The 72089-nt window shown below is 39.1% G+C and overlaps 3 protein-coding genes and 1 pseudogene across 12 annotated transcripts; 2 read left to right on the top strand and 2 right to left on the bottom strand.

Annotated features, from left to right (window-relative positions):
• Positions 1-11949: 11949 nt before the first annotated feature.
• LOC308692412 (uncharacterized protein) lies at positions 11950-28692 on the bottom strand. 2 transcript variants are annotated; one of them, XM_081368384.1, is made up of 6 exons: positions 28628-28692; positions 25069-25185; positions 21734-22809; positions 21475-21630; positions 12589-12681; positions 11950-12507 (listed from the first exon to the last, which is right to left on the bottom strand). In XM_081368384.1, exons 2-6 carry the CDS (start codon positions 25142-25144, stop codon positions 12220-12222), a joined length of 1689 nt encoding a protein of 562 aa, XP_081224510.1. In that variant the 5' UTR covers positions 25145-25185; positions 28628-28692; the 3' UTR covers positions 11950-12219. The 2 variants fall into 2 exon arrangements, with proteins under 2 accessions (XP_081224510.1, XP_081224511.1); XM_081368385.1 differs by having other exon boundaries at positions 28265-28650.
• Positions 28693-32606: 3914 nt separating this feature from the next.
• LOC308691865 (putative nuclease HARBI1) lies at positions 32607-34175 on the top strand (annotated as a pseudogene). The gene is made up of 2 exons: positions 32607-32672; positions 33682-34175. The product of its transcript is annotated as a putative nuclease HARBI1 (transcript).
• Positions 34176-36872: 2697 nt separating this feature from the next.
• On the bottom strand, positions 36873-56351 carry LOC308692413 (uncharacterized protein). Of its 8 annotated transcripts, none has more exons than XM_081368392.1 (4): positions 56297-56351; positions 55623-55775; positions 37247-44612; positions 36873-37119 (listed from the first exon to the last, which is right to left on the bottom strand). In XM_081368392.1, the coding sequence occupies exons 2-3, from the start codon at positions 55705-55707 to the stop codon at positions 43279-43281; spliced, it is 1419 nt and encodes a 472-aa protein (XP_081224518.1). In that variant the 5' UTR covers positions 55708-55775; positions 56297-56351; the 3' UTR covers positions 36873-37119; positions 37247-43278. The 8 variants fall into 8 exon arrangements, with proteins under 8 accessions (XP_081224518.1, XP_081224519.1, XP_081224514.1 ...); XM_081368393.1 differs by having other exon boundaries at positions 56169-56302; XM_081368388.1 differs by lacking the exons at positions 55623-55775; positions 56297-56351 and adding an exon at positions 44754-45455 and having other exon boundaries at positions 37247-37598; positions 37942-44612.
• A 321-nt stretch (positions 56352-56672) lies between these two features.
• LOC308692414 (uncharacterized protein) lies at positions 56673-71843 on the top strand. The gene is made up of 3 exons (XM_081368394.1): positions 56673-56752; positions 57153-57283; positions 70145-71843. The coding sequence occupies exons 2-3, from the start codon at positions 57199-57201 to the stop codon at positions 71137-71139; spliced, it is 1080 nt and encodes a 359-aa protein (XP_081224520.1). The 5' UTR covers positions 56673-56752; positions 57153-57198; the 3' UTR covers positions 71140-71843.
• Positions 71844-72089: the final 246 nt, after the last annotated feature.

Genomic DNA, 72089 nt, shown 5'->3' with positions numbered 1-72089 from the left:
GGGCTAGTTTTAAAGAGAAGGCTTTATAAAATTCACATCCAAAGCCGTCTGGACCCGGTGCTTTGCCCGACGGAAAAGACTTGATGGCCTCTAAGATGTCCGCTTCAGAAAATGTGCATTCTAGATCTTCTTTTGCAATTTTATCTAACTGGGGAAGATTAAGACTATCAAAAAAAGATTCATAATCCTCTTGACTGACATTGCATTTTGAGGAATAAAGATCAGAGTAAAAATCCCTAAAGGATTCATTAATTTCTTCTGGATTGGTTACAATCTCAGCTGTGTTTGACTTGATTTGATGAATTGTTTGCTTTGCTTTCTCACCCCTTAACTGTCTCACTAATAAAGTTTCTGGTTTATCGCCTAATTCAAAGTGTTTTTGTTTCAGTTTAAGTAAGAGATTCTCAATTCTTTTGCTCAAGATCGAATTATATTCATATTTTAAATTCAGTATCTTATTATAATCTTGTTGTAATCCGGAGATTCTATATGCCTGTTCTAATGTTGTGAGTAAATTTTCAATTATCAAAAGCCTGCTATTGCTATTTCTCTTACTAGCAGTTTCAAAAGCAATAATATAACCCCTTATGACTGCCTTAAGAGTATCCCATAAAATTGAATCAGAGACTTGGCCATTGTCATTATTCATAAAGAAATCATCCAGTTTAGCGTTAATGTAGTTTTCAAAAGCTGGGTCTTTAAGTAGGTAAGGGTTGAATCGCCAATAATAACTTTGTCGTGTTAGGATTTAATTAATCTGAAGTGAGATGGGGCTTTGGTCTGATATATGCATGTTATGGTACCGTGTACCAGTTATTCTGGGTATCAGTTCAGAAGTAACCAAAAAACTGTCAATCCTAGTATAAGATTTATGAACATGCGAGTAAAATGAGTATTCTCTTTCTGTTGGGTGATGCAACCTCCAAATATCTACCATGTTCCTTTCCTCAATCAATCTATTGAGGATCTGTACTGAGGTTATACTAGGAGGTGGCTTTGAGGATGATCGATCTAAAAATGGATCTAAATAACAATTGAAATCACCGCCGATAATGACATTTACACACCTAGATGGTATTAAATCAAAAATCTTTTTAAAAAATTGAGGATCGTCAATATTAGGACCATATGTATTTAACATTGTGATGTGCAAAGAACTAAGTTGTCCTGAAATCATGACATATCTGCCATGAGAGTCAGTAGTCATCGAATCAAGCTGAAATGAAATACCCTTACGAAGTAAAATTGCGACCCCCCTGGCCTTACTGCTGAAAGGAGCCTGATATACCTGGGATATCCAATTCGCCCAAAGTTTATGTTCTTGTCCCACAGCTATATGCGTTTCCTGCAGAAATAAGATGTCTGCTTTCAAGGACTTGAGATAGGTAAACACTTCACTTTAACATTCCAAGATGCCAAAGTTAAGGTAGGATTTCCTCTATTAGTTTTATCGTTCCCTTTCATTTAACTTTTGTAACACAAAACACATAGCTTAAGCCTCGAACTTTAAGCCCCCCTTTGAACTTTGGCTCCTTCCGGGGGCTTTGGCTGCGGTACTCGGTGTGCACGATCAATGACTGGGGGGTCGGAAATGTCTTCGAAAAGTTGCTTGATCAGCTCCGCCACGAACTCAGTTGGCCTTCCTTTTTCAGCTCCTTCTGGAATACCGACAATTCTGATGTTATTGCGACGCGATCAACCCTCGAGATCGTTAAGCTTGGACTTAAGCATCTTGTTGTCTTTATTTAAGGTATCCAGGGAAGTTTCCAGAGAGAGGATACGAGTTTCATGATCACTGGCCTGCTCCTCTACCATCTCGACTCTCTCACTTAACTCTCGTTGCGCCGTTTGTATGGTTTGAAGAGTCGCTTCTAGTTTATCGAATCTCTCATCAAAGGCACTGATGATCTTTTCCGAAATCTTCTCCATCATCCGCGACATATCTTTTTCTTCCAGCGCGAGGCCAGCCGTTTGGTCAGCCATTGCCATGTTGTCAGGAGCATCAGGCTGCGGCTGAGAGGATTTAATGCCCTGGGGCTGCTTTTTTGACGGCATCGACAAAGCTTAAATGTGCTCTAAGTCATGTCACGTGTTTTTTAGGCCAAAACATTTTTTGTCACATACACCAAACATCTCTTCACTATCCGCTAGCTGTCTGTCCCCTGAACACACTGTAAAAAAACGCGGTCTCTCTAGACACCACAGGCTCCACAAACGGCAACAAAAACAAACTGGGCTCACCCGCACCACGAAACACAACAAACAGTGCTCCAGCCAATCACTGGCAAGAAGTATTTGAGGGTGGGGTCTGGGGGGTTGTGCGCGTACAGATGAAGGGGGTGTGGAGGAGAGAGAAGCATGAAGAGGGAAGTTTGAATTATGGCCGACACACGACCAAAGAGACGATGTACCGATGAACAGAACAACTTGCAAGAGGGACAAGGATAAGGAACGCGTGAAGTACCAAATTTACATCGGAAAAACCTTTGAAAGGTGGCGAGAACTCCGCCAGCAGAAGGGATTAGCTAATATCCGACATTCAGTTGCTCAGTTTTTGCAGAACAGGTAAATCCAGATTTCTAAACTGACGCTCATGTTCGCCAAACCAACACAAGGATGTAATTAGCTAGATTTATGCAGTCAGCGTTAACTTTGGTGAATACAACATGTATGTTTCTAGCAGCGATCAATCTCTATTGTAAATGATCAAGCAAATTCACAATAGGGCGACAATTTGTGTAAGTTAACGGTTGTTTTCACCCACGGTTTGTTATGAATTTGAAAGTTCATATATAGGCTATTGACAACTTTGACTAAATTTGTTTACGACGCCGCCGTTGTTTATGCTCACTGGGAAACGCGAAGCTAACGTTATCTTGCTATTATTGCGTCCTTGTATGGGAGCTAACATACAGTTAAAACCTCAGGTGGCAAAACGATTTTAAGATAGCCTAATGTTTCTCTTTTTCTGTATTCTGTTCTGCAATATATAAAAGCATTTATCTAACTTGGCGACATTACACATTGAATGAAGTATCAGTAAACCTTAACTTTGTAGTGACTATTTTGACATTCCTTTATGCCGGAAGGGAAGGGAAGGGAAGGGAAGGGAAGGGAAGGGAAGGGAAGGGAAGGGAGGAGGAGGAGGGAGGGTCTAGCCAGCCTCCGTTTTTTTTGACAACAATTTGAATGTCAACAAGAAGTAACGTCTCCCGACATCGCTTAGAGAACCTTTAAGGTTAAAGTGTAGCGCTATGGTATGTCAAGCTAGACTTTTAACCCATTTAAAAGTAGTTTAGAGACGTTTAGATTACAATTTTATCGACTTGGCTGTGGAGAAGATGGCAAACACGTCTACCTCCTACGTTGCTCTATAGCGCCCCCCTTCAAGAGATGCGTCTTTAATCTAGTTTTAAACTGGGAGAGCGAGTCTGAGCAACGAACAGTATCAGGAAGGCTATTCCAGAGTTTTGGAGCTAAATGTGAAAATGCTCTCCCTCCTTTGGTGGATCTGGATATCCTAGGTATGACCAAAAGCCTCGAATTTAGTGATCTTAAAGAGCGCGATGGATTATAGGGCGATAGAAGATCCATTAAATAGACTGGAGCTAAGCCGTTTAGGGCTTTATAAGTCAGTAGCAATACCTTGTAGTTAATACGGGACTTTATAGGTAACCAATGTAGTGATATTAAAATCAGTGTTATATGATCATATTTTCTTGATCTAGTAAGAACTCTAGCGGCGGCATTTTGGACTAACTGTAGCTTGTTTATTGAGAATGCAGGACAACCGGCTAATAAAGCATTACAGTAATCTAGTCTCGAGGTCATGAATGCATGAACTAACTTTTCTGCATCAGAAACTGATAGCATATTACGTAGCTTAGCAATGTTTCTAAGGTGGAAGAATGCTGTTTTTGTAACACATGAAATATGATTTTCAAAAGACAGGTTGCAATCTAATATAACACCCAGGTCTTTTACTGTAGAGGATAAAGTAACAGGGCATCCTACTATGTTAAAATTGTATTGTGAGAGGTTTTGTGGGTGGTTTTTGAACCGATAAGTAGTACCTCTGTCTTGTCTGGATTTAATAGAAAATTACGCGTCATCCAGTCTTTTATATCTTTAACACACTCTGTCAGTTTGGATAATTTAGCGTTTTCATCCGGCCGCGATGAAATATATATTTGAGTGTCATCAGCATAACAATGGAAACTAATTCCATGTTTCCTTATAATATTTCCAAGTGGCAACATATATATTGAGAATAATAGAGGGCCTAACACAGATCCTTGCGGCACTCCATAGTTTACTGGAGTTATGATCGATTTTTCTCCATTTAAATAGACAAAATGATAGCGGTATGATCTGAACCAGCTTAATGCTAGTCCTTGAACACCAGTATAATTTTGTAGTCGATCTAAGAGTATTGTGTGATCTATAGTATCGAACGCAGCACTAAGATCAAGTAAAACTAATATTGAGATACAGCCTTGGTCAGAAGCTAAAAGTAAATCATTTGTGATTTTAACAAGCGCAGTTTCAGTGCTATGATGCGGTCTGAATCCAGACTGAAACTTTTCATAGATGTCATTTTCTTGCAAGAAAGAGCCCAGTTGGGCAGACACAACTTTTTCTAATATTTTAGACATAAATGGAAGATTTGAAATTGGTCTATAATTTGCTAGGTTATTATGATCTAATTGTGGTTTCTTAATGAGTGGTTTTATAACTGCCAATTTAAATGTTCTTGGAACATGACCTAAAGATAAAGATGAGTTAATAATATTGAGGAGAGGCTCTTCCACTATAGGTAACACTTCTTTCAGTAGTTTAGTTGGTATAGGATCTAATAAACATGTTGTTGTTTTAGATGAAGTGATACGTTTATTTAACTCTTTTTGTTCTATAGTTGTAAAGCACTGTAATTGTTCTTGCGGGGTGATAATTGAGGCTGAATTATAAGGCGCGATTGAAGATTGAACGTTTACAATTGTGGTTCTGATGCTTTCTATTTTCTCAGTGAAGAAGTTCATGAAATCAGTACTACTAAACTGTAACGGGATATTTTGTTCCGGTGACGCTTGTTTATTTGTTAGTCTAGCCACGGTGTTAAATAAAAACCTTGGATTGTTTTGGTTATTTTCTATCAGTTTGTGGAGATGCTCAGCCCTGGCTGCTTTTTCCCGTTTCCATTTACGCTCTAAATTACGGGTTTCTCTCTTTAGAACATGCGTAGTATTGTTTTACCATGGTGCTTTAATTTTCTCTCTCACCTTTTTTAATTTAACGGGTGCAACAATATCCAATGTTCTGGAGAGAATGGTGCTCATAGTGCTAGTTAGTTCTTCTAGTTCATCTGTTTGTTTAGGTTCAGGTAGCAGCAGAGACAGATCGGATAAACAATTTGAGAAATTATCTATGGTAGATGGAAGGATTGTTCTGCCTGGTCGATAACGCGGCGCAGCATGACATATTACAGTAGAACGTAATATGCAAGTTACCATGTAATGGTCAGTGACATCATCACTTTGCGGTATAATATCTATATCGGTTGGATCGGTTCCATATGATATAATTAAATCAAGTGTATGATTAAGACGATGAGTGGGACCAGTGACGTTTTGCTTGACCCCAAATGAGTTTAATAAATCTGTAAACGCAGCCCCTAACGCATCATTTGGATTATCTACGTGTATGTTAAAATCTCCAACAATTAATGCTTTATCGACGTTGACCAATAGATCTGAGAGAAAATCTGCAAACTCTTTTAGGATATCAGCGTAAGGCCCTGGCGGTCTATATACGGTAGCCAAAGCTAAAGATAATAGGGATTTTTTTCTTACATCTGAGAGCGTAACATTTAGTACAAGTACTTCAAACGAATGAAACTTGTCACCTGTTTTCTGGGTAACATTAAGAATATCTCTATAGATTGTTGCAACACCACCGCCACGACCAATCAGACGGGGCTCATGCTTATAACAGTATCCAGGAGGAGTAGACTCATTAAGACCGAAATAATCATTTGGTTTAAGCCAGGTTTCAGTAAGGCAAAGTACATCGAAACTATTATCTGTGACTATTTCATTTACAATAACTGCCTTAGGTGTGAGTGATCTAATGTTTAGAAGACCTAGCTTTAGAAATTGTTTTTGTTCACTAATAGCGAGATTTTCTGTTTCAATAACAATTAGATTTTTCCTAAATCCTGCAGTAGATTTATTATTTGATCTCACTAAACGAGGAATAGACACAGTTTCTATGCAATGTTCTACACTAATATTTATATCAATTAAGTTGGTGCAACAGAGACTGTAATTTGGACTTTTGGTTACTAGTCAAACAGTATTTAACGACTTGGAGATGTTATCAGACAGAAGATCTGCTCCGATGCTACTTGGGTGTAAGCCATCAGCTCGGAAGAGCCTAGGACGCTCCCAAAACAGATTCCAATTATTTACAAAGAGCAGTTTCTGCTCATTACACCATGACATTAACCATTCATTTAGTGCGAATAATCTACTGAACTTTTCATGCCCTTGTCGGTACGTGGGAAGCGGTCCAGACACAATGATCGTTTTTTCAGGCGATGTGCTGCATACCGTCTCGATCAGGCTCCTGAAGTCTTTCTTCAGAACCTCCGTCTACCTGAACAGGTTTATTCCAGGTAATATAAATTATACATCATAATATACTATAAAATTATGATTAACAATTTAATTTTATAGTAATTAATTACAGAGGGACTGCACAAATTATGGTAAAAACACACTACAACTTTAATTTCAGGTACAAAGGCCAACAGCCTGAACTTCCAGCTGTTTCTGCTAGAAGGCCTGAACAGGTGGAACCTCGACCGGGCTGCACAGTCTCTGGCCACAAAGCCATCTAATCTCCTCAGCTACTCCGGAGACCTTGTCCAGAGTGTCAATGCCAATAGTTTGAAGGTGCTTCATCGGAAGTATGTTCCGTCTTTCTACCCCCCACCCCAGTACACCGGTACGTTTAGCAGCAAGCATTTACATGGTGTGTGTTTATGCATGTGAGCTAATTCATACTAATAAGTTGTGGTATCTCTTGTCTGTTTTCTCTTTTCCCAGGAGAGCTTATTGGTAGGGGTGCACGATTCAGAAAATTTCACGATTCGATTCGATACCGATTTTTAGTCTCAAGATTCGATTCAAAATCGATTTTCGATAAAAAAACGATTCTCGATTCAAAAAACGATTCACAGTATGTAAATGTAGTTGACTTTTTCCTGTGTGATTGCAGTAGACATACAATTTAAAAGAAAAGAAATAACAAATTAAATGAAGTTTGATATTATTTTGTCTTCATAAAAACTTTTGCAACTAAACAGTGCAAAGTGCCAAGCTTTGGCCAGCTTTCAAATACATTTAATTCAAGTTCAAGTTTTTTTTTTTTTACATTTAGCTTTAAAGTGCTGTAGTCAGATCAAACAAACAATACTGCTAAATGGTGTTTAAGGAGTAGGCTATTGACGGCAAAATAGGCTACAGAATATTTCGTTCTGTATTGACAGGTGCAATTTTTGAAAATCGATAAAAAAAATACAATAAGCCTACATTATATCTGCATTTGTGTCAAAACCTAGACTTTCAAACATCAAAATGTCATTTATTAATATGAATATTCGTGTCAAAATGACATATAAACATTCTATTTTGCCTGGAAACACTTCCAACATGCTTGCGTGTTGCGAGAAAAATAGGCGTCGGTTCTATTTCTAGCATGCACGCGCTTTCCGCACGACTTGGGCCATACCTGAGACGCGTGTGTCACGCAGGCTGTGTGCAATTGCTGGATAGTGGACACTATCGCATTGGCTTATGCTTCGGTGGGCCTTCAATGCCCCATTGGCATTAGAGTGACCTCTTCCTGGGTGTGGTCCAGTAGTGTGTCTATTTGCAACATATGTGTGGCAGCCGGCTGGCCCTCGCCGTCCACCTTCACCAGATTTTACAACTTGGAGGTCCATGCGCTGCAGGCACAAATCCTCTCTGTGTAGTTGAAGTTGACCTCAGAGGAAGCTCAATCCACTATTACCTCTCAGGAGACTCAGACCACAGTCTAATCCCCTCTTTTGTTGCGCATAACTATCGCCCAGGGACCCTTATCCAAACGTCCCAGGCTAGGGCCACAGAACATGTCGTTCTGCTTACATAGCATAGCGTGAATGGATTGGTTCCCCATAGCGTCTAGCAAAGACACAATTTATGAGTAAACATTTTTTAAGAGTTACTTGCTTAGTCAGAAAGGGTTTTGAAACGTTTGGAAAGGGTTACTTGGTTACTTACGTAAGCCCGGTTCCATGAGCTAACGGGAACGAGCATTGCGTAGACGGCTGTGCTATGTCGCTACACGACTGGTGTCCGTCGCTTCAGTCAAATTAAACCTGATTCCTATGGAGAATATGAGCTGCTTTTATGGGCAGATGCCCCGGGATGCGCCGTGAATGGGTCGCGCAGACACGCTACCTTGCCATAGATTCATGCAGTTCCCACTGACCAGCCAGTAGCTGCACTGTTATGGCATAGCATCTAGCAAAGACGCAATACTCATTCTCGTTATCTCAGGGAACCGAGGTTACGCAAGTAACCGAGACGTTATGCATTAACACTTTCAATGTGAGTTACATCTGCATACTTTATTTTTTGTTTGTTCAGTTAGGAACCTTTATGTTACTGTTTGTATCCATATTTTGTTAAAGGGCACCTATATAAAGGGCAAAATTCCCTTTTACATGGTGTTTGAACATGAATGTGTGTTGGCAGTGTGTGTGCACAACCACCTTATAATGATCAAAATCCACCCTGTGCTTTTTTTTTAAATCCCATGAATCATAAGTAGCATCTCAGAACAAGCCATTTTCAGATTCTGGGCAATGTGACATACTTTTGCACAAGCCCTGCCCACAACTGTTTACTGACACTGCAGTTTTAGCATAGACCCGCCCTGAGTGAGCTGTACACAGTCCGCCATTGTTTCGACGCCGGAGCAGCTCTATAAGAATGTCTTGAAAGCGATTGGGGTGTTCTGTTGTTGGATGTAAGATTGAACATAGCAGTCTCTTTGTTTACTTCCGACATCTGAGCTGTTGAATACGCAATGGATTACTTTTGTTTTTGAAGGGAATGTGACCCCCAATTTACCTAAATGCGTTTATGTTCGGGCGTTTATGTTTGTGAACAAGGGTAAGCACAAAGCAGGCTTGCTAAAAAAAAAGTTGTTACTTGAGGATGGATCATTTTAGTTACCGCCCCCTGAACTGCTACATGGTTTCGACCAGGTCCTGTAGACTGAGCTACATTATGACTCTAGCTGTGTCCCAATTCAGGGGCTGCATCCTCCGAAGGCCGCATTTGAAGGCGGATTACGTCACAGCGGCATGACAAAGGCTGTCCCAAGTGGAAGGCTACCTCAAATGTGGCCTTCCGTCAGTGTTGCCAAGTCAGAGGTTTTCCAGCAGAATTTAAGTTGTTACTGCGGGTAAAAAAAAAAAATTGCGGGTTGATTTCAGCCCCCTTAAGTACGATTTCTGTGCTCCAACACCCCCAAAACATCCCTCAGACTCACTAATCCAGTGGAGAATTCGGCTGCCCGATGGGATTTTTGGGCTACTTTTGTTTCACAGACCTGGCAACCCTGCCTACCACCCGCGAAAGACAGAACGAGGAACCAGCAGCAGCCAAGAGGGGGGATGAAACTATGTATTGTCACATTAACAAGTTGCTAGCTGTGTCCCGGGAGTTGTCCAATGGTACGGTCTGGTTTTGTCGCCTAGTAACTGTGACAGCCGTCGTGACGAGCACAGAACATTTGTACTGAACTTTATAAATAAAACTAATATATAATATCTATAAATCTAATATATAGATATAGATTTCCAGGCTTATGAAATCTGTATGTGTTGCCGCAATGTTTTCATTGCCTCCTTGATCAACCCTTTTTTCTAAGGGTCTCCCTACAAAGCAGTTTATATAAACAGCTGACATTTTACAAGTTTACTAATGTAAGAGAGAGTTTATGGTGATCAATAAAGAAGGAAATTGAATATTAAAGGGCATTATTTCTTTCTGAAAACAGCCGAGATCCTGCAGGCATGCCGTGAGCGGAGCTAAAGAGTCACACACAATACAATATCGCATTATCCCTGGATAACTTTTGATTCATATACGTTCATGTTGATGTTACTTACCGCCTGCTCATAAACCAACTCAACTCAAAACCAACTCATAACCAGGATATTTTATTGCTGAAAACGCTCCATCTTTCAGTTTCAAACGATCTGCAAATCCAGCGTTGAACTGGGCCTTGCTTATAAAACATGTCACCGAAATGCCGGGAAGAATGAAACACACTTGCACAACTCCGTTGCTGCCCCTAAGAACTGACTGCATCCACTGTTCCCCTAACGCTGGGTTCTTTGGGAAGCTGAACAAGGTTATCTTTCCCTCACAACCAAAAACACACTGATTTCATGGTCTAAAAAAAAATGACAGCGCAGCCGACAGCGACCCGAACGAAGCGCGTTGATGGCCGTTGCTCTTGCGCTCGTTGATGTGTGTATGCGCTCTTCCAGAAGTGTCCATACAAGGAATCCCACCCTTTATGACATCATACAGGGCCATACTCGAGAGAGAAAAAAAAAAAAAAACCTTTCAGCAAGTTACACAAATCCTGGAGTGTATTTGGCACAGAAATATTTTTTTTGAAACTTTGGCCATGTTTAGCATGAGAATCCAACTCTTTAACAGTGTAAAGAAGTCAGAATGCATGAAATAGCAGTAGACATCCCCCTTAAAGGAGAACTCCGGTCAATTTTAACATTGAGCTCATTTTTTTGTACATTTGGAGTGCTGTCAATACAGAGAACAACGACAAAAATCGGTGTTTCCTACACCGAGTTATTCTATTTTTAAAATTTGCACCCTGTTGACTTCAATGGGGCAAGTACTAAACCTGCTTTTAGCCTCTAAACATCCTTGATGTGTCATTACAAGTGCCCAGCCAATGTGAGTGATTCCTTCTGAGTGAACACGAGTTAATCTGACTGCAGTAGATGTGAAAGATATGTATAAAAATTATGTTATTTAAGCCAGCGCAAATACCTGTTTACATCCTGTTTTCGGCTGAAGTCCAAAGTAGTCGATTGCCGAGTTCACGCGCATAGGTTTAGTTACCAATGATCACGCGCGTGAACTCGGCAATCGATTACTTTGGACTTCAACCGAAAAACAGGATGTAAACAGGTATTTGCGCTGGCTTAAATAACATCATTTTTATACATATCTTTCACATCTACTGCAGTCAGATCCACTCGTGTTCCCTCAGAAGGAATCACTCACCTTTTCTGTGCACTTGTAATGACACATCAAGGATGTTAAGAGGCTAAAAGCAGGTTTAAACATTGCCCCATTGAAGTCAACAGGGTGCAAATTTTAAAAATAGAATAACTCGGTGTAGGCAACACCGATTTTTGTCGTTGTTCTCTGTATGGACAGCACTCCAAATGTACAATAAAATGAGCTCAATGTTAAAATTGACCGGAGTTCTCCTTTAACATTGTTGCCATTTAATAAAATGGCCAATCATATAAATAGAGGTTTTAATCACAGGTTAGAATTCTTATCCCTGATTTGTTAATGTGGGTTTACAATTATGTGGTGCAACAATAAAACCCAGATCAACAAATCCTTGATTAGCTCTAAACCTAATTATCTTAATTTAATCCTCATTGGTGCAACCCACCCAATGTGTTTAAACTGGATTACAAAACTTATAAATGTTATTACTGTAGTGCATTTGTAATTTTTAGATGCGGCTCTTCATAGGAGGACTGAACTGAATCCAGCGTTTTACCTTAGAAAATAGACTAAAAAAAGATTAAAGAAAATAAAAGAATAGTTTCCAAGCTGCTTTGTAAGTAGATATGTAGTTTTATTTCCAAAAAAGGAAAAAGAAAAAAAAAAAGAGAAACCTAATTGGATTTGAACAATATACACTTAATTGCCAGTTTATAGAATCCACCTTACTAAAACTAAAGTAGTTTTTTTTTTTTTTTTACAGTTTTGCTTGGGCTTTTGTTTTAAACTGCATTTATTATATTATTGTAATGCACAAGAAAACTTTTACATTTGCAGCACAGTCCAACATTTGTATTTGATGACAGCAGCCTAACTCTACAGTGTTTTAGTACAGCAGTTTGTTTTTTAGAGACATAACCTTCAGGCTAGGTTTCAGGTCATCCAGCTCAAGGAGAATCTTTTGAAATGCCTCAAAAGTATTTTTCAGTTCTTTTGGGTAGCTGAGGTTGAGTGCGTATATCAGCCCCATTAGCAATGCACAGGCCCGGGGAACGTCCAGGTCTTCCTGGAGCTCTGTTCCCTCGACCACAATTCTTGCGTTGGTTGGGTCAGACGTTGTGGCTCCTCTAGTTATAATAATCTTCATCCTTTCATTGGTATTATCCCCATCACCCTAAGTAGATCAGAATCAGTGTCAGTGTTTTAAGTTAGCATATTTAAAAATCAGATTGACACAAAGTACAGTGTGTCTTACCAAGCGCTCTTTAAAGAGATCATCTTCCTTGTCTCTGAGATGCACCATTATGGAACGGATAACAGCCTCTCTCCTTCTTTCCAAAGAATAATCCTGTAAAGAAAAAAAAAGTTCACTACTTATCCATGAGGATGGGTTTTTAATAAATACATCAACAATCTGAAAAAAGACAGATGAGGTTTATGACTGTACCAATTACCCGGTTAAATTTAAATCAAATAAATTGACCATTAAAAATAAAAATAATAAGTAAATAAATCATCATTTGAAAGTATTTCTGGCCTCCTGGTGACAGAAAGAACAACAAATGTGTCATTCAACAAACAACTGATATAGGCGTTTCTGCAATTTACAGTAATGTTCTGTTAACCAGAGGTCAGGACTTAGATGTAATTATTGTACTTAATATTACTGTCTAATATTTGTAAAAAAAATATTAGACTCCTTGCCACAGTATATAGACCCCTGTGACCCTACACACTAGGCTTGCTGCGATAGTCGGTGTTATCGGTCACAACACCGGTTTCAGCACTTGCTCACCACGGCAATTTTTTTCAGTTTAAAGTGTTACAAATATTTAACGCAAGTATCTGTTTTTTTCTGTCATCCGTTGACTAGCGTTGTATCATCACACTCTTATTAATGCAAATGCTTTTAAATCATTCAAACACGACGAGACAAGAGAACGTGCTGTCTGTCAATGTCCTGTTTATGACACACACACACACACACACACACACACACACAGAAATACGCACACCAGTATCACATTCTCTTTCAGGCTTGAAGTTACAGGCACAGTTAGGCTAAATATGACATTTGTTATTGGTTTATGTGAAGATTGTTTTAAGTTCACTTTTAATATTGTTATATTTTTTGGAGCCTAATAAATGTTAAAATATATAACTTTCTATCAGGGGCGGCATTTACGTATGTCAGTATAGCAGTTGCCCAGGGTAGGGAATCGAAAATAGATTCTGGAATCAAATACTTGAGGTCAGGAATTGGATACTTGTTATAAAATAGAGATTGCTAATAAATCATGTTTCCACTATAGGTTGGATATTTATATCCGCTGCAGAGCTGATAGTTACGGCCCGTTCAAATGAACGCTGGACGAGTCATTTGCTCTGCCATATAAGTGATTCTTTCAAGATCCCCTATAGATTAATTAATAATTCCCTTTGAGCTAAATTGACCTGTTTGACCCTTACACTTTAAAGTGGCGTTTACGCTTGTAACTTTAAGAAACATGCCCGATCGTTGAAAATGGCACATCCTTATTTACATACAGCAGACTCTCACGATTAAAAAGAGACCAAAATCAACATAATCCATTGCGTCGATCACGAGATATTCCTCACGGAGTGATGTAACATGCTACTTGCCTAAAGACATGTCTTTCATCTTTCCGGGATGCAATCGTGTTATCCAACCGAGCATAGAGACACGTTTATTTGCCCCGAAGCACATACAGAGGGGACGCAATCCAGTGGGAGCGCACTGCCACTCAGTGGACAAGCAATGGTTATTCATTAGTAGCAATATTGTATTCAGTCAGAACATGGCTATTCAGAAGAGGTTTACTTTGAAACAAGTTTTGGAAAATCTAGATCTAGACCAGGATGATCCAGAAGAGGACCGTGAATCAGACACAGAGCAGCGCTGACTCCTATAAACAGAATGCTTTTCTTCAGGGTATTGATCCTGTTGCTGAAAAGTAAGTAATCATTACCTTTATTTTGTCAAATCAAGTAGATAGATTTATTACAAAATTATAACAAAACTATAACATTTTTTCGGTTTAGTAAGTTTTCAGTGTTAACTTTTTGACTGATTACAAAGTTTACTGATAGTATTCAGCAATAACTTTTCAGAGAGTATTACTGATATTTTTTCAGTGCTAACTTTGTAGAGACAGTTACAGATTTTTTTTATTGATTACATTTTAGAGTGTATTACTGATGAATAACAGCAGCCTCGATGTGTCAGAAAAAAGATAAAGCCCCAAGCGCCCTGCAGTTCAAAGGCATCAGCAGGACCAGCATCAGAGTCTCCTCATCCGCCACAGAGCCTATCCTCAGGTGCCAGGCCTACCAGGAGCCATGTTGGTTTGAAGTGCCACCAAAAGACATGCCTCAAAACTAAGAAAAGCCACACACAAAAAAGTCAAGAACTGCCGTGCGTTCAGAAGAACAAATGGACATGTGGCACAATCTTTCTGACGAAGATGAGGCACCACCAATGCCCAGATTTGCACCTAAATGGCCTCCTGGACCACAGATCATTACTGATGAGCTGTATTCTCCAATCCAGTTGTTTTTCCACAAAAGTGTGGTCTTGGGGCTCATAGCAAATGCAGGGCTCCAGACTGCGACCAAAATTTGAGAGTGTGCGACTAAATTTTACATCCAGTCGCACATGTGCGACCAGTAAATTTCATCTCGTTCATAGTGGGCGACAACCGACGTCGCGTCTGCGATTCTTTGTTTACGACATCACGACAAGAAGACTAGCATGTTTAATTTTTTAACGGTCCTCCATGAAGGGTTCCGAGTGAATGAGTGTGTGTGTGTGTGCGCGCGAGGGAATGAGTGTGTGTGTGTGTGTGTGTGTGTGTGTGCGTGCGTGTGTGCGTGCGTGCGTGTGTGTGTGCGTGCGTGCGTGCGCCCACGCGCGAGTGAGTGAGTGAGCGAGCGAGCGAGCGAGCGAGAGAGTGAGAGAGTGTGTGCGCGAGTGAGTAAGTGAGTGAGTGAGTGAGTGAGCGAGCGAGAGAGAGAGAGTGTGTGCGCGAGTGAGTGAGTGAGTGAGTGCGTGCGTTAGTCTATGTGCGTGTATGTGAGTGAGTGCGTGTGTACATGTGCGAGTGAATATGTGTGTGAGACGGCTCGAGATGACTGGTTGTAAAGCAATGTGTAGTCTGACAATGTTTCTTGTCCAGGACATGACAAGATTTTTAGGAGTCGAAATCGTGTAATCTGATACATTGACTATAGTAACAGACAAAAAAATAGCGTATTCTGAACCAGGCATAACTATAACTATGGTATACTGTGGTTATGAAAGTAGCCTACACATCTTTTTACAGCACTTCAAAACTATATCCTATTAAAATGTTTTGTTTTTTTAATGTGTCGACCAAAACATTTTTGTTCATCCTTTAAAGATTGTCTCTATTTATAAAACTGAAAGTTTCAAGAAGTAGGAAAACTCACACTTATTTTTTTTAAAAATAAGACTAAATTACCATTGTAAACAGCTGCTGAGGGTGCTTATTGGCTATTTTCACTCCCTAATATCTATTTTGTCACTCATTTTGCTTTTGAAATAATATTAAGACATTATGAAGGATAATAATTAAATTTAACTTTATCTATACACCTCAAATTAAGCTCAGTGCTTTGTCATCCCACAGTGCTACCAAATACTTTCTGTAGAACTTAGAGCCGCGGCCCTCAGATGTTAGTCTGGAGCCCTGTGATCTTAAAATAAAACTGCACCATAATTTCTGTACGCTTTATTTATTATCAAAGCATTTGTCTGTAATAGTTATTTAGGGGGAAAATGTGAAGGTGTGCCCCTAAATTTTCTGCTTGCGCTCCTAAAATTTTAAGTCAGGGGCTACAGCGCTCCTAATAAAAAAAGTTAGTCTGGAGCCCTGAAATGCACACGCAGAAAAATTGTCCAACTCTGGGAAGAAATACAAATGGCAAACTCACCTTGGATGAGTTTAACAGTTACTTGTCTCTGTCCATTTACATGGGCCTCATGAAAGTCAAAGATCTGAGTGATTACTGGTCCAAAAAAAATGGGTTACGATTTTAGTTTCCCACCCTCAGTGATGTCACAGGATCGATTTTCGTCCATTTCATGGACCCTGCATTTCTGCGATCTAAAGGGGGGACGAAGAAAACCAGCAGAAAAAGGGAACTGAAGAATACGACCCCCTATACAAAATAAAGCCTCTCTACACAGACCTCATCACTGCCTGCAAGACATTTTACCAACCAAATCAGCATCTTTCGATTGATGAGAGGATGGAAAAGCGCCACACACAGCGACAAAGGGCTCAGTTATGACTCTGTCATGTCCCTGTTAGACTTTCCCCTGCCAGGCACTGGATACAAACTGTATGTGGACAGTTTTTACACAAGTCCAGATCTTTTCAAAGACCTAGCAGGACTACAGACTGGTGCATGTGGCACGATCCGAACAAGCAGGAAGGGCTTTCCAAAGACAAGAGGAAAATGACATGCCCAAAAACGCTGAAAGGGGAACCATCGTTTGCGTTTGCTGCCACTGACCCAGAAAGCAGTCCGGGAGAAGCTCATGAAGAAGCAACCAGACACAACTCCACAACAGCCTTCACAAATGTGCATGCCTGCATATATACAAGACGACAGCACTCGGGGATGAAGGTGTGTGAGGTGCCACAATAAAACACCAGTTTCCTGCAATAAAACACCAGTTTCCTGCACAAAGTGTAAAGTGGCACTTTGCGCCCAGCAGAAACTGTTTCCAGGACTGGCACAAAAGCCCAAAAAACTAGGGAGGTGAGAAATACAGAGCCTAAATGTGCGATGAACCACGGGAACATACATATCTGTAGGCTACATGTAATCCATTACATAGTCACTAAGGTTGTGATGTGGTGTTCGTTTTAATGTTTAATTTTAGTGTAGCGTATGCAGAGTTCTGATTATGTATGTGTATTGTGTTGCTAATGCTGAGCGCATGGTTGCTGTCCAGTGCTCAAGTCTTTCACCTATGCATGTAAAAGGTTTTTGTTGTTGTCTTGTGGTCACTTGTATTAAGCTTATATATTTTGTTGAATATGCCTATTCTTTGGTCAAATATCATTTAAAACTACACTTCTGTTGAATGTGGTGTGTATCATAGTTGCTTTTATTTAAAAAAAAACGTCAATTTCTTTACAAAGCAACTCTGACGTCATGAATTTCGATTATACTCTTAGCACCCCCACATATTGGTCTAGCACCGGCAGAGAAACAATTCTGGTGCTGTGAATGGCGGGAGAGTATACATGACTGGAAAATAGAAGAAAGAAAAATTTCCTGCATAAATACTGATAACGGGGCCAATATTGTTGCGGCCGTCAGACAGTTAAAATGGCCATGGGTAAGTTGTTTTAGTCACCTATACATTGCAATAAACAACTCACTTAGGTATAAGGCGGCCAGCACTGATCGGGCATTCAGTGTTTGCCGGGGAGTCAACGCTGCTTTATCCCACAGCTGGAGGAGGAGACGCAAGCTTAGCAAAGCACAAGAGAAGATGACACTCCCTCAGCACTCCTTGATCACGGTAATTTTTAAAAGTGTGGGCCAATACCCATTACCTAATGGCAATAATTTAATAAGTGTTCCAACATGTAAAACCATAAATGCGCATATAGACCTACTAGACTCCGCAAATGAAGCTATTTGACTTCAAAACAACAACATGATATTTCATAATTTCTTTACGGTTTGACGGTTAACGGTGGCAGGCCCCAAATATAATTTAAATCAGCAAATTAAAAAGATATATAAAAAAAACACAAATTAAACTGATAGACTCAGTTCGGGCGCCAGACAAGCTTAATCTTGTCAAATAATGTTTTTTTTACACAGAATAGCTCTTTAAGCCACTGGTTACAAACAAAACCAGTGAATCAGAATCACACAAAGAAAGTTCAGTTTCACAGTTGTATTTTCATTATTTTCACAGAAATCAGACAAAACCTCAGTTTTTGTCTGACTGACACAAAAAAAGACAAAAAAGAAAATACTTTGGCCCAAGTTCAAAATACAGTCTTTCCACCATTTTTTTGTTTTGGTTCAACAATAAAGAAAGAAAAACTAACTAACATGTGAAAGTTGGTGCTGAGGTAGAAGTATCTCTGCAGAACTTGCTCACACTCGTCAGCAAAAAAGATAAGCTTCACTGTACAGCCGGTGTCCAGAGGTGCAGCTCACACTCACACTCAGTGTCAATCGCCACGGCAACTCACACTCACACTCAGTGTCATTCGCCACGGCAACTCACACTAAAACTCAGTGTCAATCGCCACGGCAACTCACGCTCACACTCAGTGTCATTCGCCACGGCAACTCACACTCACACTCAGTGTCATTCGCCACGGCAACTCACACTCACACTCAGTGTCATTCGCCACGGCAACTCACACTAAAACTCAGTGTCAATCGCCACGGCAACTCACGCTCACACTCAGTGTCATTCGCCACGGCAACTCACACTCACACTCAGTGTCAATCGCCACGGCAACTCACACTCACACTCAGTGTCATTCGCCACGGCAACTCACGCTCACACTCAGTGTCATTCGCCACGGCAACTCACACTCACACTCAGTGTCATTCGCCACGGCAACTCACACTCACACTCAGTGTCATTCGCCACGGCAACTCACACTAAAACTCAGTGTCAATCGCCACGGCAACTCACGCTCACACTCAGTGTCATTCGCCACGGCAACTCACACTCACACTCAGTGTCAATCGCCACGGCAACTCACACTCACACTCAGTGTCATTCGCCACGGCAACTCACACTCACACTCAGTGTCATTCGCCACGGCAACTCACACTCACACTCAGTGTCAATCGCCACGGCAACTCACGCTCACACTCAGTGTCAATCGCCACGGCAACTCACACTCACACTCAGTGTCATTCGCCACGGCAACTCACACTAAAACTCAGTGTCAATCGCCACGGCAACTCACGCTCACACTCAGTGTCATTCGCCACGGCAACTCACACTCACACTCAGTGTCAATCGCCACGGCAACTCACACTCACACTCAGTGTCATTCGCCACGGCAACTCACACTCACACTCAGTGTCATTCGCCACGGTAACTCACACTCACACTCAGTGTCAATCGCCACGGCAACTCACGCTCACACTCAGTGTCAATCGCCACGGCAACTCACGCTCACACTCAGTGTCAATCACCACGGCAACTCACGCTCACACTCAGTGTCAATCACCACGGCCACTTACGCTCAACTCACGCTCACACTCTCCCAAACACAGCCTCAAGTCTCACTGACTATGCGTTCATCTCAGATAACCCGTTCCTTTTCCCTCCGCTTCCTCTCCTACAACTCCACCTTATATACTCATTTCCTCACTTCCAGATAATTGATTTCCCTCCTCCAGCCAGTCACGCAGCTTACGTTTTACGTTTACGTGCCGAGACCGAGATGGCAGAAAGCGCATTGTTTGTTTTCTTTATTTTACAAAAGGCACAAATAAAAGTAGACTCTTTAAAGTGATGATACAGAGGCTACTCTTATCTGTATGACCAGAAATGACAGTATGTTTTGTGTATTTTTGTTTCCACTGTTTTCAGGAAAAAATGCAAGTGATCGCGCCGACTTGACCCATCACAGCACCACCCATCTAACCCAACATCACCTACTATATATTTTATATACAAACTTTATTTATTTATAAAAACTATATTTTTAGCCATGTTATACATTTATGAACTGAACTGACTTGAGCTATTGTCTTCTGTAGAGCTGCTGTAATTTTCCTGTTTATTACTGTGAAGCTGCTATGAATCAATCTGTATTGCAGGGTTTCCCATACATTCATTAATTTGTGGCGGCCCGCCACATATCAACGCTGACCGCCACGGATTGATTCAGATTTTTTAACTATTTAACATGGGTAAAATTGTATTTTATTCGCGCTGCTTGCTCCCCCTCTCTCTTACAAACTGACAATGGAGGCACGACTAGCCCTCCTTCTCTTACCGCACGATCTGAATCAAAACATGAGCATGTAGAGGGCGGATTGTTGCCGGTGCTTAATGCTTATTCCCCCAGCGAAGATTCCAGAATCAATCCGGAGTTGAATGGTTAGTATAATGAACACTGTTGCTCAACATAACTCTGAGAAGTTGTCTAGATGTTAAGCGCGGTCGCGTTTCATTACAGATTCGCGCAAAACTTTTGCGATTTTTTTTTTCTAAATATCAGTTACAACTATTGCGAAATGACGGCGTTTCCATTAACCGATGTTATGCGACTAAAACGTAATTTGTTCCTCTCGCGATCAGTCATTCCAAAAATCATTGCAACGGACGTTGGTAGGTTCATATCACAGCCACCAGACTAGACATTATATTATTATTATCTCCAGGTTCAGGTTGGTGTGTGTTGGTTTTTGTCCACCTCAATCTCCAGGTGTGCGTGTGTGTGTGTCTGAGTCTGTGTGTGTCCACCTCCATGTCCAGTTTGGTGTGTGTGTGTGAGCCTGTGTGTGTCTGAGTATGTGTTTGGGTCTGAGTGGGTGTGAGTGTGTGTCTGTGTTTGAATTTGTGTGTGTGAGTCTTTTTGAATGTGTGTGTGTGAGCCTGTGTTTGAGTGTGTCAGTAAGTTTGTGAGTTTGTGTGTGTGTGTGTGTCCAGTTCCAGGTTTGTGTGTGAGCAAAATTTGCAACAAAAAGTCTGTGGAGCAGTCATAGCATAGAAAGTGTAACAATGGCAAAGTCTTTAAGTTATCTGACACTAAGTGTTGGCAATGGGAATGTGTACTTGTCAATAAAAATATATGATATATATAAAGTTTATATATATGATGTATATATAAACATATATATATATGATATATTTAACTTAATAACAAGCCCCCCCCCCCCCCCAACCCCGGTCCCCAAACACCACACCACCGCAAATAGAATCTAATTCTGTGGGAAACACTGTATTGTATAAAGCACTCTATAAATAAAGACTTGGTAAAAAGTGACGACATTATTCTGACACATCATATATTCACCCTCTCTCCTCTCCACCTAAGGCCGAGTGTACAGTAGTACACAGTAAAGCACTATATAAATCTCTCATTCATACCTCTAGCAGCATGTTCCTGATACGCTGAATACTCATCGTTGCAGGCCCTCTTCTTGTCAAAACCAAGGATATTATTTTTGAGAAGTATTGGTCCAGTTTTGCAATGAAAGTTTCCTCCAGGTTGACAGTAGTGATCCTTGTGAACTCTTTGTTTATCTGCAGAAAACAAGGCACAATAAAAAAAAAGGCACAATTTGTTAATGTAGAAAGTTGACTTTAATATAGCACATATTGCACTTTCATAAAAAATTATATTTACCTGATCTGCACAAAAAAGAGCAGGCCATCTGTTTTTTAAATCAGTGACTGATAGTGCGTGACTGACAACTTCCTGCCTGCGAAGGGAGAACGTCTTTGCCATTTTCTCACAGATGATCTGATAGTTGCTCCTCATCTTTACTTCATTAAGGAGCGCCACCCGTTCACGTTCCAAGCTTTCTTCAGTTTCTCCTTGTGGGTGAGGGGGCAAAAAGTTCACCTCTGCCTTTCTTGGCTTCTTGATATTCTTCGCCGGTGCTTTTTCATGCGCTCGCTTCTTTTTGAGAGAGTTCACGTCGAGCTCAGGGCATCCAAGACCTCTCAGTTTCGATCTATAGTTGCCCATTTTATATTTCAGTCTTTGTCGCCATTGGTAGCATCCATTATATGAGCCCGGTTCTCTGAGGCAAGGATGTTTCTGAATCAGCGCCTCGATGACATCCGACAATTGTGCGCTTGTTGGATAGGCCACATACTGAAAGATGGTTTCGGCCAGTTTCTCCAGGATGTCTGGAAGGATTGAGGTGAAGTTGAGTTGAAATCCGTCCTTCTTGAAAGCTTCATCTCCTGAAGCAAGCACAAGTTCTGTATCATATGCAAAGCGAGGTACTGGGAATTCAGTAGGCCAACGCTGTGAACGCTGAGTCTTGTGTTCGGGTGACGAAAGAGTCGATGTCTCCTGTGGTCTAGAAGAGGAACTGCTGTTGGAAGGACGGACGGAGGTCACTGAAGTATAGACCGAGGATGCTGAGGTTTGGACTGAGGTCTTTGATGCACTTTTAACAGAATTATCCACATTGGTAAAGGTCAGAGTAAGTGTAGGAGGTTCAACAATGTGAATCACCTTAATTGTGTCCTTGTCCTTGATGTCACTTGTTGAGGTAACAGAGAAATATTCCTCCCCGAAATCAGGATCCTTATAATGCAAAGTGAAGTTCCCAATGAGGCCAAATGTCTTCCTCACAATATGCTCGAGTTCATTTACACTCCCAGGGATTCCATGAGGCAAGTCCAGTTTGCGAATGTCATGTTCCTGAAGAATGATACGAAGTTTGGCTGGATGAGACACTGGAGCATCTGTAAAAAAGACCACATCACTCAAGTCTGAGTTACAGCACAACACCTCCAGTCACATCCCTGAAGGCGAGATAAGGCAGGCAAAAACATCGTTTTTTTTTTTTTAAATGGTCTATTTTGAGATTTTTGGATATTTGTCTTCAATAACATGTTTTCTTTCAGACTTGTGGTGAAAAAAAGGCCAAAATACACATTTAGGTCTTTATTTTACTACACTTTGTCTGTTTGCATCTGTAGATTTCTCCTAAATTCAACAAAAGTTGGCGTTCTTAAAGGGGTCATATAATGGTACATGCACTTTTACAAGTTGATTGTACTGAAATGTGTGTTGGCAGTGCCTGTACACAACCATCATAAAATGATAAAAATCCATCCAGTGTTTTTTTTATCTTCTTTTATGTTTCCCCCCAACTCAAATCAACGCCCCTCTCACGATTGTTGATTGACAGCAGCGTTTCAACACAGCCCCGCCCTTGCTCGTGAGTGAGCTGTCAATCATAGCACGCGCGGACTGGCGCGGTCATTGTTGATACGCTGGAGCACTGTCTATGAGCAGAATGGCGTCTAAGCGATTGTGGTGTTCTGTTCTTGGGTGTAATAACGAACACAGCATCATTTTGATGTTCCTAAATCCGGACCGCTGAAGACGCAGTGGCTGAGTTTGTTTTCGAAGGGAATATTCCCCACGATCAACGTCAATGCTTTCATGTTTGCGCGAATCATTTCACACACCAGACTGCTTTACAAAGGAGGGTCAGTATAAAGCTGGTTTTGCTAAGAAGCTGCTCCTGAAAAAAGGATCGGTACCAACTATTCGTGTTTCTGCTGCACCCCCAGAATAACTGAAGCGAGTGTAATGTTTTATTAACCTTTATATTAATAATTATATTAATCTTTGCAAATCGCTTGCACGCTTCACGATGAATGCGTCTAGGGTTTACACTCAGGGTACATTACGGCATGTTTTCTATGTACGACATTCTCAATATAACTCATAATCCTACGTTTATAATAAACAACGCATTATGGTTATTGTGTTACAAACGGTGTCCGCACAGAACAGAGGGGCGGGGTGAGTAGGGCTGCACAATTAATCGAATTTCTAATCGTGATCACGATTACAGATGCCACGATTACGTAATCGTTCAAAGCCGCGATTACAAAAAAAAACAACCTCTTGAGTGCATGTGTTTAGAGCAAGTTATGTTATGAGAGTTATGAGAATTTATGTGTATGTTTAGTAAAGGGGGACAGTACTTGTGTGTGTGTTCACAATTTTTAAGTAAACATGTATTATAATATGCCTATATATATATTCAATGTAAATTGTAATAATCGTAATAATCGCAATTACAATTTCAAAGGAATAATCGGCAATTATGATTTTTGTCATAATCGTGCAGCCCTAGGGGTGAGCAAAGCTCATTATCATGTACAGACACATGCACTGAAATGGCGTGCTGAAAACAGAGCTGTTTTTGACCAGGTAAAATGTTTTCTTACAATACTAATGAGAATTCTTAATTAAAGTATATAACAAACTTTAACTTTAGACCCTAAAGAATCATATTAGCTTGTACAAAAATGGCATTATATGACCCCTTTAATCAACACGCTGCTCCGCGATCGCTGTCTGCTCCCTGTCATCACACACACCACTGGAAAGCCCTCTCTCTCCTGTACAATGCTGTCGGATCCAAATATGGTAATTTCCTTTTTATCAGGGGGTGCGCAATCTCATTGGCTGATGATAAATCTTTAAAGCCCGCTTTCTCAAAATGACTTTTCTCTCATTCTCCAAGTCCGAAATCTCCACTTCAGTAGCACCGATATACACCAAACTTTCCAGTCTTGTGCCTAGTTATATTATGAAGACATTTACAGAGGGATTTGTAAATATATTATTCCTAGCCTGATTTATATAACATTTTATTCCAAAAAACATGGCGAAAATCATATTTTTAAGGCTATTGACAGTATATTCTGATTTACAGGATGATAACAGTAGATATCCATAAATCCCTCTGTAATTTTTTTCCCACAACCACACAGTCTTTACCCTGTTCCAAGTTCTTCAATATATCACATATTCAACGTAAGCACGTGCTGCAGAAACTAAACAGAAGCAGCTGTATCCATACCCGAATCGGGAAGGAGTATGTGACAATAGAGTGTCGTATATCGAACACAGCCCGTGTGACATTAAAAAATATAATTCATTTGTGGAGGTCAGGATTTCAATAAGGATTAACAACAAACCTGTTTGCTCCACAGCATCTTCGTGTTTCACAATCACCACGTCTTCACTCTCCTCTTTCATCAACGCCATCTTCATATGAGTGCGTCACGTGGATCTCAGCTGAGCCAGGAGTTCTCCTGCGTGTTTGGACAATTTGTCATGTTTAAGATCAGAATAATGAACAGAAAGAAAAACAGATCCTAATTAGCTGGGTGCATCTCATGCTGCCTTCATGTGCTATCAGAAGTAGTGCAAATACCAGTTTCATAGTAGGAAACTGGACAAGAGCGGCCTCTCGAGTCATGTTTATGATTGGGAGATCATTTAGCTGGAAGAACCCCAGACTCTTTGATTTCCATGAGATACGGACAATTTAAACACATCAAGGCATCCGTCTCTAAACACACTGAGTGATATGAGCTCAAGCCACACATTTTAGATGTTTGCCTAGAATTGCCTCGGAGTTTAGAGAAACTCTCTGTAATCTGACTGATTTCTTCACATACCCAGATATCTCCAGGAGTAAAGAAGGAACAAGGATATAAAGAAAAAACACTGACTAAGGATGAACTGATAACCGGTTTCACGATAAAATGTCCTGGCGGTTAGTATTATCGTTTTCAAAGGTACAATAATTATCATTAAAACCGTGTTTTATTATGGTGATTTTGAATGTTAACTTGTTAACCTCAATATCGAGACTAAGTTGGGGAAATAATTGGACACAAAATATTGTTTTGAGTTTAAATTTTTTATTATCTAGCTTGTAATTAACGCGAAGCTTCCACAAAGAAATGTTCGCAGCAAGTGGCTTTGAGCCAAACAAGTTTAAACAAGACAATTAGTGCTGACCTTTAAGGGATAATGTGTAGGCTATTCATTGTACACTTATTACACTTGTTTAACCACAGAAATAATTACCAGGATGTGAAATATTGAATTGCGTTTAATGTTTTAAAATCTTCTTAGCCTACCCGTTTATAAATCCATTTTTTACAGTTTACAAAACAATCGTCCAGACAGGATGATCACTACACAACTATTATAGTAGTATGGATACTAAAGTCCTCTGATTTCATCTTCAATACAATAAAAAAACTGAGACGCAATTTGAATGAAACGAGAGAGCGCGTCCACGGTGATACGAGAGACAGGTGTGCGCTGTTATAGGCCAATGCGTTGCTATTGACGACCGTCACTTTGAGGAAGGTTCTTGAGGAACATTCTTGAATGATTCAAGAAGAGAATCTTGCTTTAAAAAAGTGCAAAAGAGCTGCTAATTTTATTAGTTGTTTGTAGATTTTCAAATAGCCTATAAAGCTTGTTGAAATGTTTTCAGTGCATCATTTCTTTTCGAACATTTTCAGCTCATTCTAACAAAACCGTGATAATATTGATAATCGTGATCGTTTGGATCACTTTAATTGTGATGTGAAATTTTCATACTGTTTCATTCCTAACACTGACATTTAACGGCTGAAAACTTCTGTCTGACGCATCTGTACAAAAGCCAACAGGGTTGGAATTTAATGGAAGAATAGGGCAAAAAAAACGCCCTAAAATGTATTAAAATTCCCCTGAAAATTCAAGGAATAAATGCAAAAAATCCCCTGTATGACTTATATATATATATATATATATATATATATATATATATATATATATATATATATATATTTAGGGCTGGGCAATAAAACGATAACGATAATTATCGTGATATAATTGTGCTCGATAAAACTAGGTAAAGAGTTTCGGTAAATGTTCAATAATGTTTATGGGACAAAAGTGGAACGAATCATAAATCCCTATCATTTACCATGGATTTACTGTAGTAACACCATGGTATTGTGGCAGAAATGTGGGATATTCATATCACTAATTTAAACATGCATTAAATGAGTAATAGATTGAGATAAATAGCGTTTTACAGATGTTAATGTTTTTGTTAATGAACAAATGAATATCTGCATCCAAACTCAAGCCTCTACTAATGTAAAATGTGCATTTTTTTTTTTCAATTAAGACAATCATTTTGTTAGGAACAATTACTGAAAAAGTGTAAAATAATTAAAAAATGTTTTGAATGTTCTACCTTAGATTTGTGAAATGTTCACATGTTTGGCAAGTGTTTGTCATGTTCTGACAAAAATAAATAAATTATTGTGATAATTTTATTTTGGCCATATCACCCAGCCCTATTTACAACATATTAGTTAAACAACAGCGTGCAAGAGTGAACATTACTAACTTAAACACTACTCAGTGTTCATCTGTGTCCAGTGTTAGAAATAAAACTGAAGCGGTCTTGATTCCATAGTCACTGTTAGATTAATTACCAGTGTCTAAACAAAACAAGCATTAGTACTGGTAGCTTAAAAAAAGTGAGTACTAGAATCATGAAAATAGATACTAGTAAGTTTAAAGAATTAAATGTTAAAACAGCTTGCGATAGAAAAGCACATGGAGTGGTGAATGTATAAAAAAGCTTGGATAATGTTGGCAACGAATGGGATGGTACAATTTACTCAAAAAACTCTTGGATATTGACTTAGTTCCAACCCTCATTAAACACTTAATTCTGAACACATATAGTGATTAGAATATTTTGGGGTGTTTAATTTGGAGTCTTCAGGACACCGTTTGTCCAGGAATGGAGTTGAAGAGCCCTGAACTAATAATGTATCCTCAAAACATTAATGCAGTTTCCACACAAAATAGGCAAGAATGAACATTGCATCTGCCCTGATTGCTATTCTTTACAACAACAAACCACTTTAACCACGAAAATGAACCATGGTTTTACACAAAAAAAAAAAAAAAAACATAGTTATGTTAAACCATGGGTTACACAAATTAACCATGGTTTTGCTACTCTAACCTTTAACCATGGTATTTGTGGTAAAACGTACACAAAATGGTAACCAATTAGCCACAAAAAAATAAATAAATAACATGGTTACTCCACTTTTACTTTAATAAAACCATGGTTAATTTTGAAGGAACATTTCTGATAGCACGTGAAGGCATCAGTCGCTAACTTTCCTGACTTGCAACACTAAAAACAAGACTTCAAATGAATTCAAGAGTAACAGAGAATACGAATTATATATAGGCATTTAATTACATACGAATTATATTTAGTATTTAATGATTTGTAGTTATTCAACATTCACTTCCATGAAAACATTTGCAAGTGTTTAGTAAAAGATACACTACCGTTACTGATGTTCGTGTCGCTGTGCGCGCGGTGACTAAACAGGGAATCGTTTAGCGATTGCAGAGCAACTGATTCAATTGACTCGGAGTTTCGAAAAGCTCCGTTTCCCCCGTCCCAGTTAACCAGAGACCGAATTCATGTTTACTATAAACACTATAAACACTATAGGGCGCGAAATGAGACGCATATTTTCTGTTACTCACGTGTGGATGTGCTTTACTCACACAAATAACGTTCATTAATGTTGGATGAAGCATTACTGTGTTGCATTCGGTAACAGTTAATTTATTAGCATTTATTGTAAACGCTATGAAAACGACTTTGTATCGATTTGAAGACTTAAAACGCATGCAAACACAAACCTTTCTTCAGCCAAATCACAGATGGAGGAGCATGGCGCATAGTTATGATGTCACATACCTACACCAAAATAAAAGTCCTATTCACACATTAAAAAACACAAACATGCATTGAAATTTACATACAAAAACGCATACATACATTTATTAAATGAAACGAGTTAATTTCACTCGAATATTATTGAAAGTTCATTGCACTTATTAGAAAAAAGTTATGGGAACTCAATAATGTTCAGCAGAACTCAAACTGAATCAGTTGCAGCAGATTTGTAGTTCCCAGCATGCTTTGCTTCAGTCTCTGAGAGGAGAGTAAATGCTGAAATTAAATGTTTTGGCATCTGATTAATAAAGGCATAGATCTACTTGTATTTGATGTTGTTATGTTGGCATTTAATATGACATATGATTTTTTTTTTTTGTAATCAAACACTGTTTGGGGGTTCAAACACTGTGTGTCTGAAAATAGTAATTTTACATACAGATTAAACTATTGGTTTTAAATAGGGTTTTATTATACCAGAGGTATAATATAAAAAAAGAAAACCAGCATTGGGGCAAAATACACACATTATTATGGAAGCTTGTTTCCGCCACAAAATAAAAAAAATAAAAGATAATTGCGACTTTTTTTCTCGCAATTGCGAGTTTACATCTCGCAATTCTGACTTTATATCTCAGAATTCTGAGAAAAGATGTCAGAATTGCGAGATATAAACTCGCAATTATGTGTTATAAAGTCAGAATTGCGTGATATAAAGTCAGAATTCTGAGATATAAAGTCAGAATTGCGTGATATAAAGTCAGAATTCTGACTTTTTTTCTCGCAATTGCGACTTTATATCACGCAATTCTGACATCTTTTCTCAGAATTCTGAGATATAAAGTCCAATTCTAAGGGGGAAAAAAAGACGGACTTTTTTTTTTTTTTTTACCTCAGAATAGTTTATATCTCACAATTCTGACTTTATAACACGCAATTGCGACTTTATATCATGCAATTCTGACTTTATATCTCAGAATTCTGACTTTATAACACGCAATTGCGACTTTAAAACACGCAATTCTGACTTTGTATCTCTCAATTCTGAGAAATAAAGTCAGAATTGCGAGATGTAAACTCGCAATTGTGAGATAAAAAGTCGCAATTATCTTTTTTTATTATTATTTTGTGGCGGAAACAACTTCCATACATTATTGATCAATACTGTGTGTCTTTTTTTTTTATTTTTTTGATAATTTTTTTATTTTTTATTTTGTCTTTTTTTTTGTCTTCTTTTAATAATTTGTATCAGTACAAATACTTCAGATAAAATAATGTGTTTTTAATAATGTCTAAGTTAAGACAAAACAATCACCTTAGCAAAGTTCTAATTTCTGTTTATTTTGATAAATAAAGGAATTATTTTTTTGTGGCACAATTCATCTAGTGGCTGCAACCTGTTCAGCAGAACCGATCTATTTGAGCCCCTGAGTCAGGCCTCCCAGCCGGGCTTTTAGCATCACCTTTATTGGTAATTCAAGGGACCGTTTATGTGGCTGTAGTAGTGAACGTTGACACAGTGGATGTGACGCTTCGCCCTACAACGGTGGTGGGTTTTCTAAGGGAGGTATAGTCAGTTATATAGTTATATAGTCAGTTGTTGAGTTGTTGAAGTAAAGCCAGTTACTGCCACCATCCAGTCCTAGTGTGATGGGGAGTCCCTCCTTGTCCCAACAGATGGAGTCCCTTGATTTATCAGTTTTGTCCAGTTCAAAGCAGGGTCAGGTTAGAGCTCTGGTGCAGAAATATCAGGCAGTGTTTTCGGGTCATGAGAAAGATCTAGGTTGCACTCGCCTCATTTTTCATGACGTACCTTTATTGGATAATGTTCCGGTGCGTCAACAGTTCCGACGGATCCCTCCTTCTGAATATGAAGTCCTGTAGTATATGTTGACATATATTCAAATGCGCATCCCTATAGACTGAACTCGTAATACGCATGTGCACTCCATCAGCGTTCTCGCTGGTTTGCATTTTGAAGTTTGCACAGAAAGAACTTTAGAGTTTTCTGTTAAAACGTTGTTGTGTTAGCGGCCCCTAAGTTAATAACTAATGATCGTTGCGATGGAAGTGAATCAATCAAAACTAACTTTAGCTGGACAGTAACTTTATTCTAGAGCTGCTGTAAAGCCAAAACAATCTCTGTCACTGTAATCTCCTATTATCTCTGTAAGGCTGCTTTGGAACAATCTACATTGTTAAAAGCGCTTTATAAATGAAGATGACTTGACTTGGCATGCTCGAAAAACAGACGGTTCTGTTTAAAATGTAAAATATTCCGACTAAAATATACATTGCTAAAGTATTTGTTTTTTAACAATAAATGTGTCATATGTAGAATTTAAAACCTACTAGTAATTGTATTTTTATGATAGCAGTAACTCTAAGGCGACTATTGTAATGGGGTAATCAAATGTAGGATAATTAGTCTGTGCTGTTGTTTGTATTTATTTAATTTTTTTAGTTTAGTGAATTGAAAAATAAAATCATTATTTTTGTTTTTAGATTGTAATGTTAAAATGTCAGAATTTAATGTGATTTTAACCCATTTTTGCACATAATATATATATATATATATATATATATATTTTTTTTTTACAGAAAAACATAGAAAATAGATATAAACATATATACTGTATAGATAGATAGATAGATAGATAGATAGATAGATAGATAGATAGATAGATAGATATAAAGAGATATAAACCGTATATCGCCATTCACCCCAAAAATACAGAGATATGATTTTTTGCCCGTATTGCCCAGCCCTAATTCACCCAAAATTATGTAAAAATGCCGGCCTTGTCGAGTATCATTGTAAACATTGTCGGTTGTGTCTTAAATGAGCTTAAACGTGATATAATATGCATGTGTTAATATTGGATCTGTGCAGCTCTTAAAGTGACAGGTGCCTAATATTCCTGCTGCTGTCTGTTATTATATGTTAATCAAACAAAAGACAGAAAATTGAAAGACAGACAGTAAATTACTGTAATAAGGGTTTATCTACATGTATATTTATACAGTGAAGTTTGATAACTATTTCTGTACCTGAAAATCTGGTTTTGACCAACATGAAAAACCTGAAAAGAACTGTTTATTTCATTTGTATATGTTTGTGCTGTTGTATTTATTTGTGCTATTGCTCGTAATTTGATTATTTGTTCTTATTTTATTACTGACTGTCGTTTTTGGTGTCATTACCTTATTTATTAAGGTTACATTGATCAAAAACAACTAAAACAATACCTAGGTCTATTTTATTTTATGACTTTTTTTGTGTTGCGGCCAATGAAAATTTTGGCAGGGAAAGTAAATATTTCAACCACTGAATGCCTGTTGAGTCAGTGTTTTATTGTTTTCTGTGCAGAAAGCATGGTGATTCCACGCCTCGTTAAAGTGCTGTAGTCTAGTTTGGATCTGTGGAAGAAAAACTATGATAAGTGGAACTTTGTGAATGTCATTACTGGGCTCCAGAAGTTCACCATTTTTAAGTTGCATTAGCAGAACTATAGGCTAGTGTATAGTGTGACGTTGCTTTATTAGAAATTCAATTTGGTCACGACTGATCTACCTCACCTAACTGATATTAAAAACAACACATTTATTTGTCTCGCTGACATAAAGCTCCTAATGGCAACCAACATAGCATTAGAAAAAGCATGACTACTTTAGTTGACATATGATAACAGGACTCATAATTGGGTGATTCTGTAACAGGCACTTTGTACTTTACCATGTGTGGCATATTTCAATTACTTTTTCTGAGCCATTTTAAATTGTTTTTATTCTGACGGTTGCACATAAAGCAATGGACAATGGATTGTCACAGTACCAAGGGTAAAGAAATATACAATTTCTGCATTATGAACCATTGAATTTGAAATGGGGCAATAGTTGTTGGAGTCACAAAGAAATAAGACCTTGCCTTTATTGAGAGGGATGACTTCCAGCATCAGTTATCACCAATACAGTGCTGTAAAGTCATCCAAGCTTTCAAACAAAGAGGTGAGAAAAAGAAAAATTACCACTGATGTTATATTGCTCAAAAAAGTAAAGCAGATTTGGGATTCACTAATAAAACAATTTTACATTCTCTTATGTGTAAACTGTTCATACTGTAAATAAAATGCACTTGTAAATATATGTTAATGTATTTCTTCTCTTAAAGAACTGAATGGTAGAGTTGACACTAATGTCAAAGTAAGTTTTCATTCCCTAACGAGAGATGTGGAGCGATGCAAACAGTGGCTAAGGGCGATGAACCACCCAATGAATTTACAAGACACAGCCATGGAAGTCCTAAAAAACGAGAGGATTTGCAGTCTACATTTTAAAAAGGAAGACTTGCGTCCTGGGAATGAAGAGAGTCGCTCTTTTGGATACCGCGATTCTGTCTGTGTTTACCTTTCCAGATGACGATGAACAGCCTTTAACATCTGGGGCCGGTTGCATAAATCTATTTATAGTCTTGCAAGTTAGTCGTCTAATTTTTTTCTTTAAGACTGGTATTTTTCTTTTAAAGTCAGTTGCATAACATTTTAGACTGGTCTAATTTAAGACAAAAAAGTAAGACTGGTTCCCCCTTGGCTAACTTTCCTTTACAATCTATGTTGCCATGGAAACGAATAAACTGTCAAGTGCTCTAGATTCACTAAAGTGGCCCAACTTTGTCTTGCGGCATGGCACATTTTAATATTTGCTTTTATGAAAGGGCAATAAGAAGAGAAAGAGTTTTCAAAGACCGTTCAAACCCATTAGAAGTCCTTTCTGAAAAGGAACTGCTGGAGAGGCTTCCTAGACATACAATAAAAGAACTTCAAGAAATTTTAGCATCCCTCCACTGCTACAAGTATGTCTAGCTCTACGCTTCTTTGCCACAGGATGTTTTATAAACACAGCTGCAGACTTAATTGGGGTACACAAGTCTACTGCATCAAGAATTATTCATCGGGTTGCCTGTGCACTGTCAGAAAGACTTCCACTTTATCCGACTGACGTCTCTACCTTGAACAAGGTGAAGGCAGATTTTTTCAACATTGCAGGATTTCCAAATGTAGTTGGAGCCATTGATGAAACACATTAGGATTCAAGCACCTTCAACTCATGAGCAATTGTTTGTTAACAGGAAAGGCTACCACAGTATTAACGTGTAGGCCATTTGTGATGCCAAACTAAGAGTGCTGAACTGTGTTGCTCGTTGGCCAGGATCAACCCATGACTCTAGTGAAAATTCATGATGCATTTGAGAGAGGAGAATTGCAGGGTGTGCTCTTGGGTGACTCTGGTTATCCACTAAAACCCTGGCTACTCACACCTTTCTTAAATCCAGTCAGTGTGCCTCAAGCTCGGTACAACACAGCCCATGCCAAAGCAATAAATGTTATTGAAAGGTGTTTTGGAGTCCTGAAACGAAGATTTCATTGTCTGCATGCAGAGCTCAAAATGAAACCAGAAAGAGTCTGCAACATAATCTGTGCATGTGTTGTTTTGCACAACATGGCAAGGTAATAAATATGTTTTTAACTGTAATTAAAACTCCTAGCTACATATTCCCCAATGATTTTAAATTAAATGAGTAAAATATCAATTTCCATTTAATAGAGATCTTGCACTCCCAGACTTGGAGGATGACCAAAATTGAGACAATACTTACAAAATATTTGATGCATAGTATCAGTAAAATCAACAATATGCGTAACAATATCCATCTTTGTTGTTCATGTTGAAGCAAGTAAAGTTGTGCATCTGTAATTTAGTTTTGTAATACATTGTACTTGCTTTCGTCTGGGGGAGACGAAGAACGCATTGAAGGTCCATTGTCCACACTGAAAGTTTGTCACTGGATTCCTTTTTATCCTTAGCTTTTTCAGCTTGAGCCTGAGCCTTTAAAGGACAAATCAAGTGAAAAATTAACCTGGGGTTAATTAACACATGGTTACCGAGTCGATCGTTCCCTGCGATGCGTTTTCATGAAAATCGAATGTATAGAGTTTTATCTTTAAAAACAGATTAGCTCATAACACTAGTATATGGGGCACAGAGTAAGTAAAAATAAATCGCTAGTTAATACCACTAACAAGGCTCAAAATAGCCTCACACTAACACGGTAACATAATGAGGGTCCTTACAGACAAAGCGAAGCATTGAGAACTTCGTAAGTGTACAGACAGTTTAATAAGAAGATACTTTATAAAGACAGTACATTACGTGTTGACATGCAGGATCCATCTTGGAAAACAGTCTCGACTAATCGAGCCACGAACGCCGTCGATAGGATAGCTAGTCGATAGGAATTACGTTTGTGAAATCTAAAGTAGCACGGCGTTCGTGGCTCGACTAGTCGAGACTGTTTTCCAAGATGGATCCTGCATGTCAACACGTAATGTACTGTCTTTATAAAGTATCTTCTTAGTTACTGTCGCTATGCCCGACAAGCTACGCTGCTCTCACGCCACACCATGTTCTCACGCAGTGAAAAATACATCGCAGAGCAGAGAGGAGACTGACAACACGCTGACAGACAGGACGGACCAGGTTACTTTTCGGTTACGTTTGATATTAAACATATTAAACAAAGTCTCACCTTTCAAATTTGGTCATTTTTTAAAAGAAATTTAAACAATAAATACCATTTTGTGGCTCTTTAATGTGTCTGACAGACCGCTGTAGAGCATCAGTTAAAGCTGCTCGTGAACCGATCATCTCTGAATGCTTTGTCGGACAAAATGGCGGATGGCGAAGTATGATTGGTCAGATCACCTGTCAATCAAGCTCCCTGCGAAGGGTCAATTATGCTATGAGGCTAACGAAATCACAAATACATTAACTTACACTAAAATTCTTCAAATCTCTTAAAAATATCTAAAGATTCTGTATGTAAACATTACATATGTAAATTCAAAATGAAATACCAGGAATTATTAAATACAATTGTTTGATTAGTTATTGGACAATGGTCGATGAGATCAATAGTTCATGTCCAAGTTTTTGTAGCTCCAACTTTAGCTTAGTTTTCTCTAATTCTAGTTTTTGTATTTCTAATTTTAGTTTAGTCTCTTCCAGTGTTAATATTTTAGATTGTTTTTCAAGTATATTGTTCTTGGTTATCTTGCTTGGAGTGTCTTTCTGTGTCTCGGTGTCTGAGCCACTTCCCACAGGTGTCATTTGGGTGCTGTCCAAATCATCATCTTTAAAAATAAAGAATTGCTGGGTTTTTTCGATTAAAAATTTTCATTTTTTGCATCATGAACCATATAAACCATCGTTTTTGAACATCTTTGACGGATCGTGAGACAGATGGGTTGACACGTCTGCAGTAAAGTAGGACATCAAATATGAGTTGTATACAAGTTGGCTGTTTACAAAGTAAATCTGCCGTCTTCAGCATGTTTTTCTGAATTGGCATACTTTTTCTAAAAAGTGTATAATATTATAATAGCATAGTAGCATAGTGTATAATATTATAATAGGAGAAGCACGGTTCAATCAATTATACTGCAAGAAGTCTAAGCATTGGGCATTGAAAAAAGTTTTCACGCCACACACACCGAAGTTTGTCGGAGATCTCATTGAGAGAGTCCTGGAAAGTAGACGCAATCTGAACATCAAAGATCCAAAACCCAACCTCCTCACTCGCCCTGCCACAACCTGATTTGCCACCCAACATTGCCCCTTCACCAAAACCATCAAAAGAGACTGCCAAAGCATTGTTCAAAAGCCGCTTCTGAGACCTCTTCACATAGCACCCAACTCAATCTCCATCTCTCTCACTACTGTACTGGGACAACACCATCTGTGGCTTTTTATATTCTGCAGATACTGGATGTATATAAAAATTATTATTTTTAGCTAAATTAGCTATTATCTTGTTTAGTTTTTATAAGTATGCCCTTGTTATTTTAATTTCTTGTCTACCCATGCCAGAATTTTTAAATTTGTGAATAAAAAAAACTTAATCAATTCTTTGTCTACACTAAAGTTCAACATTATAAACTTGGGAGGAAACTGATTTAGCAAATAACTTATAATGCAATTTAGACTTGCAAAATAAGAAAAAAATGATGTAGGCATGACCACTATTTTGCTCTCTATCGTCATGCAAGGCAACAGTTGGTTACTAGTTCCATTTATGAAATGTTGGTCGTCCAATAGCCTAACTATTTATCAAACAAATTTGGAACAACACTATTAAGGACAACAACAACGTGAATGTGATCCATTTATTTAAAATAATTATATCAACAACGACAAAAATAATGTTAACAAAAGTTATAGTTCCTCCTGAGCATCCTCAACTTCTTGGTGCCAGCAGTACTGGCCATCTGGAGCTGGATATTTCAGTCGGATTGCCTGCACGACACAAGCGGGTAGAAGGACACAACGGCCTCTACCCAATCTCCCACCTTGCAGGACCCAATCGAGAAAGTGTCGGTAGGCTGTTAGGCGATATTGCCTACAAAACATTGAGCACACAGTTAGCGATGTATGGTCTTTGTGATTAGCGTGCCACAATAGTAAGCAATGGAACTGTAAACTGTTTGTGCAGTAAAGAAGGTAACTTTGTGATAATGCTTACATACATGCCACGTTGGTATAAGAAAGGCACCACCAGTCCGCCCCAGCTCGAGCCAGTCCGCGACGGGCAGGTCTTCTGCAGCAGCCGCCTCCTGTTCCTCCATCAGCCTCAGCTGCTCTTCGCTATATTGCGGCTCGTAAAGGTAGCCACAAACATCTGTTTCAAGCATCAGACTTTCAAAATCCTCTTCTTCCATATCATGTTTAGTTCCTTCCACCATTCTCGTAACTTCCCATCTGGCTCCACAAGCGCTTGTTAGCTTAGCTTCCAAACAAGATGCCGGATATTGATTTTAGTTTCTGCAAGTCCCACCCACTGATCTGTAATAGGTATGTAGCGTGAGTGGGTCCCACCCCCTGGAAAAATGAGGAACTAGTGTTTGTAGTCTCAACCCTTATTCAAAGAAATGGGACTTCCTGCTTAGAATGATGATTTTTATGTCATTATAAGCAGAAACTGAAACACTTAAATCCTTATTTCTCCCGTCTAAGGGGGAAATGAGGGAATAATGAACCACCACTCCAAAATATGACTGGGTTTCTAACAATACAAAGCTTAATGCAAATGGGTGAAGTGTCCCTTTAATATGAATATGTATATATATTTATGTATTATGTATGTATATGGATGTATGTATATAATATGTGTATGTATGCATGTATATACATGCAGTATATACATGCAGGGCCGTGCACAAACCTTTTGAGGGGCATGTGCTGAAACTGAAAAGGGAAAGCATACTCTTCATGCTACTTGACTAGAAGATGGTATGGTACACCTTCAGCTCTGTTTTCAGTTGCTGCTCCTCCTCAACACCATTAAAGTCACAAAGTGTGTGTATGACTTGGACAGCCTCTGGGTTTGGTGTGCCCACTCAGTCATGAACTGTCAGGCTGTGGAATGACTGCAGTATTTTCCCTGTGGGCATCGCCCCATCTACTTTAAATCTTCTTCTGAGTTCCTCTGTGATTGTATCCAGGAACACCTTGGCCCGGTAGAACTCCTCAACAGTTTGGAGAGTATGGCTGTCTTGAGCAGCTGTGGCACTATGCAGGTATCATGCTGGCACTTTCCTTTTTCCTGGCCTGCATTTTCTGCCTTTTCAATGGCTTTCTGGAATATGGTTTTAAATTCCTCCTCAGACCTCGGATTCTTTACGGTGTCCAGCACACCATCAGTTACTGTTTAGGCAGTGGAGAGATCCAGGTCTTTTTGTTGCAGAGCATCAGAGGCCACTCCAGTTACCTGGAAGTGGTGATTTCTTAGCAAACAAGGAGATTAAAAGCTTTCAGAACTTTGAGTGCTGTCAGGGATCTTTCTCGGCAGGCAAAAGAGACGCCAGACAACTTCTGCCACTCAACAACACGCTGCCCAGGATACAAGGACTGCTGGTATTTTAAAAATACTGTGTGCCTCTTTGTGGAGCTGGTGCAGAAAACCAAGTTTTCTCCACCAAGGAGAAAAATGTCACAAAGTGAATATTGGACTTTGCACTCTCAACCAGGACCAGATTCAAGCCTGTGTGCCTGGCAATGAACATAAAGAGCCTTTTCATTGTTTGTGCATATCCAGACTGTAGACCTTTGTACATCCCACTCAAGTTTGCAGCCCCATCATATCTTTGCCCCCTCTTCTTCAAGTCATGTAGAAGAGAGAAGATTTGAGCATCTTTGATTTCATTCTGTATTTCCCTCCTAATGAACGTACCTAAGGACATTATTATGTCATTCTGGCTCCTGTTTGAGAGAAGGGACACTTAGGGTTATTTCATGGAGGCTTGTTTTTCCTGCATGGCATCCAAATGCAGCTTCATTATGCTATCATACAAGGCCAATGTTTTCACAAGTTCAAGGAAGTTGCCTTGGCTGGCACTTGAGCTTGATTCATCTCCTCTAAAAGCTTGCCCCTGTCGTGCCAGATACAAGGTGATATCAATCAAACGTGTTAGGATTTACCTGTTCTTTTGTCTTTCTCTCTCTTGTTTCTTTCCCCTGAATGTCTGATATATCAAAAGCAGCTTGTAGAGCTTTTTGGAGTACATGTTTCATCTCACCATACTCATCATATGGGCCTCTGTGCTGGCATGCTCTTTAATTTTTCCAATGGCACTCCTCCATGTATCTATGCCTGCTGTCTTCTAGGCTGTTTTGTTCTTGAATTTCTCTTCTCTTAGAAAAATGCGACAGCTAAAGCAGTACATGGCATAATTTTTGGGTGAATACTCCAACTATGGGCGATCCATGTACCATCTCTTCAGGAAAGGCCATCTGTGTTATATGTCATAACAGACTAGCAAGGTCCGACTTTCTCACACATCTATCCGTCATCCGCTTACAGAGGTAACTCCCCTGCAGGGGCTCCGGTCTCAATAACAATTTCCGGATCTATACTAGCAGTTCTATACTGGCTTTTTTCTCTTACATCTCCTTCTGGTAACTCACCCGCAGCAGCTCCTGTATCTTGTTCACCAGCAAATTCTTGCACATCATCTATCGCTTCTCTTTCTAAATCTGAATTACTACTCCATTCGTTTTCTTCTGCCCTGCTACAAACTGGCCTGATCCATGAAGTGAGTGAGCTGCTACCCATTGGCTGCCTGCCTGGAGTCCAGAACCAGTTCTTGGACTCAAGTTTTTGTAGTCCCTCGTTTTTCATTTTCTGCTGAAATTCAGCTTCAGAAAGCTGACACAGAGTTCAGCAACAGTGGAATGCTACTTATTCCACCACCAAAACGAAGATTGGACATTCTTACAGGCATGGCTGAGTAGATCTTTAGGTATGCAGCATACCCCACTGATAGTCAGCTTGATCAGGCAGCTGAAGCCCTGATAAATGCCCACCCTTGCTTGAGGGGAAAAAGGAACTCGCACTGGCCATGAAGAATGGAAACAATACCTAAAGATTAAGAGGACTAATTTTCACTCTAAACTCAGCAAGATTGGACAGTGTGAAATCACTAAGGATCTGAATTCTCTAAGGAACAAGCATAAAGGTCGGGGTAAAGCGGCATCAAACATTAAAAAGTCTGAAAACACACACCCTCACACAAGGAACCACTTGTCAGCCCAATGACGGAAGCTAACAGAGTGGGCGAAGCTATAATGCGTGTCTTTTCAGCATATAAAAAAAAAAAGAAAAAAAAAAGAATTCCCTTAAATAATTATTATATTTAGATAGTGTTTCTAACTAGGAACTAATCCTAAATATTGATTATGCATTAATTTTTAGATATTTGATTATTCTATATAACTCTTCACTCTTATTGTACTTGTTCATTTGGATACCAATATTGTTTAGGGTCTCGCGTTTGCTGTTCTTACGCAGATCCCATAGTCACAAACTATCCCAACTATCCCATCATCAGTCTTGATCACTAGACAGAGATTATTGACTATTTAGAAGGCCACTTCCTTGCTTGCTCTATCTAAAAGTATTTTGTTTAGTCCCCATAGATCTGTATAGTCAGAGGTCATGACCACTGCTACTGATACAAGCCAACCAATTACTCTGTCGGATAGCAGCTTTGGTTTGGTCATGCCGTGGTTTGCCACGTACACCTAGATAGAGTTACATTACATTTATGTAATAAAGTTTATAATTTCAGAGTAAGACAGAATAAATTCAAATGTAACAATTTATTAATAGTCAGGTAAACATTTATCATGCCAATAACACAATTGAGGCCAATTCAGAAATAATACATAATTACTCAAAGAATAATTCTAAGAGTAATCAATTCAGTCCGACACACACGCATTCACTAAGCCGCCCAGTTTTTACCTGGTAGTAAGATGTGTTTTGGTACAGGTGTAAACGGAGTCTAAAACATTTTAAGCTTTTCCATTTTCAACCATTTCTAGAGGTAGTTGAAATCGCATTAGATCGGATTGCTTTCGTAGTATAAACGCTCATGTGGTCAGATGTGTTCAAACAGCCACTAAAGAGTGCCTACTGACCTAATGTGTAAATATTATGGGAAGAGCGCTAGCCAGACCGGATTTAAACTTTTTCGGCTGAAGACCCAAGTTTGGTTTGAAGAGAAAAAAAAATTACCAAGCACAATGTCCCTCACAACATTCCTTGTTACTAACACACACTCACAGCATTCGGCATCAACAGAGCAGAAAAGAAAGTTTCGTCCGCCGTGTTTTTCCATTGTCTCTGGCCGTGGTCATATGTTAATTGTGCAAGCTTATTTTGTCCATTAGGTTGAAAGATTGAAAAATGGCAATACATTTACCCAACCATAGACCCTCCCCTCAAAGAAATCAGGACAGAAGTAGTTGAAAATGGACAAAAGAGACAGATTAAAATACCAAATACAAGCTCCTCCTTCCATGTCAGCCCTGTGTGAATTAGTCCACATGCTGGAGTATGGCCACACACATTCATGTGTGCAGTGCATCCGGCAAGTATTCACAGCGCTTTCCTTTTTCCATGTTTTGTTGTGTTACAGCCTTATTCCTAAATGGATTAAATTAATTATTTTCCTCAAAATTCTACAAACAACACCCCAAAATGACAACGTGAAAGAAGTTTATTTGAAATCTTTGCGTACACAAGTATTCACCGCCTTTTCCATGACACTCAAAATTAAGCTCAGGTGCACCCTGTTTCCACTGATCATCCTTGAGATGTTTCTACAACTTGATTGGAGTCCACCTGTGGTAAATTCAGTTGATTGGACATGATTTGGAAAGGCACACACCTGTCTATAAGGTCCCACAGTTAGCAGTGCATGTCAGAGCACAAACCAAGCCATGAAGTCCAAGGAATTGTCTGTAGACCTCCGAGACAGGACCGTATCGAGGCACAGATCTGGGGAAGGGTACAGACAAGTTTCTGCAGCACTGAAGGTCCCAATGAGCACAGTGGCCTCCATCATCCGTAAATGGAAGAAGTTTGGAACCACCAGGACTCTTTCTAGAGCTGGGCGCCCGGCCAAACTGAGCGATCGGGGGAGAAGGGCCTTAGTCAGAGAGGTGACCAAGAACCCGATGGTCACTCTCTCTGACAGAGCTCCAGCATTTCTCTGTGGAGAGAGGAGAACCTTCCAGAAGAACAACCATCTCTGCAGCTCTCCACCAATCAGGGCTGTATGGTAGAGTGGCCAAACGTCACTCCTCAGTAAAGGGCACATGACCGCCCACCTGGAGTTTGCCAAAAGGCACCTGTAGGACTCTCAGACCATGAGAAACCAAGATTGAACTCTTTTGCCTGAATGGCAAGCGTCATGTCTGGAGGAAACCAGGCACCGCTCATCACCTGGCCAATACCATCCCTACAGTGAAGCCTGGTGGTGGCAGCATCAGCTGTGGGGATGTTTTTCAGCGCCAGGAACTGAAAGACTAGTCAGGATCGAGAGATGTACAGGGACATCCTTGATGAAAACCTGCTCCAGAGTGCTGTGGACCTCAGACTGGGGTGACGGGACAACTCTGGGATTGTCCTTGAGTGGCCCAGCCAGAGCCCAGACTTGAACCCGATTGAGCATCTCTGGAGAGATCTGAAAATGGCTGTGCACCGACGCTCATCGTACAACCTGATGGCGCTTTATAGGTTCTGCAAAGAAGAATGGGAGAAACTGCCCAAAAATAGGTGTGCCAAGCTTATAGCATCACACTCAAAAAGACTTGAGGCTGTAATTGGTGCCAAAGGTGCTTCAACAAAGTATTGCGCAAAGGCTGTGAATACTTATGTACATATGATTTCTTTTTAATTTTTAATACACTTTCAAAGATTTCTAACAAATTTCTTTCACGTTGTCATTATTGTTTGTATAATTTTGAGGAAAATACATGAATTTTAATCTATTTTGGAATAAGGCTGTAACATGACAAGCACTGTGAATACTTTCCAGATGCTCTCTATATGGCAAGAAAAAGAGGATGTTGCAATTAAAATAACTGAACGGATAAATCACTTGTGATGAACATGGAGTCTTGTAGGAATGTCACCTGATCAGACAAGGATCTGACATGAGCCACATTTAAAAGGTAAGCCTAAACATATACATCTATATAAGTTTGGCCACATTTAACTGCGGTGTGAACGGGTCTTTGATTTCACACAGATTTTCTGGTGCCATTTTAAACTGCTGGACCATTTAAAACTCTTTCTACAAAGAGAACAAGAATATAGTCTCACACTAGCATGGATTTTCATGTGTATCTGTAAGTGTGATAACATAATTTTTTTATTACTCTGATCATAATTACATAGCTTTCCTCCAGAGGATTTGAAATTGCTCTCTTTGATTAAATTCTTACCACTCTGAGAACCTTGTAATATATTTCCAGAATGAGTTTGCGAATGACATTTCAGGTCTCTATGATATGTGAAACTCTTTTCACACTGATGACACCTGTAAGGCTTCGCTCCGGTGTGAAGCCTAATGTGAACCTCAAGGTTTCCTTTCAGTGCGAAACTCTTCCCACACTGTTGGCAGGTGTAGGGCTTCTCTCCAGTGTGAACTCTCATGTGAACCTCAATGTTTGCTTTGTTTTTGCAAGTCTTTCCACAGTGAAGGCACATGTGAGGCTTCTCTCCAATGTGAATTTTTACATGATTCTTAAGATGTGTCCTGTCTGTGAAACTCTTTCCACAATGATGGCATATAAAGCAGTTCTCTCTTGAGTGAATCTTCATGTGGTGATTAAGGGTTACAGTAAATCTGAAACTCTTTCCACACTGACCACATACGTACGGCTTCTCTCCAGTGTGAATTCTCATGTGGGCATTAAGGGTTGATTTATGTTTAAAACTCTTTTCACATTGAGGGCAGGTAAAAGGCTTCTCTCCAGTGTGAATTTTCATATGGCTTTTAAGGCTTGCTATTCGAATAAAACCATTTCCACATTGTTGGCAGGTGAAAGGCTTCTCACCAGAGTGAATTCTCATGTGGACTTTAAGACTTCCTTTTTGAGTGAAACTTTTTCCGCATTGTTGGCAATTGAATGGACTCTCTCCAGTGTGAACTCTCAAGTGGACTGTCAGGTTTCCTTTTCGATTGAACCTTTTTCCACACTGTTGGCAGATAAAAGGGTTTTCTCCAGTGTGAACTCTCATGTGGGCATTAAGACTTGGTTTTTGAGTGAAACACTTTCCACACTGTTGGCAAGTGAAAGGCTTCTCTCCAGTGTGAATTCTCATGTGGACTTTAAGGTTTCTGTTTTGATTGAAAGTCTTTCCACACTGTTGGCATGTGAAATGACCTTTAGTCTTTTGAGCTTTTTTTTGTGGTGAAGTCTTTTCAGTCTGTGAGGAACTGAAAGATGGTTCTTCAGATGTGAAATCATGATGTTTCTTAATCTGGTATTTTTCTTCTGTTTCATTCAGTTCTTGACTCTCTTCTTTCAGTGCCTTCAGTTCTAAGGTGAAAAAAGACAAATAACCCCAGTTTAATGGCACAAAGCAACAGACATCAAAACTTTTAGATAACTAAAACAAACTAACTTTCAGGGTATACAAGGACAAGTTCACATGTCTCTCAGCTTCAGAAGTATTCGTACCCTTTTGATGAGGCTCCAGAGGGCACGACAGCACAGAATATGCAAAACACAATATTATAAACGTATGCAATTTAGAATTATAAAGCATTATTACAACAAACCAATGTTTATTTTGTCACATCTAAAAACTAACATTTTCTACATCACTGAACATTTTATGTATAAATATAAATTCTGAATTCACAATAGCTCAATAGGTGGTGATATGCAGACAAGCATTAGTATGGTTAATGTCTTAAAAATCTATCAGACTACTATCACTTTATCTAAATGAAGACACCTCATTAAACACAAGTATGGAGTGCCACAGGGCTCAGTGCTAGGTCTAGAGGTGGGCGATATATCGTTTAGACGATAATATCCAAATTGTTGTCTGGACGATATGCAAAATTGGGATATCGAATATTTCATAATTTGTACAATCCGACCCCCCAAACATGAAAAGAGCTGAAAGAAGTTAAAGAGAAAACAAATAACGCACACAATAACCTTCTAAACAATTATATGTAGCGATTTTTAATACTGTAGGGCAGTAGGCTACTATTTGCGGAAGCAACCTCCGAGTGGCCCAGCCCATGGTCCCGCGTCGTCAAAAACGCATACGTAAATTCGAAATAGTGCGCGCAGAAGCACATGCGCAAAACCGTTTTTAAAATGATATATGAATTATTTTTATTTTATCATATGTTATTTTACAAAAGGACATTTTACAAACCTACGTTTTGCGCATGTGCTCCTGCACGCACTTTTTCAGTCAGAACACAGCAATCAGAGGAGGACGCGCTGAAAACTGTAATGCTGTTCTCTTCCTTCATAACTCGTACTGAGAAGGTTTGAGTTGCAGAGGAATTTGTGACTGTTTCACCTGTTCAACCACATCAAAGTTTCGTAATTAGTAAGTCCGTGCTTTTTCTCTTCTTTTTTTCTTATGTGCTGAAGGGCCGCTGCGCCTTGGTGAAACGTTACGTGAAGAGCTCTTTTCCAAAACGCCATAAACCTAAAAAGCTGCCTCAAAGATCCACCAAAAGTAATGATTATGAATATGTAAAATATTGCAATAAGACATTTTAAATTGTTTATTAATTTCTGTGTCGGCTGCAAAGATGAAGTTGACGATAGGCTATAATGACTCGCGATCTTCGCAGTAGGCTGTGAACGCAACGGAGAAATGCACATTTATTAGGCTACATAGTTTTATTTTGTTTTGGATGGTTTTGTTTAGAACCAGCTTTCTGTAAATATATTTCACATTTTTTAGGCCTGTGAGGCGAGTAGGCTACGGTTCGGTTCATGATTATATAATCTCCAGTTCAAGCACCGGCGCCTTATGTTGTGATTGCTAGCCTATATTTATATTTATATTTAATTTTAATTTATTAAATCCAGGAAATTGGTTAATGAAAAATTTATTAAAATTAAGATACAATTAATACAAAACGAAATTCGTTTTAAAGAAAGGCTTTGTGCTTTTTGTTTTGAGGTCTCTGTGAAAGTTTGAAAGTCTTTAGTCTTTTTGCCGCTTTCAGAGCACTCGCGTCCATAATGGAGAACTGACACGTAATATTGTTTTTTCCTCATAAATGCAAACACGAAAAATAAAAGACAAGGGGGGGGGGGGGAGATGGATGGATTTATAGTGTTTTGGGAAAAAATGGATGGATTTATAGCGTTTTGAAAATTTTTTTTTTTACTTTGAATTTATCATCAACAATATTGTTGTTTGATTTAATAATCACTGTTGCAAAAGGTGCCTAGTTCCATTTTTTTTTTTTTTTTTGTAAGTGGAAAAAGATAGGGGCTTCCTCAGATTCTGTTTAGTTAGCTCCTTAATTGTTTCTTTTATAGCCTACATAGGTAAAATGCAGCAAGTCAAAAGACCAACTGGACCTTCTTTGCCAGTTTGCACACATTTCTTTGAAGGATGGCAAAAATATCGTCTGAATATCGATATCGAGATATTGGAAAAAAATATCGTGATATTCATTTTTGTCAATATCTCCCACCCCTAGCTAGGTCCTTTGCTTTTTAGGTTTTATTACTTCTTTTCATCTGCCAATGATATAATTCCTCACAACCTGAAGAAAATGCAAACTCTCCAAATTATCAGAGTGTATTAACTCTTAGGAACAAGCAATATATGCAAGCAGATGCATATGTAAAATAATGCGGTCACCAACATTAAACAGCATATAAATTATTGATGGGCACAAGTACTCGAACATGACAGCGATGATTGCCCTGACTTTTAAAAAATACATTTGTCTATTTTTCTGATTGGAAATAGTGGCATTTTAAGATCATGAAATACAGTTAGTGCAAGATGTGCAGCGCCGATCTGTCATATACATAGGGCTGGACCCGAATATTCGTTCGGTGGGTTGGTATTTTATTTTTTTGCACACCTGGCATCCCCCTCGAAACGGTTCTCATTCGCGATTGAATATTGCGCTTGAGGACAGTTGAAGGAACCCAACCTCGTTATACTTAATAAATATATTTGCTCCTTCTTGGACTACTAAAGTGTTCCTGCAACAGGAGTATTCTCTGGCTAAAGCGCAGAAAGGCGGAGTTTGTATGGACAGAAGTGCATGCCTGAGCTTATATTTTGGGTTAAGCTGCGTTGCTTTGACATTGTGGAAAATAGAATTAAAGAAACAAAATGTATTATCCTTTTTACCCGTTATTATCAATCTAAATTAATCTACTGCGAAATATAGGAGACTTTGAGATTTTACTGGGACGTCACGTCACGTGCCCCAGTTAAAACGCCCATGAGTTGAACGTAGACAGCGTCACGATTCAGCGAAAAGACAAAAATGCCGAAGACTTCATCTGTGTGGGAGAACTTTAAAGGTCCCATGACATGCTACTTTTTGTAGGCTTTAATATAGGCCTTAATGGTCCCTAGTACGGTATCTGAAATCTCTTTCCAAAAATACAGCCTCGGTGCAGAATTATAGCCACTACAAGCCAGTCCCAGAATGAGCTTACTTCAGACAGGCCGTTTCGGTGTCTGTAGCTTTAAATACTAATAAGGAGGAGAAAGGCGGCGCAAGGTGGAGGGTGGGTGTGGCCTTGACCATCTTGCGCAACGGTACCGTGGCGTGCATGTTTACGTTGGATATAGCAATGGCACGAAGACACGCAGTCTTTCAAGCATTTCAGTTTGACCCAGAATCTGATCCGGATGGAGAAGCAACGGATGAAGAATTTGCAACTCAGCGGCTCCAGCAGGACGTTTCCGAATGTTTAGTTTAAAATTTTATGTCTGGATATGATACTTTATTCGGATGGTTTACAGTTATTATCATGTAGCTAACGCGAACCTACTGTTGCCTTTTCATGAGAGATCTGTAACATCTGTAATTTATCTTATTACAATTACATCAAGCTCTGCGATCTTGAAATGCGGATATCGCGCGCGCCGTATAACCAACAGGAAAACGGTTATCCAAATAACAAAGAAGTGTACAACACTCGCGTTACAGTGTGTGTATTCACACACATAAACTGCATAGCTAATGTTACAGCCACATTCTACTTGTAACAATCTAGGTAACCATAAACAGTAAAGCAACACACTTGTATATCATTAGTTGACTTACTTGTCCGAGGTGTGTAGCTGAGCCAAAGAGAGTGATCCAGACTTCAGTTTCAGACGTTCAGCAAGCCCAGCTCTGTATTAACCCTTCGGTGTTCATTTGTACATCCAATTATTGAGCAATTGTTATGCTTCGCTCGCTCAAAAGCCATGTTATCTCTCGTAGACAAACTAAAATCGCGCGCGCGCGTTCCTACTTCCTGTCGCATTTTCTCATGGGCGAGAAATATTCTCTGGGCGGGCAAAGCAGAGACAGGGGAGGTAACATTCCTCCTTATAACGTCATAAGGAGGAGATTCAAGATCAGCGCGATTGAGCTTCCATTTTCTCAAAGGCAGAGAAATATAGCAAAAGCTCGATTTACACCGATTGAAATTTCTAGAAAATTGGGGACCATATACAGGCTAGGGGAACTCATATTAATGTTAAAAAACCTCAGAAAGTGAAAATTTCATGTCATGGGACCTTTAAATTAAGCGAGGACAAGACAAAGGCAGTGTGTCAAATATGCCGTGTGTCAAATATGCAGTGTGTCAAATATGCAGTGTGTCAAATATGAAACTGGCCTACCACAACAGCACATCAAGCTTGAGAAATCATCTGAGTTCTGCAAGTAGAACGAGCTGCTTTTATCCGCCATCGGTAGGTCAAGGCCTAATTTTACACGTGATAAAAACGTGCACTTAATTGTCTTGGAAAATAACGTTACTTTCGAATACGGCAGTTAATGACGTACTGTAAAAACGTACAATTACTTTTATTAATTACTACAATTACAATTACCTACAATTCCGAAAACCAATAACGGAGAAAAGAAAGAGAGAAATAACAGATGCCATAGTGGAGTTCATCGCTATGGATATGAGACCCATTAATGTAGTTGAAGGCGAAGGCTTCAGAAAATTAATTAAGAAGATGGAGCCCGACTACACTGTCCCAAACCGCTCAAGTATTTCAAACGCCCTGTCTCTGAAGTATAGCGATCTGCGAGGCCAAATTTCTGCTATCGTTGCAAACTCAACAGCCTTGAGTTTCACAACGGACATTTGGACCTCGGTGAGTATAGAGGCGTACATGGCTGTCACCTGTCACTTTATAAATCAGGAGTGGGAACTCTGTGACTTCGTTTTGGAAACCAAAGCATTTGAGCTGAGCCATACGGGAATCAATATTGCTCAACAGCTTGGAGACGCGGCGGACGCCTTCGCCATTCCAAATTATAAGCGAGTAGCCGTTGTTCACGACAATGCCAGCAATATGAAGCTGTGCACCGAGATGCTGAAGAAAGAACCGGAGAAATGGGGCAACGTTCAAGGGGTCTGCTCCTCAGGACACACGCTACAGCTGTGCATAAATACAGCTCTAAAACAGGACCGAATACGTCGCACAGTTGCGGCTGCCAGGAATCTCGTGGGACACTTCAAAAAAAGTGCAAAGGCTACAGCTGCTTTGAAAGAGAAACAAACTAATTCAAGATGTCGCTACTCGTTGGAACTCTACGTGTGAAATGCTTAACTGACTGGTGGAGCAACGATGGCCAGGGACAGCTGTTTTGTCAGATCCCAGCATCACGAAGAAAGGAGATTGCACCCTTGACTTGACAGCAGACCAGTGGAAACTGGCAAAGGAGACAGCAGAAGTACTGGGGCCCCTAATCACACTCACAGAACTACTTTCACAGGAGGCAAACTTATCGTTGTCTGCAACAGTGCCAATGCTCTTCAACCTGAAGAAACGCCATCTGTCACCAGAGGAGGATGACAGCCCTGCCATCAAAGAAATGAAGAAGACCCTCGTCACGGAGATCGAAAGCAGATGGCAACTGTTAAGTTTGGAACCCGGCAGCATCTACCTCCTTTCTTCAGCACTAGACCAGCGATTCAAGCACCTGAAATTTCTTGAGAACGAGAAGAAGGACCTGGTCTACATTGAGGTTAGACTGATATTTTATATTTAAATTAGTAAATAATTTAAATGTAATTTAATATGATTATTATGGCACACTAGGCTAGTTTATCTTGTGCACAACGCATAGATCTGACTAAGAAAATGCTATTGGATTTTAAGGTTGTCCGCCTGGCTGAACATCTGCACCAGCAACAGACCGTTCCGGAGATGGAAGAGCTGTCAGCAAGCCATGGAGAAGAGGAGACTGACGCGCCACCACCAAAAAAAAAAAAAACAGCAGGAGATTTCAATGCTGATGCAGTCCGATGATGACGAAGAGGAAGAAGAACACGGAAACAGCGCAAAGAAAGAGATGGAGGAATATTTGAAAGACACTACTAAAGTGCAGTCGGGGCCCACTTGCATGGTGGCAACAAAACAGTGACCGCTACCCTAAACACCTCCTTTGCGTTCTGGCCACTTCAACTCCATCAGAGCGGATTTTCTCAAAAGCTGGCTACGTCGTCAATAAGACCCGAATTTCCCTGTTACCTGAAAATGTGGACAAACTCATCTTCCTCGCACACAACATGAAGAGAGTGTAGGTAGACTGCAACCTGTCCTGATTGTGATTTATTTGAAAGTTTTACCTTTTCTGTTTATTGAAATGTGAGCTGCACTAATTATGCTAGCCAGCCTAAAATTTGTTTTTCGCATTAATCATTTTAAATTACCTTGTTCTGTTTGTTTTATTCTATATATGGGTATTTAATTTATTTTTATTTAAACTGTTCATTAGTTGAAATGTGTGATGCTGTTATTGAAATTGTTATTGCTACCGTGTTATTTATTTATCACAGTTCGTTCATTTATTTTTTGTTTTTCTTTATTTAAATTTCGTTTTTCTTTATTTAAATTTCGTTTTTCTTCATTTCAATTTCAATTTCATTTTTCTTTATTTCAATTTCATTTTTCTTTATTTAAATCTACCCTACTGTGTCAGTAATTTGTTAGTCAGAAAAATATTAGAATACCTTATTAAAAATATTGCTTAAGTTAACAGACCTGTGTGTGTGTGTGTGTGTGTGTGTGTGTGTGTGTGTGTTTTATATCACTAGTGCAGTGTTCTCGGAGCATATAAGCCCTGCTCGCGTGAGGCGCGCCGACTCCCGCTCGCGCTGTTCTGTAGTTTACTACAGGTTTACTCATTCTGAACGTGTCGCTTCTCGCGTGTCTGTCTGTATTGCACCAAATGCGACACTGCACTCCCTCGTGAAGTCGATTGGATGAACGGTTCTCGAAATAATCAAAATGCAAACGGACAGACAGACACATAGAGATTCCTGCCTTTATTAGAGAGAAGAATATGTTCAGCACCCTCTCCGAAGCTTCGAATATTCGATGTTCATTACTACCGAAGCTCAAAAAATGGTATTCAGTCCAGCCCTACATATACATGACATTATGAGAACATCAGCACGGTCAAGTAGAGTTTATTCACTCTTCAGTTTCACCTTAACTGCAATACCCAACATTATTGACTATACAGGGTTTCCCATACATTCATTAATTTGTGGCGGCCCGCCACATATCAACGCTGACCGCCACGGATTGATTCAGATTTTTTAACTATTTAATATGGGTAAAATTGTATTTTATTCGCGCTGCTTGCTCCCCCTCTCTCTTACAAACTGACAATGGAGGCACGACTAGCCCTCCTTCTCTTACCGCACGATCTGAATCAAAACATGAGCATGTAGAGGGCGGATTGTTGCCGGTGCTTAATGCTTATTCCCCCAGCGAAGATTCCAGAATCAATCCGGAGTTGAATGGTTAGTATAATGAACACTGTTGCTCAACATAACTCTGAGAAGTTGTCTAGATGTTAAGCGCGGTCGCGTTTCATTACAGATTCGCGCAAAACTTTTGCGATTTTTTTTTTTTTTTTTTTAAATATCAATTAACGTTACAACTATTGCGAAATGACGGCGTTTCCATTAACCGATGTTATGCGACTAAACGTAATTTGTTCCTCTCGCGATCAGTCATTCCAAAAATCATTTCAACGGACGTTGGTAGGTTCATATCACAGCCACCAGACTAGACATTATATTATTATTATCTCCAGGTTCAGGTTGGTGTGTGTTGGTTTTTGTCCACCTCAATCTCCAGGTGTGCGTGTCTGAGTCTGTGTGTGTCCACCTCCAGGTCCAGTTTGGTGTGTGTGTGAGCCTGTGTGTGTCTGAGTATGTGTTTGGGTCTGAGTGTGTGTGAGTGTGTCTGTGTTTGAATCTGTGTGTGTGAGTCTTTTTGAATGTGTGAGTGTGTGTGAGCCTGTGTTTGAGTGTGTGAGCCTGTGTTTGAGCGTGTCAGTAAGTTTGTGAGTTTGTGTGTGTGTGTGTGTGTGTGTGTGTATGTGTGTGTGTGTGTGTGTGTGTGTGTGTGTGTCCAGTTCCAGGTTTGTGTGTGAGCAAAATTTGCAACAAAAAGTCTGTGGAGCAGTCATAGCATGGAAAGTGTAGCAATGGCAAAGTCTTTAAGTTATCTGACACTAAGTGTTGGCAATGGGAATGTGTACTTGTCAATAAAAATATATGATTTATATGATTCATCCCCCCCCAGTCCCCGGTCCCCAAACACCACACCACCGCAAATAGAATCTAATTCTGTGGGAAACACTGCTATAGGTTATTTGAGTGATCATATTTTTAGACAGACTACTTCTTTTTCAAAATCATTGATATTGATAATGCAGCAGTGCTATTTTGTTCTAATTATTATTATTTTTTAATAATAATTACCTACATTTTATTTAAAGTTGTTTCTCGTTATGGCTTTGAAAACCCGCAGTGATAATTGTAATCACAAAAAATGTAATTATGTGCAAGATGTGTAGCGCCAACCTTTCATATACATAGCATTAATGAGAACAAGATTGTAATAGAATGTTGTAAATAATTTTTGCTTTAGTTGCCCGTGTATCAGCGTTGCTGTTAAGGGAAGAGCGAATCCACAACGGGAAGCGAATCCACGATGGTACACAAGCGCATTCGCCTCCTTTTGTGCATAAGTTGTAATAAGTACATCTGATTAATCTAATGTAGGATCCGTTTGGTTGAGTTTATTAACCCTCTAGCAAATCGCTGCAGGGTGTTGTTTATTCAGTTCCAGATCAAATGCAATGCCTGATATTATTAACTGGGTTAATTGAGATGGTCAGTATCTTTTTTTTTTTTTTTTAAATGCATCATTATCTAGCATTGTTATATTTTCCAGTCATATATTCATGTTTTCATGTCTTGTTTTTATTTGTATTAATATTTTTCTAATTGCTCTTACGTGCTAGGACATATAATTGTTGTTTGTAGCTATTGTCTGCCTGTGTCTCTTTTATTATATGTTTGTTCTTCCTCTTCTTGTGACAGGGCTGATTGCATTCAGGTGTCTGAACTGATCCCTGATTGTTGGCATGTCCTGACTGGAGAAGAGTTGTTGAAGAGAGCCTGGAAAATACAGCTTTACAGCAATGGTTATAAGTCAAGAACAACATCGACTAAGATACAGTATCAGACACATTTCCTACCATTTTAATTTTCTTTTAAATATTGCAAGAGAAATACAATTTGATGCTTGTCTGTCTCACTCCGTGGCAGTGAGAAGGCGTGTGATATACTGAAAGCATGAAAGGAATAGAACGGGACGTTTATCCGCTTATTGTCGGTCGCACTGTGGTACATTCAGTGTAGACAGCATCAGTGATTATAATGGTTTCTCTTGTTTTGTAGTTTCGGACCAATAGAGGCGATTTCTTATAAAAGCAATATGATTGATGAGGGAGAGCAATCCAGTTTCTCTGGAAAACAGACAATCATACTCTACTAAAACTATTTTACTTTTATGTAACATTTAGTATTATTGGTTTCATTATCAAAATGTGTCAAATATATAACAATAATAAATTGTTTTTAAGATGTTTTAGATTTTGTAATAAACAAGAAAAAACTATTTGATATGAATTATCCAAGGCATATTTGTTATGTGCAAATGATGAAGGAAATTACACTTAAATGGGCTTATGTCGTTTAGACAAGCGGTTTATGTCCCACCCACATTTGGTTTTATCTGAATACAGATAGAGATACAAATAATTCTGCTATTGCTACTGTATAGATGCAAATATTGGCTTCGCTGCACGCCCCTCGATATACATCTTTTATACTTCTTTTATACTATATTTTTATAGTATAACGGCCTCTTAACTGTCAAAAGATCAAGGAAAATTTTAATTCTCAGTTCATGACCCATTTAAAGCTACAATATGTCTTTCTTTTTCAGTTTGTGACTTGTGAGATAACGCAGCGCTGTTTCACTTGGTCGAACGTTACACTATCATACTTTAACAGCATTTCAGTGTGTTGAAAGTTATAATGTTGTTCTATGTGTTAGTTTGTTGGCTATATGAGACTAGCAGTAAGATAGATCCACATTTTTAATAATCTTGAGACAAAACAATGGCATTGACATTTTAAGATATGCTTTTAGTTAAAACAGCTCAAACATGAGTGTTAGTCTGGGACTAGCTTAAGCCTTGTCTGTGAAGCCGGGGGATAATGTGTAATGTGTAGGGATGCACCAATACCACTTTTTTCAAGAATATAATACTACTAATACTGATACTTTAACCTTTGGCAATTGCCGGTACTGAGTACCGATACCTGTATATTCATTGCATTTGTAATTTTTTTAAATATTGGGTAGATAAACTATTAAATAGATAAATACGTTAACCGATAGGTCTTTAGAATTGAAAGATGATAACCAATATATTGCCTGATAAATCTAAATCCAAAATTGTATATACTTTGAGAGCCTGATAACAAAAAACAAAAGGCTCACTATAAAAGCCATGTCCCAAACACTCCTTTGTGCGCTCTTCCCGTAAAAACGAGCTGAAACACGGCAACTAAACACAAAGTAATTTACAACTTATTAACCTAACCTCCGAAAACACAGGCGAACAAAGAATTCACAACATCCTTTTACTGTCGTGTTTTCATTATAATGTTATGAAGCCTATATGACAGATTTGCGCTGCACATGTTGCACTGAACTGTACTTTTCTTTTCATAGTGATTCCAATCATATTTCAAGCAATTCATAACCATCAGGGCGAATAGAGCACATCTGAAGTGTCTCAGCTGAAGGAGAGAATACATTATTTATCAGCTTTAATTTTCTTAATGTAACAATTACGATAACATAAAAAATGAGCATTTACATATCGGTAACAACACTCACTGCAAATGGATCGTGTGTGTGAAGAATATCCCACACGTGTGCTATAGGGATCAGATGAGTTCAGCTTTGAGAATGAAACTAACCTGTTTGTTCCTCAGTTTCTTCATGTTTCACGCTGAACACTTCTTCAATCTTTATGTCTTCACTCTCCTGTTTAATCAACGCCATCTTTATAATAGCGTCACGTGGATCTCAGATGTTTCTCCAGGAGTTTTCCTGTGTGTTTGGACAAAGTCCTGTTTAGGAAGAGAATAAAAACTTTAGTAGTTTGTAGTCAGAGAACTGTAAAGGGAGTCAGTCAGATTGATAGTTAATGACCTGATTAGGCAAAAATAACTGGTACAAATTAATTAATTTATAACATTTGTTTTTGGTTTGTTAAAGTTATAATTGTTCATGTCTGTGTTCACGTTACAGATGTTGTCAAGCGCTTCAAAATAGTGAATCATTTTAAAAAACAATCGGTTCAACTGTCTCGGAGTTTGTTTTAAAAATACCGTTTCTACCATTAATACTGTCAGAGACCGAGTTCGTGTTTACGATAAACTGATCAACGATACATGGAGTGAAATGAGACGCAACTTTTATGTTATTCATGCGCGGACGCGCTTTACTGACAAAGTACCTACCGCTCATTAATGTTAGACAACGTTACAGTGGTACAATAACAGCTTCGTTTTATGGTACTGTAAACACTATAAAATAGACAGAACGGTTTGTATCTAATTAGACACTTTCAATGTGTGAAAACACAAACCTTTCTTCAGGCGCAGGAGCGCGGCGCAGCTTTATGACGTCATATCGCCAGACCAAAATAACGGTTCCCGCTGCTGTGTCTAAAATCACAAAAGTGCATAGAAATGTACATACAAATAGTAAAATAGATGTCAGAGGAATTCAGAGTTTATATATCAGTTTCAGAGTTTACTGACTAATGAAAGAATGTGAGATTCTTTCTAAAAGGCAAAACTGTAATGTTTGGGTAAGTTACAGAAAATATTTATACACAGTCAAATTTCGGAACTTATTTTGACGAGTTAAAGTATTGTAAAACATTTTTGTCATGGCTTATTGATCATAATTATTTTTTTATTTATTTTTTACAATAAATTTCTATGCACTTTTGTGATTTTAGACAGCAGCGGGAACTTTTATTTTGGTCTGGTGATTTGACATCATGAAGTTGCGCCGGCTGTGATTCGGCTGAGGAAAGGTCTGGGTTTTAACATTTAAAGTGTCTAATTAGATACAAAACGTTCTGTCTATTTTATAGTTTTTACAATAACTGTAAAATGAATAAGCTGTTATTGAATGTGACATTGCGGTACAGCGCTCGGTGCTGCTGTTCAATGCAACAGTGTAACTGCAACGAGATCACAAACATGAAAAATGAAAACTTTAATATATGTTATAAATTAAATAATTTGTACCACTAGTTTTCAGGATTTTTTTTTTTTTTTAAATATATCATACAATTAACTTTAAATCTGACTGTCTTTCTTTCCAGTTCTCTGACTACAAACTAAAGTTTACTAAATTTTAAAGGTACTAATGTTTGACTTTATTTTTCTTAATTATTCTCTTCTTAAACATGACTTTGTCCAAACACACAGGAAAACTCCTGGAGAAACATCTGAGATCCACGACACTATTATAAAGATGGCGTTTATTAAAGAGGAGAGTGAAGACATAAAGATTGAAGAAGTGTTCAGCGTGAAACATGAAGAAACTGAGGAACAAACAGGTTAGTTTCATTCTCAAAGCTGAACTCATCTGATCCCTATAGCCACAGGCGTAACTATCGGTAAGCAGGGTGCGCGGTTGCTTACGGGCCTGGACCAATCAGGGGCCCGCGTGACTGGAAGATATTGATTGACAGCTGGGACCCCCTATCGCAAATTACTACTTTTAGTCTGATCGCATTTTACTTTATCAAGAATTTATTTGAATAAATAATGCCCGGTGTTGGCTTGTTAGGCCATAGCACACGTGTGGGATATTCTTCGCACTAACGCCTGTTTCACACACGATCCGTTTGCAGTGTGTGTTGTGGTTCGTATGCAGTGCAGGAGCAGCACTGTGCTTTCACATAAGATGTGTTGTGGCAAAAGCAAAACAGTTAAACGTGATGCTGCTCTTATGTGAATCTTTAGTTTCATAAACTCATTTTAACTTGCCATTCACACAAACATGAAATTGCCTCCAATTCTTTTCCTTTTGTGTATAAATCTTTATATGAAAAGTTCTGCGGTCTTGCAACACTTTGTTTTTCAACCTCAATGATTAGACAAGTGTCAAAAGGGACCAAACGCCTGAAATGTAACTTTTTCCCCAGTAAAATGTTGATTTTTTTTGTGTGTGTTTTGAGACAATTTTATGGTACTTATTAATATTTACGCATTAATTGTCAAATAGGGGGCCACAAAATATCATCACGCGGACCACTGTATTAATTTAAGGGCAGAGAAACTTCTTTCGCAGGATGCAGTGCTAACTGGAATCACAACCGAAACTTTACCAAGCCTAAAAAGTTCATGGAAAACCTCTTTGTAAGGTTCCAAAAACCCCACAAACTCAAGTAGAGAAGCTGGTCTCTCTCCACTTTTCTCCCTTCTTAAAAGAAGCCGTCTCGTTTGATGAAGCTCATGCTTAAGGTCTTCTAAATCTGACTCGAATGTTCTCCCCAAAGCAAGCAGGGGTTCCTCTTTTAAGAACGATGGGCTTTTTGGGGTCAAGAGACTGCACTCCTTCCATTATCTCAGTTCTTTTCGGAAAAACGCCTATCTATTTCTGTGGTAAGACAGTCAAGTATGGATAGAAAATACTTTTATTGAACTCTTCATTGTTTGCAAACTCAGAGTGCCTCTGTCCAACGGTGCTCATTACAAGTGAATTCAGAAATTTCAAATTGGTCTTCGGTCGTCTTGTGCTTCTGTGCTAATGTTGCAGTGGTGCACAAGTTCTTCAGTCTCCTTCCATAATTCTCCAAATGTACAGTCACTTCTGTAGCTTTTTAATGTGTCTGTAAGGGAGCCAACTAGATCTATTGCTCTAACCAAATCAAGACTTCTGGATTGGAGCATGTCAGACAGGATTTTCACACCCCCAAACACTTTACAAAAAGTAACCAAAAGTCCTATAAACTGTAGGTCAATTTGAGCCAACTTTGCCTCTATTTTCCTATCTCCACTATTCTTCTCAAGTGAAATGTCTTGCAAGAGCCTCAAAACTGCTGGAAGCCTGTCTCTCATAGTCCTACATGCCATGTAAGTCGCTGAAGTTCCCTAGGCTTTTCATGTGGGTACATTTCTTTATGAACATCAAGCCACTTCATATGGACAGCAGAGCCAGACACAAACCTATAAATACTCTGCAGAAGAGCAAAAAACTCCTCAGCTTCAGGCACTGACTTCACCGCATCAACAAGAACAAGGTTCAGACAATGAGCACTACAATGCACATAAAATGCAAACCTGGCATTGCTTTTAATCCGTGCAGACACACCAGAATGTTTCCCGCTCATTACTGATGCACCGGCAAAGCCTTGGCCAACAAGGTTGTTTCTGTAGTCAAGCCCATGCCTCTCCAAACATCCAACTATCATTTTGGTTAGACCTTCTGCATCCAAGCTTTCTGCTGACTGAAAGTGCAAGAAGCTTTCGTGTACAGCACCGCTGTAATAGTGTCGCAGCACTAAAGACATTTGTTCTTTTTTTTTGCAAGTCTTTTGTTTCATCTGCCAATACACTGGACACTTCGCTTTCTTTTGCTTCTGCACCATATCGGCTAAAACCTGAAGCATCTCATTTTGGATTTGGTGGCTAGTGTACTTAGCATTGCCCTGTGCAGCAAGTTATTCATCAATAAAGGGGTCATGCTTTGCAACGAGATTCAAAATGGCTAAGAAATTGCCTTCATTCTCAGACTCACCTCCCTCCCTGTGGCCCCCCCTCTGTGCAATGTTTTGAGTAGCAGTTAAGAGTAAGACCTCGGCAATTGTCTTTATGTCATTTTTATTTTTTTACTGATCTCATTTAAGGCATCAAATATTGATTTCTCACTTTTCCTGCTTCTTTTGTATTCTGCCCAAGCATACACTGCGTTTGCATGTTGGTCTGATCTTGAGTGAAGTTTAAAACCAGAATCTTTAAATAATGCATTTTTCCAGTTGGAAAGCCCACATTCAGATGTAAAGGAAGATTCCGTGGAGGAATTTCTGGGAGGCAAAAGTGGCGGCAGGCAAAGCAGTAACTCGCATTTTGACTTACAGAGTACTCTAGCCATGGATTGTCCTTATGCCAAAAGCTGTTGAATGACCTTGTAAATTTTCCAAATGGGGTTTGTGGAAACCTGGCGAGACATGGCTGAACAGGTTCTTCATCCTTCGATCTTGAGATGTCTTTAAGTAAAAATGAAATGAAATAAATACCACAGACACTTTTTATTATACAACACTAGTCTAGATCATGGCTATTATACTGTTAATGTTTTTGTACATGGCTAATGTACCTACCACTTGGTCCTTTTGGTGCACATGTGATGCTTGAGCTGGGTGTGGGGAGTTCAGTGCATTGTTCTTCTTTTTTTATTAGGACTGGCTCGTCGTCTTCCTCATCACTGGTAGAAATAACCGTCACACTCTGGTCTTCTTCTGAAATTGACTTAATTATAAAATTATCATTGGATATTATACCATAATACTTTGCACAAAAATCATCACACAAATCTGAATTTAAGACACACTTTACTGCCTCTGCTCACTGCTCTGACCGGCTGGTGATACACTGGGTTCTTGTGTGTCACCATCTTTCTCTTCTTGACTTCCCTGTCCACCACAACAGCTGACACTGGGACTGGGATCTGTTTGGCCCTAATCTGCACCTGACTTTTGCTTCTTTAGAAAGAAGTTGGTGATATCGCTTTTTCTCTTCATTCTGCTGTCCCTATTCAAAGGAAAGCTTGGTTACACACCTCATGAAGAAACCAAAATGTGGGAAAATTTGCTTGTTATTATTTTCCATGAGTACACCGTTAGTAATAATACAAATACTAAACAGCAATTGCCACCCCAACTAGCCCTCTGGCTCCGCCACTGGTATTACTGTTTGTTATATGTTGAATTTAGAGTGACATCATAAGAAATTTCGTGCTCAGTTTAAGTGTATACTGTTTACATTTGCCTATGTAAATATTTTCTTCTTACAAAAAACTCAGTGTAGTTTGATCTCTAATTCAAAATAATAAATATGCTTGTTCTCTTCTGCTAGTTAAGATCTTCCCGACTATATAGATAGGGCTTCGTCTTGGATGCCTGAAATGGCTGCCCAGCGACGCTGCAAATATGGCTGCCAAGTGAGCAATTTCCTTGAACGAGTCTTCGCTCTTACCCAATGATGATTTACTCAGCCTTGCCCCAAAAACACACCCATTGCCGCTCGCCTCCATTATCTTCATGCCTTCTCCCTGTATGTGGAGCACTCCTAAGGTCTCAGACCCTGGAGGTTTGAGTGCGGTTTGCTTTCAGCTACCGGTATGTTTCACAAAAATGTTCATCGTGAACGCAAATCACTCCGTCTCTCTTAACATTTTTTTCCATTTGCGATTCCCAATCGGTTTGGTCACAGTGTTGCCAACTTAGCAATTTTGTTGCAAGATTTAGCAACTTTCCAGACTACCCTAGCAACTTTCTTTTCAAAAAGCACCTAGCAACAAATTTAGCAATTTTTATTTATTTATTTGGCAACTTATAGCAACTTTTGGAAAGTGACTCTAATCCAAACAACACACGTACAAGCTAGCTAAATAAGCCGAGCGGTTCATTCATAATTCTTTAAGATCGCTGTAGAAATGTGGAAATCGCTGTGAAAACAGGAAGACCAAAGACAACGAGTGCAGGGGCGGGGCTACACACGGTCTATATAGCCAGGCACAGAGGCAGCAGCAGTAGCACGCATTTCACTTTTTTGACAAAATAATTTAAACAAATTAAGTTCAGAGTACAATTGTTTGGTTAGCAAGTCACAATAAAAAAAAAAAAAAAGAAAAGACAAATTTATAATTTCCTACACAAGTACCATTAACACTACAAAGGGATAATGCATGCTAGTGCACTCACTGTAGACAAAATTTAAGTAAATTAAGTATTTTTTGTTTTTCTTAAACTTACTTGATACATTTAAAGGGGACCTATTATGCAAAATTCACTTTTACATGGTGTTTGAACATAAATGTGTGTTGGCAGTGTGTGTACACCACCACCCTATAATGATAAAAATCCCCCCAGTGCTTTTTTTTTAAAAATCTCCATAAATCATAAGCACTGTCTCAGAACGAGCCGTTCTCAGATTCGGGGCAATGTGACGTCACTTTGCACAGGCCCCGCCCACGACTGTTGATTGACACTTCAGTTTGAGCATAGACCCGCCCTGAGTGAGCTGGACTCAGGACAGTCCACCATTAATCGACGCTTGAGCAGCTGTAGACAAGAATGTCTCCTAAAGCAATTGAGGTGTGTTGTTGATGGATGTAAGAATGAACATAGCAGTCTTCATTTACTCCTGTTGTTTCTCGAGGATGGATCTGTACTGTTTGTGATCAAGCTTACAGTCTCCAGAGCGACAGGACTAACGTTACTGATCACGGCAGAAATGAAAGTGAGAGCACGCACTTTATGACAGCTCTTCGAGTCGTTTTTCCAGTTTATAAAGCACCCACTGAAAAGGTGTGTATATATTTGTTTACTGTTGGGGCGTAAATTTCATCTAAATGTTGGGGGGGACAATAAACATAACATTCCTCACGAGCAATTTTTTGAAGGGGACACCAATAATATAGGCAAAATTGTACTTTCTATGGATATGTGTAGTACACAGAGGAAAGCCTTGCTGCTATTATTAGTGTAGCTAGACCGTTCCATTATCCTTCTTCTCAAAGTTTCTCTCTGGTTCATTGAAAAAGCTGACTAAATTGACCAAAATATTCTTCATTGGTGTGCAAAATTGACAAAAAAAAAAAAAAATGATGGTTGATGATTAATTAAGGGATTTTATCGATAATGATAATTAGACAATATTTTGCTGAGTGTGTTATTGTGCTGGTAACTTGGCATTTTTAGGACTGCCGAGGACAGCCGACTCCTAAAGTGTGGCGGTTCAGTTCACAGCAGTGACAGAAATCATTTTTCCAATAAGTTTCAATAGATTTTTACCTTCATTGGCATTTTTACCTTTATAAATGTATTTTTAAACCTAAATATATGCATGCATCATCTTTTGTGTCAATTTCATACATTAAATTAAATTATAATAATAAGTCACAATAGGGCTGTTACCAATCAAATTAAATAATATCAACAAAATCTTTGCAATGGAGAGGAAACACAAAAGTTGCATTTGAAATGGCATTTAGATTTTACACAGACATAAATAATGTTTTGTTTAAAACATAAAACGTTGAATATTGATATGTAAAATTATTTAAAACATGAAAAGATACTTTAAATGTGAAATTAAAACCGCCAGTAGGTGGCAGCAATTCATTGTTAATGAGTGAGTCATTGTGATTCAACTGATTCGTTCAAAAAGCTGATTCATAATTCAGTAAGGAAATACCTCAGTGTTTCTCAGAGACGCAAATACAGTGCTTTGGCTTAGTTTTCAACTATTTTCATTGGCGAAATAGAGTTAAAACAGGCAATATTGTGTCTAAAAGTAAACTTTTCAATTATCAATTTATTAAATCACATTTATTATCATGTTAATATCTGGAGAAAAACTGCACTCTTTGTGTGATATTATATTAGATTAACTATATTAAATGATATAAACTGACTAAATCACACAGTGAAAGCGTGAAAATCTAAATGCGCACCCGCACTTGTCTAATCTACAAGACTAACTTACACAAGGTGTATGCGTACACTCTTTGGGTGTGTGTGTGAGGGAACGGTTTTTAAACAATCTAGGTAACGTTTAACGCACTGACTGTATAAAACAAGGTTATAATCGCCAACATAGCGAGGCGGACTACATCGGTGACAAAAGTAAGTGATTGGTTATCATAACATTTTATGTCAATGATTTATTAATGACGCAGACGCAGCATATTCTGTATTAAAGAGAAAATAATCACTTCATCCGAGGTTTAAAGTAAATAAAATAGCCTTGACTTACTGCAGTTTATTGGAGTCGTTTGTGATGAGGTAAAAGGGAAGCGGGCAGTGGACCGAAGCACTGAGGCAAGGGAGGGGGGACTCAAAATTTTAAAACGTTTATTTGTATTTGCCCCGTTTGCATTTTTATTGTTTTACTACTTAAACAATTATTTTAAGTATATATCATTATATTATTTACAATACACATATTTTAATTATATTTTTAGGAGGGGACAACCCTCAGATAGGGGGGGTCCTGACCCCCCCGACCCCCCCCGCGATTTCCGCCTATGGTTGGTTGTAACGAGTGTTTTGTGTACTTCGCTGAGTATGTTGATGACAATGAAAGGGAGAGAGAGAGTTTATGGAAAAGACTTTAATGTGCACTGTGTAGCTCTTACAGTGATTTTCTGTTGTAAAACTAACGCTCATCTTTTGTGTGATGTACAATAAACTTCACTGAACTCCTTAGTATATTTTGGTCATCATTCGGACCGGGTTTGCTACAGCAGGCTTGTATTAATAGTGGATAAAAGCAGGTGACAAATTAGTTATAACCGTAATTAAACTAAACGATACCTGTTCTATCTCCATACAGCAAATATTCTCTGGCTCCGTGGGCATTATTGTCCGACCCAGGTCGAAATGAACAGCGTTTCTGAGAGTTTCTGTTTTGATATTATCAGATGAGATTGTCCTGGCTCTGAGCGCGAGCTCATGAGGCTCCGCCCTATGGGCCGTGCAGCAGCAGCTCATTTGCATTTAAAGGGATACACCCTAAAACGGTGCGTTTTTCAATGCGGAACGCTGCTAGCATGCGGCCATTTAGGTATGGCTTGCAAAGCTGCCTTTTCAGATTATGTGGCAGCAACAAACTTCCAAATGCACCGCACCGAGTGCACAGAAATAATTAAGGGAGTATTGGCTACTTATTTTCTGAAAAGGATAACATCAGATGTGGGGGATGAGGGGTCCAGTCTCCTTTTGGATGAGTCCACTGATATCAGTGTCTCAAAATACCTGGGTGTGGTGATTCAGTATTTTAGTGCTAAAAAAATAACAATTGTGTCCACATTTCTCGGGCTGGTTGGACTGGAGGCGGGCGATGCCAGATCAATAGCAAAGGCAATAGTTGAGTTTCTTGAAAAGTGTAGTCTTAAAAAGGAGATTCTTCAGGGTATTGGCACTGATAATGCGTCTGTGATGACTGGGGTGCACAATGGCGTACACAAGATTTTAAAGGAAGAATGTGCTTTGCCCAATTTGGTACTCATCCGCTGTGTGTGCCATTCTTTACAATTGGCTGTCAGTGCAGCATCCAAAGAAACATTCCCTAGATGTGTTGAATACTTAATCAGGGAAACCTGGTTTTCGATTTCCCCAAAACGATTAATTGTGGTCAGAAAGCCCTGCAGATTACCAAAGTGTGTGCCACACGTTGGCTATCAATTGAGCCTGCGGTAACTCGTATATTGGATCAGTGGGAAGAACTGAAACTCCACTTTGAGTTGACCAAGGCCAGTGAGCATTGCTACATGGCAGATGTGCTCCATGCCACGTACATGGACTATGTCTACCTTACATTCTTAAAATCAATTCTGTCTGAACTTCATGCAGTGAAGTCATTTGAGGGAGAACATACAGATCCTGTCAAGCATTTAGACAATCTGGTACACCTCATATCATCAATTTATAGCAGAGTAGTCAACCCTATGTTACAAATTAATGTCCTGAAGGATGCCATTGATGGTCATCTCAGTCCAGCACCTTATCGGTACTTTTTCGAAAGCACAATGTCCCAACTCAGCCTTGCGCAAGAGGACGAAAAAGTAATTTGGAGACGATGCATCAGCTATGTTGTTGCTCTAAGCAAGGAGCTGCAAGGAAGGCTCCCAGACAATCTTGAAACCTTACGAAACATGGCCCTGTTCAGTGTTAAGGACACACTAAAACACAATAAACACACCAATGAAATTATTAAAGTAGCTGAGCTACTGGGGTAACAGCCACAGTCAATTGACAAAATTGTTTCCCAATGGAGAAATATCCATTTATTGAGGTAGGAATCAACTGAAAATACCATTGAGTTTTGGAGTGAAGTGTATAACTACACAGACGCTTCAGGGTTAAAACCATTATGTGCACTGGCTGCCCTCTCCTTGCCGTGGAATTTTATGTGTTGCATGATATCTCTGCGCCCAAGTAGCAGTGCTTCGCCTGTGCTTCCCCATAATATAGTCCCAAGTCAATATCTGCCTAGGAAATCAGTGATCACCTAGTGTTAATCTGCATCGCTATTTGTACTCGTTGTGAATATGCATGCCACAATAAGTAATTACGTGTTTTTTTGTTTTCTTTTGTTTTTACTCAAGACATGCTAGCTGGCAACAAAGGATTCCATTCATTGTGCTAAGCTAAGCTAGCGCCGACCCTATCAAACTAAAACAATGCATGCACTGAGACAAAAATGCATTTACCCACCAATCTAAATGTATGAAAGAATGTGAATAAGCCCTATTTAAAAAAATGGTGGAGTGTTCCTTTAGTGGCGGGGAAAGTTGGAGAGTTCTCCCATTTCTTCAGGTTGTGAGGAATATATATCATTGGCAGAGAAACAGAAGACCTAAAAAACCTAAAAAACAAAGGACCTAGTACTGAGCCCTGTGGCACTCCATACTTGTGTTTAATGGGTTGTGTCTTCATTCTCACAAACAAAGTGGTAGTAGTCTGATAGATGAGACATAAACCATGCCAATGCTCGTCTTAGTGCATATCACCACCTATTGATCTATTGTGAATTCAGAATTTATATTATAGAGATTATGTCCAGTATCAATCAATGATGTGTGTGATCAGAAAATGTTGGTTTTAAGATGTGTGACAATAAACATTGGTTTGTAATAATGCTTTATAAATATAAATTTGGTTCACTGCAGATTTAAGAGGAAATAGTTGACGTATGCATGTATACAGCGGGGGAAATAAGTATTGAACACGCCATCATTTTTCTCAGTAGGAATATATTTCCAAAGGTGCTATTGACATGAACTTTTCACCAGATGTTGGTAACAACCCAAGTAAGCCATACATACAAAGAAACAAACAAAAATAAGTTCAGAAATTAAGTTATGTGTAATAATGTGAAATGACACAGGGAAAAAGTATTGAACACATGAAGAAAGGGAGGCGCAAAAAGGCATGGAAAGCCAAGACAACTGCTGAAAACTTACAGTAATTAAAAAGCAATCCAGCCCCCTGACCGTGCAAATTAATAACAGCTAGTTCAGTCCCAAATGATGGCCTACAAAAAGGTCTCATTGCCAAGGTGTCACACAAGACACATCTCATGATGGGTAAAAGCAAAGAGCTGTCTCAAGACCTTCGCAACCTAATTGTTGCAAAACATAATGATGGCATTGGTTGTAGGCGCCATTCTAAGCTTCTGAATGGTCCAGTGAGCACTGTTGGGGCCATAATACGGAAGTGGAAAGACAATCATTTCACCATAAATTTGCCTCGACCAGTGCTCCTCGCAAGATTTCTGATAGAGGAGTGAAAAGAATAATCAGAAGAGTTGTCCAAGAGCCAAGGATCACTTGTGGAGAGCTTCAAAAAGACCTGCAGATAGCAGGTACTGTTGTCTCAAAGAAAACAGTAAGTGATGCACTCCACCGCCATGGCCTGTATGCACGCTCACCACGCAAGACTCCATTACTGAAAAAAAAGCATGTTGAAGCTCATTTAAAGTTTGCTGCACAACATTTGGAAAAGCCAGTGAAATACTGGGAGAATATAGTGTGGTCACATGAGAGCAAAATTGAACTGTTTGGATGCCATAATACACACCATATTTGGAGGAGAAATGGCAGTGCACATTACCCTAAAAACACCATACAACTTGGTGTTGGCTCTTGGACAACTCTTCTGATTATTCTTTTCACTCCTCTATCAGAAATCTTGCAGGGAGCACTGGTCGAGGCAAATTTATGGTGAAATTATTGTCTTTCCACTTCCGTATTATGGCCTCAAAAGTGCTCACTGGACCATTCAGAAGCTTAGAATGGCGCCTATAACCAATGCCTTCATTATGTGTTGGAACAATTAGGTTGAGAACGTCTTGAGACAGCTCTTTGCTTTTGCCCATCATGAGATGTGTCTTGTGTGACACCTTGGCAATGAGACCTTTTTGTAGGCCATCATTTGGGACTGAACTAGCTGTTATTAATTTCCACGGACAGGGGGCTGGATTGCTTTTTAATTACTGTAAGTTTTCAGCAGTTGTCTTGGCTTTCCATGCCTTTTTGCGTCTCCCTTTCTTCATGTGTTCAATACTTTTTCCCTGTGTCATTTCACATTATTTCACATAACTTAATTTCTGAACTTATTTTTGTTTGTTTCTTTATATGTATGGCTTACTTGAGTTGTTACCAACATCTGGTGAACATTTCATGTCAATAGCACCTTTGGAAATATATTTACTGAGAAAAATGATGACGTGTTCAATACTTATTTCCCCCGCTGTATATGGTTTGTCTTAAAGCATATTGAAAACACCAAATAGTCATATAAACTGATTTTAACCACACACAGTGAGGAAAATAAGTATTTGAACACCCTGCTATTTTGCAAGTTCTCCCACTTAGAAATCATGGAGGGGTCTGAAATTGTCATCGTAGGTGCATGTCCACTGTGAGAGACATAATCTAAAAAAAAAATCCAGAAATCACAATATATGATTTAACTATTTATTTGTATGATACAGCTGCAAATAAGTATTTGAACACCTGAGAAAATCAATGTTAATATTTGGTACAGTAGCCTTTGTTTGCAATTACAGAGGTCAAACGTTTCCTGTAGTTTTTCACCAGGTTTGCACACACTGCAGGAGGGATTTTGGCCCACTCCTCCACACAGATCTTCTCTAGATCAGTCAGGTTTCTGGGCTGTCGCTGAGAAACACGGAGTTTGAGCTCCCTCCAAAGATTCTCTATTGGGTTTAGGTCTGGAGACTGGTTAGGCCACGCCAGAACCTTGATATGCTTCTTACAGAGCCACTCCTTGGTTATCCTGGCTGTGTGCTTCGGGTCATTGTCATGTTGGAAGACCCAGCCTCGACCCATCTTCAATGCTCTAACTGAGGGAAGGAGGTTGTTCCCCAAAATCTCGCAATACATGGCCCCGGTCATCCTCTCCTTAATACAGTGCAGTCGCCCTGTCCCATGTGCAGAAAAACACCCCCAAAGCATGATGCTACCACCCCCATGCTTCACAGTAGGGATGGTGTTCTTGGGATGGTACTTATCATTCTTCTTCCTCCAAACACGTTTAGTGGAATTATGACCAAAAAGTTATATTTTGGTCTCATCTGACCACATGACTTTCTCCCATGACTCCTCTGGATCATCCAAATGTTCATTGGCAAACTTAAGACGGGCCTTGACGTGCTGGTTTAAGCAGGGGAACCTTCCGTGCCATGCATGATTTCAAACCATGACGTCTTAGTGTATTACCAACAGTAACCTTGGAAACGGTGGTCCCAGCTCTTTTCAGGTCATTGACCAGCTCCTCCCGTGTAGTTCTGGGCTGATTTCTCACCTTTCTTAGGATCATTGAGACCCCACGAGGTGAGATCTTGCATGGAGCCCCAGTCCGAGGGAGATTGACAGTCATGTTTAGCTTCTTCCATTTTCTAATGATTGCTTCAACAGTGGACCTTTTTTCACCAAGCTGCTTGGCAATTTCCCAGTAGCCCTTTCCAGCCTTGTGGAGGTGTACAATTTTGTCTCTAGTGTCTTTGGACAGCTCTTTGGTCTTGGCCATGTTAGTAGTTGGATTCTTACTGATTGTATGGGGTGGACAGGTGTCTTTATGCAGCTAACGACCTCAAACAGGTGCATCTAATTTAGGATAATAAATGGAGTGGAGGTGGACATTTTAAAGGCAGACTAACAGGTCTTTGAGGGTCAGAATTCTAGCTGATAGACAGGTGTTCAAATACTTATTTGCAGCTGTATCATACAAATAAATAGTTAAAAAAATCATATATTGTGATTTCTGGATTTTTTTTTTTTTTAGATTATGTCTCTCACAGTGGACATGCACCTACGATGACAATTTCAGACCCCTCCATGATTTCTAAGTGGGAGAACTTGCAAAATAGCAGGGTGTTCAAATACTTATTTTCTTCACTGTAACTGGGGACTTTAATACCACTAGAAGATAAGTAGCCATGATCATATGCCAAAAGCAGGTCATTTGTAACTTCAAAAAGCACCGTTTCTGTGATATGATACGTTTTTGTATAAGGATTTTGGTAACTGCTAGTGTGATACTAGCTAAATGTGTGTTGGATCTAGCATACACATTGGTTTTGATGCTTTACATGTCTAAAAGTTTTGATGTCTGTTGCTTTGTGCCATTGAACTGGGGTTATTTGTCTTTTTTTCGCCTTAGACCTGAAGGCACTGAAAGAAGAGAGTCAAGAACTGAATGAAACAGAAGAAAAATACCAGATTAAGAAGCATCATGATTTTACATCTGAAGAAATCCTTTTTAGTTCCTCACAGACTGAAAAGACTTTACCACAAATAAGAGCTCAAAAGACTAAAGGTCATTTCACATGCCAACAGTGTGGAAAGACTTTCAATCAAAACAGAAACCTTAAAGTCCACATGATAATTCACACCGGAGAGAAGCCTTTCACCTGCCAAAAGTGTGGAAAAAGATTCAGTCGAAAAGGAAACCTGACCGATCACTTGAGAGTTCACACTGGAGCGAGTCCATTCACCTGTCAACAGTGCGGAAATAGTTTCACTCAAAAAAGAAGCCTTAAACTCCACATGAGAATTCACACTGGTGAGAAGCCTTTCATCTGCCAATACTGTGGGAAAAGCTTCACTGAAAAAGTAAGGCTTAAAGTCCACGTGAGAATTCACACTGGAGAGAAGCCTTTTACCTGTCCTCAATGTGAAAAGAGTTTTAAACATAAATCAACCCTTAATGCCCACATGAGAATTCACACTGGAGAGAAGCCGTACGTATGTGGTCAGTGTGGAAAGAATTTCAGATTTACTGTAACCCTCAATAACCACATGAAGATTCACTCAAGAGAGGACAGCTTTATATGCCATCATTGTGGAAAGAGTTTCACAGACAGGACACATCTTAAGAATCATGTACAAATTCATATTGGAGAGAAGCCTCACATGTGCCTTCATTGTGGAAAGACTTGCAAAACCAAAGCGTACATTGAGGTTCACATGAGAATTCACTCTGTAGAGAAGCCTTTCACCTGCCAACAGTGTGGGAAAAGTTTCACTCAAAAAGGAAACTTTAATGTCCACATGAAACTTCACACTGGAGAGAAATCTTTCGCCTGCAATCTGTGTGGGAAGAGCTTCTCTCGAAAAGCAAACGTTGAGGCTCACATGAGATTTCACACTGGATAGAAGCCCTTCACCTGTCCTTGTTTAAATATTTTCTCTATTCTATAGAAAACAACTGTAGAATTAGTTTGAATACAATAAAAGCCAGATGTGTTTGTAAGGCCTTATGGCCTATGTGACTGTGATCAATAGAGTCTAGTTCTGCTTTCTGGAACTCTGACTGCTGAGCTTAAGACAATTCCCCACAACATAAATTAAGAGAAGACAATTTTCCTCAATACCTTCAGTGTGGAAAGAGTTTCGCACTGAAAGGAAACCTTGAGGTTCACATTAGGCTTCACACCGGAGCAAAGCCTCACAAGTGTCTTCAGTGTGAAAAGAGATTCACATATCTTAGAGACCTGAAATGTCATTCGCAAACTCATTCTGGAAAGAAATAAAAGGTTCTGAGTGTGGTATGGATTTAATGAAAAAGATACATTTTAAGGCTATTTAATTGTGATCAGTGTAATAATTTAATTTTATTTTATCACACTTACAGATACACATAAAAATTCATGCGTGAGTTGCATCCTTCTTTTTTGTCATGTACATATGAATGTGTGTTTCAAAAACAAATTCAGACAAGGCTGACATATGGAATTCTTGTGTGTGTCTTTTTTATTCAATCCAACATACTGTGTTTGAGAGTAAAACTAATTATTTTGTAATAAATAAAAAAAAAAGATTGCAAAAAATAATAAAGCCCAAATAAAGAAGTTGATGACAAAACTATTCGCAGTGTGTGTAAATCTTTGAAAATCGTTATTTTTCTTTGTGCACTTTAAACACTTTTCATCATGAACCCACAAATTTTGCTCTCTTTTCTGCTGTCTTTTTTTGCTGGTCTAAATCTTTTGCTTGCGAGTTGAAAAGTTTTGCTTGCGAGTGTTGCCCTCTCAGTGGGCAATCTCTACCAGGTTGCAAGATCTTTTTCTATTGGTCACTCAAAGAAAGGGAAAGGCCACACGCAC

The sequence above is a fragment of the Scardinius erythrophthalmus genome (assembly GCF_964197995.2).
Source record: "Scardinius erythrophthalmus genome assembly, chromosome: 6".
Lineage (NCBI taxonomy): Eukaryota > Metazoa > Chordata > Actinopteri > Cypriniformes > Leuciscidae > Scardinius > Scardinius erythrophthalmus.
The sequence above is the reverse complement of the archived record's forward strand: the minus strand, read 5'-3'. Positions and strand labels throughout refer to the sequence as shown.

What these genes read in the sequence shown, in the direction of transcription:
- LOC308692413 (XM_081368390.1), bottom strand. Translation starts at nt 44,841, where the DNA reads ATGCTTTATAATTCTAAATTGCATACGTTTATAATATTGTGTTTTGCA. An exon ending in TCTGGAGCCTCATCAAAAGG is followed by an intron (nt 44,613 to 44,753) that starts GTACGAATACTT and finishes TTTTCACCTTAG; the next exon opens with AACTGAAGGCACTGAAAGAA.
- LOC308692414 (XM_081368394.1), top strand. Translation starts at nt 57,199, where the DNA reads ATGGCGTTTATTAAAGAGGAGAGTGAAGACATAAAGATTGAAGAAGTG. An exon ending in AGAAACTGAGGAACAAACAG is followed by an intron (nt 57,284 to 70,144) that starts GTTAGTTTCATT and finishes TTTTCGCCTTAG; the next exon opens with ACCTGAAGGCACTGAAAGAA.
- LOC308692412 (XM_081368384.1), bottom strand. Translation starts at nt 25,144, where the DNA reads ATGAAGATGGCGTTGATGAAAGAGGAGAGTGAAGACGTGGTGATTGTG. An exon ending in AGATGCTGTGGAGCAAACAG is followed by an intron (nt 22,810 to 25,068) that starts GTTTGTTGTTAA and finishes TCTTTTTTACAG; the next exon opens with ATGCTCCAGTGTCTCATCCA. An exon ending in TCAGGAACATGCTGCTAGAG is followed by an intron (nt 12,682 to 21,474) that starts GTATGAATGAGA and finishes TTTTCTTTACAG; the next exon opens with GATTATTCTTTGGAAAGAAG.